The sequence below is a fragment of the Carya illinoinensis genome, chromosome 9 (genome assembly GCF_018687715.1).
Source record: "Carya illinoinensis cultivar Pawnee chromosome 9, C.illinoinensisPawnee_v1, whole genome shotgun sequence".
NCBI classification, from domain to species: domain Eukaryota; kingdom Viridiplantae; phylum Streptophyta; class Magnoliopsida; order Fagales; family Juglandaceae; genus Carya; species Carya illinoinensis.
This window is the reverse complement of record NC_056760.1, coordinates 43,734,123-43,806,211: the sequence shown is the minus strand read 5'-3', so window position 1 is coordinate 43,806,211 and position 72,089 is coordinate 43,734,123. Positions and strand designations below refer to the sequence as shown.

The 72,089-nt window shown below is 33.2% G+C and overlaps 4 protein-coding genes across 6 annotated transcripts; 1 reads left to right on the top strand and 3 right to left on the bottom strand.

The window, feature by feature from the left end:
* Window positions 1-29,889: 29,889 nt before the first annotated feature.
* LOC122275135 (non-specific lipid-transfer protein 1-like) lies at window positions 29,890-30,752 on the bottom strand. Its single transcript, XM_043084095.1, has 2 exons — window positions 30,304-30,752; window positions 29,890-30,118 (listed from the first exon to the last, which is right to left on the bottom strand). Exons 1-2 carry the CDS (start codon window positions 30,651-30,653, stop codon window positions 30,109-30,111), a joined length of 360 nt encoding a protein of 119 aa, XP_042940029.1. The 5' UTR covers window positions 30,654-30,752; the 3' UTR covers window positions 29,890-30,108.
* Window positions 30,753-45,195: 14,443 nt separating this feature from the next.
* Window positions 45,196-46,653, top strand: LOC122276317 (expansin-A8-like). The gene is made up of 3 exons (XM_043085938.1): window positions 45,196-45,621; window positions 45,713-46,025; window positions 46,130-46,653. The coding sequence occupies exons 1-3, from the start codon at window positions 45,477-45,479 to the stop codon at window positions 46,443-46,445; spliced, it is 774 nt and encodes a 257-aa protein (XP_042941872.1). The 5' UTR covers window positions 45,196-45,476; the 3' UTR covers window positions 46,446-46,653.
* Window positions 46,654-46,887: 234 nt separating this feature from the next.
* LOC122276316 (MACPF domain-containing protein CAD1-like) lies at window positions 46,888-53,064 on the bottom strand. Of its 2 annotated transcripts, XR_006228827.1 has the most exons (8): window positions 52,367-53,064; window positions 49,719-49,957; window positions 49,440-49,635; window positions 49,236-49,313; window positions 48,631-48,814; window positions 48,353-48,516; window positions 47,520-48,205; window positions 46,888-47,409 (listed from the first exon to the last, which is right to left on the bottom strand). XR_006228827.1 is itself a non-coding variant. In XM_043085937.1 (7 exons), the coding sequence occupies exons 1-7, from the start codon at window positions 52,622-52,624 to the stop codon at window positions 47,570-47,572; spliced, it is 1,755 nt and encodes a 584-aa protein (XP_042941871.1). In that variant the 5' UTR covers window positions 52,625-53,064; the 3' UTR covers window positions 47,474-47,569. The 2 variants fall into 2 exon arrangements, 1 of the variants encoding a protein (XP_042941871.1); XM_043085937.1 differs by lacking the exon at window positions 46,888-47,409 and having other exon boundaries at window positions 47,474-48,205.
* A 1,974-nt stretch (window positions 53,065-55,038) lies between these two features.
* LOC122276594 (serine/threonine-protein kinase STY13) lies at window positions 55,039-60,124 on the bottom strand. 2 transcript variants are annotated; one of them, XM_043086434.1, is made up of 7 exons: window positions 59,778-60,124; window positions 59,175-59,538; window positions 58,378-58,525; window positions 57,993-58,188; window positions 57,353-57,477; window positions 55,848-56,006; window positions 55,039-55,616 (listed from the first exon to the last, which is right to left on the bottom strand). In XM_043086434.1, the coding sequence occupies exons 2-7, from the start codon at window positions 59,357-59,359 to the stop codon at window positions 55,329-55,331; spliced, it is 1,101 nt and encodes a 366-aa protein (XP_042942368.1). In that variant the 5' UTR covers window positions 59,360-59,538; window positions 59,778-60,124; the 3' UTR covers window positions 55,039-55,328. The 2 variants fall into 2 exon arrangements, with proteins under 2 accessions (XP_042942368.1, XP_042942369.1); XM_043086435.1 differs by having other exon boundaries at window positions 58,378-58,510; window positions 59,175-60,118.
* Between the last annotated feature and the right edge of the window lie 11,965 nt (window positions 60,125-72,089).

Genomic DNA, 72,089 nt, shown 5'->3' with positions numbered 1-72,089 from the left:
ATTTAGTTTAAACTCGTCTTTCAAAAAATTATAAACAATTAATATAAATACAAAAATTATTTAAATTAACAAGTTATACAAAGTAGCTTATTATCAGGCAACGATTTTTTATGTGGTCTTTCACATTTTGGAGAATTTTAGCCCATGAGGACGTAGCCATCGGTGCATACATGCGAATAAGGGTACCAACGTAAGAGGCAAGCCAAGCTGCCGAATCCCCGGAGCCACTGGTGTGATCATCAGATATGTCAACTTTAATTTTACCCATTTTCTTTATTTTCTCTATGTAGACAGCCCTCGTAATGCCTCTAACTTGGTACTGGTTTACAACAACTATATATACAATAATTAAAGGATACATTTTAATTAAATTATTTTATTATAAAGATATACAATGATAAAATATATTGTTCTGGTTTTTGTGATGTTAGCCCACTATTATTAGCAGGTGAACCACACGGGAAGTTAGTAAGGGGTGGGAATGGCTCGCATGTTCTTTTGCATTTAGGAGGCATATCTGTTTGAAATTATAATAAATTATTATTTGAACAAGGTACATTATGGATTTTTATAAGAATTATACCTACACAAATATCTGTTTGAAAATCATTCAGTGTCCCTTTTGTTGAACCAGTCGACCTTAGTCTTAGTAGACACTTCAGTTGATTCATGTTCTTCCGACACTTCACCTTCAATTACTTCGAGTTGAAATCTTCTCTACGCAATAAGACCATGTCATATTAGCTTAGATCAATAAATAGATTTATGCCTGATTTATTTTCTTAATATGCTTCGTCTTGGTTTGGACTATCAACTTCTTCATATGATTCGTCTATCTCTGGAATGTAATCATATACATTTTTTGGTGCAAACTTCTCAACTACCCACCATGGATTTTCGTATTCCGAATCATCTAAATAAAAAATTTGATTTGTTGGCAAGCGAGAACGAAATAATCGTCCTCATAACATTTGTAAGATGTATTAACACTTACAAAACATTCATTGTTACACACTCTCAACCCAGGATTTGAGACATCCCAGCAATTACATTTAAATAACCAAACTATATATCCTCCCACATACTTTAACACTATGATATCTTTCACAGTTCCGTAAAAATCAATATTATCATCTACATGGATTCCTTCGACTATAACCCCACAATTTTGAGTTTTCCTATATCATTCTCCGTCTGCTGTGTGAAATTTATATCCATATACCAAACATCCTAAATATTGAATAGCCCGCTTAAATGGACCACATGCCAAAGCATGAGTACTCTTCATCAAATTTATTTCATTGTAAGAAATCTACAGGATGCGAGAGGAATTGATCATTTTAGACTCTTTCTGTGTAATGTCAGGTCATATCTCTCAAAGTCATCTGGGAAATAAACAATCTCTGAAGTCGAGGAATAAACGAAAAATGTCTTAGCACTTTATAAGGTACATTACGCTTATCTGATGTCCCTCATGACACATTGAACATGAATTAAATTCTGCATATTGCTTCCAGAAGAGAACACAATCCTTCTTACATGCGTGGATTATATTATAATCAAATCCTTACCCTCTCTTCAATTTCTTCGTTTCATAAAAATTACAAGGTACTACGTTATCCTGTGGGAGAGTCTCTTTAAATAATTATAGCAGTATATCGATAACTTTTGCAGAAATACGATAAATAAACTTGATATGGAGCAACTTGACAATGAATGACAACTTGCTGTAACAGGTGCACCCTTCGTACAGTTCTCCTTGTGCATCCTTCTACAGTCTTCCAAAGTTTTCATTTTCCTCAAACGATTGTGTAGATGTTCATTTTCCATCTCTGGAAACAAATATACCTGCACCAAGATCCCCTAACGTCTCAGTCATATCCTCTCCATTATCATAATTATCATCAGAAACATCAACATTTATGTCGTCCATGTCGATCTCGTTACATTCCTCCATCTGATTGAACTGATTGCCAAATCTGACTCCTTTAGGAAATAGTTCGCCATGTAAGACCCAATGTGAGTATTTAGGGTCGATTCCATTTACGAATAAATAATCCTCCACTATGATCATATTATACGAACTAAGGTTTTTGCACTTCTTACACGAGCATCTTATAAATCCTCGACTGTCAACACTCTCGCAAGCAAATACTAAGAAAGACTTCACCACTAGTGCATACTCTTTATAATCTCGACCAAATCTATCTCCCAACAATATCCAACTCTTATCCATCTATAAAAAAACTCAATTCATTGGATAAATATTATCAAGAAACTATTTTTAAGGTAGTTGGTCCTATCTCATTCGAGAGACTATCATCTGTATCGCATATATACTCAGTACAAAACCCATATGTTAGTAAACATTTTGGTGGCATTTCCCTACAATTCTTCAAGAATGCTAGTCACAATAAGTCGTCGACCATATTTATGGACCAAGAAACTTACAAACCATATCTAAAGACTGCAAGAAAATGCTAAACCAAAATTTTAATTGACTAACACATTAGTTTTAATTGAATATATATACCATATAGATGATAGAATCCTAAACTATCCACTTTGAACAATTCAAGAGTTGTACCTAAACTTTTTTTAAGAGAATATTTGGCCCACAACTCTCAAACGGGTCTAAAATTTAACTGCATATAAACATAATTCTAAAATCCAGCAGTTCAATAGTAAACATGATAATTGTTATAGTCACATTCCAAATCACAAATACATTGCAAAATTACATTGCAAATCACTTATAAGATTATTATTTTATAAGTATATTTTAAGTATTAATAACTTTAATTAGAGTGCACGAAGAGTTTTAATTATATATTATAGTTTTTAATTAAATATTTTATAAGTATATTTTAAGTACTAATAATTTTAATTAGAGTGCAAAAATATTTTTAATTATACATTTTAGTTTTTAATTAAATATTTTATAAGTATATTTTAAGCAATAATAATTGTTATGTTTATTATTATTTAAGTATTAATCATTTTAATTAGAGTGCACAAAGAGTTTTAATTATAGATTATATTTTTTTAATTAAATATTTTAAAAGTATATTAAAGTATTAATAATTTTAATTAGAGTGCAAAATATTTTTAATTTTACATTATATTTTTTTAATTAAATATTTTATAACTATATTTTAAGTATTAATAATTTTGATTAGAGTGCAAAAAGATTTTACTTATACATTTTAGTTTTTAATTAAATACTTTATAAGTATATTTTAAGCAATAATAATTTTTATATTTATTATTATTTAAGTATTAATAATTTTATTAGACTGCACAAAGAGTTTTAATTATATGTTATAGTTTTTTAATTAAATATTTTATAATTATATTTTAAGTATTAATAACTGTTATGTTTATCATTATTTAAGTATTAATAATTTTAATTAGAGTGCACAAAACATTTTAATTATACATTATAGTTTTTTAATTAAATATTTTATAAATATATTTTAAGTATTAATCATTTTAATTAGAGTGCAAAAAGCTTTTAGTTGTACATTATAGTTTTTTAATTAAATATTTTAGTAATATATTTTAAGCAATAATAATTGTTATGTTTACTATTATTTAAGTATTAATAATTTTAATTAGAGTACACAAAGTGTTTGATTCTGTTCGAACAAATTAGCTAAATTTTCAAACAGAATTCCGTTCGAGTAAGATTTTGTTCCAACTGGGTTGGTTTAGTTCGAACTAAATTTATATTGTTTGAACGAGACTAACCTTGAAACCATTCACGAAATAGAGTAAAAAACTGAACCACAAAATCTAATTTTCACATACATGATAGCATATTTCAATACAATATATTGCATATGAGATTACACAAACACACTTATACCTCAGTATGATTATTAAATAAAACTTAGAAACTATAAAAACTTACCTCAAATTTTTGCAATCTAATAAAAATAGGAATCCACAATACCTATATATGCTCTCTTTTCTCTTAAGAATAAATGCAATAAATATTAATAAATGTTTATTTGAAAATCGAAATGAAAAATAATAAATAAAAACATATTACTTCTTGGTGCACCTCTCTTCTCTGTCATGAATCTCTTCTCACTCACTTGCAATGTCGCTTTCTCTCTCTCTCCACGATACTAGCTCAAAGTCGTCTGGAACACTCTCTCTCTCTTAAATTTCAATTAGAGTGAAAATGAAATGAAATGATCGGCTTAATAATATGTGAAGTTCTGTTCAAACGGATTTTTTAATGGTTGAAATGCGAAAATAAAAAAATTGCGAAATTTTTTCACAAAATCTTCTCGTTTGAATGGATAATATTTCACGCTCGAATAAGAAAAATAGAATATTCCTCAGCATATACCGATTATTTGGAGCAAATTTTCCTTCAAAAAAAAAATCTATTCAAATAGACTTTATCTATATTCAAATGGATTTGAAGTTAGTTCGAGTAGATAAATTATAACAATATATAAGTATACATAATACTTAAAATATTATTATTAGTATATATTAAAACTATATACACTATATAATACTTAGTGTCACTAATAGTACAATACTAAGTTACTTATAAATCTATAATACTAAGTATCACTAATAGTATAATATTTTTTTAGTATCACTAATAGTGTTATACTTATAGTATCACTACAAGTATAATACTAAGTATCACTAATAATATAATACTAAGTACCATAATAGTACAAATAACATAAATATATGAAAACTAATAGTACTATAATACTTTATAATATATTCTAAGTACTTAGTATATTACTAATATACAATATAAGTATATAAAATATAAGTATACTAAGTATCACTATAGAATACACTCATAAGTATATTATATATATACTAGTTAAGTATATTTTACTATATACTATATATACTCATTAATATATATACTATATTATATATATATATACTAGTTACTTATAATATATATAGGATATATATAATACTCTATACTATATACTATATATAGTTATCTAATATATATTATATATACTAGTTAAGAAATTTTATGTTAATACTAATATTAGTATTATATACTAGTATTAGTAATACAAAACATATTTTTTTACATGTTATACTTATATATATATATATATATATATTTCATATTATTATATATTTTATTCAAACAAATACCTTTTCAGTTTGAACTAATACCCTCTTCGTTCGAATGAAATGACATTATATAAGTCATGATACAGTTTCTTCTCCGATCATTTCGTGCTCCTCATTCAAGCATATCGCGTCTCCTCCACCGTTCGCAGCCACCAACGCCACTGCCAACTCAGACCAAGTCCTCAAATCTCCAAGAACAAGAGGTATGGGTCATCATCTTGTCCGAATATATTGTTTTTTTTTTTAAATAAAGTTAGGTATAGAGGGGGTCAGATTTTAAATCAATCCAATCTCATTTTGTTGTTTTGGGGCCAAATGATGCAAAAGTAATCAGTAAAAATAAAGGGGCTTCACTCATAAATCATTTTTACCGATTAAAACCAAGGATTATCAAGAATCCTTGGTTTTTAAATTTGGAACTGAGTCGACTCAACCATAGCTGTTTGGCTCAATTTCGTTTGAACATTTTTGTATCCTATTCGAACAGAGTTTAAGGTCATTCGAACTAAAAATGCTGTCTGTCATCGCTTATTGAATGGATTGGAATCCATTCGAATAAACATTTGCCAAACAGTAGGGGTGACAATATGTTATACTACCCATTAACCCAACACGAACACGACACTAAAATAGCGGGTTAGGGTTTAGTCTTAACGGGTTATGATAAAAACGGGTTAATAACGGGTCAACCCGTTAGGACACGTTAAGAAAGTTAAAATTACAATTATATCTTTATACTTAAAATTCAAATTCTTTAATTTCAATATTTTTATTATTTGGATTGTAAATTTGGACTTATAGTTAGTTTTATAATTTTTATAAATATTGTGATTTCAACATTTAGATAAAATTATACTAAATTGAATCAGGTCAAACGGGTTAATTTCAAGCTTATTCAACCCATTTATATGAGTATTTTCAAACAAGTTATATTGTGTCGTATTAATCTATTTTGTAATATTCATTAATGGGTTCAAATTGGATTGACACGACAGGACCCGTTATATTAATGGGTCATGTTAATGTTTAAAATTTTGACACGATAACCTTAACGGGTCGGGGTAGGATTAACTTATATAATATAATATATATATATATTTTGACACGAAACAAACACGACCAGTTAACACAATTTGACGCCACTATCAAATAATATTATTTCCATTTGAACAGAATATATTTCCTTTGAATAAGTCTTCAAATGTGGCTTTTTCCTGTTCGAATGAACATGATAACTAGTTCAAATAGAATATATTCTGTTCGAATGAATTATTTCAATTCATTTCAATATTTTAAACTTCTTCAATAATATAATGAAATAATTATTTTGTGGATCAACAGTATATTAATGGCAAGCAGCAGTGAAAGAAAACATTCACAATCCCAGATAAGCCAAAGTAGTGGAGCTACTCCTTCTCAGCAGGTCGTGAGGCCTATACTAGTTGAGCGGGAGATCATTATGGATGATTTTTGCGATCGTACTTGGGAGGGAAGGTGCATACACATCATCATCATTGATCGTGTATGGACACCGATCTGTCGACAAAGGGGCACAGCATATCCTGAGATGGTATATGAGTTTTACCGTGCCATGGGAGAGCAATCTGATGAGGCTCTGTGATGCAACTTATAAGTTTAGATAGTGAGTATTATCTTCTCTCCCCGCATTATTGCTAAATTTCGTGATATGCAGCGGGAGCCCGGTGCATATCCTGCAGCGACAACGAATACACCGAGAGCAATGACTGCACCATCTGATGCAGACACATCTGTTGTATCCTTATTGTCAGCGCAAGGTGTTGAGAACGATGAGCTTGATGCTTGCTCAGATAATAGTGAGAGCAGGGATGAGGTACCTAATGATAATCTCATAGATGATCAGGTTTGTGAGCTAGTGCGAGACCCCCTTCAGCTTCTCCATATGATGGCAGTAAAGTGATCCGCAAGCCGATTGTATAATATTTTTCAGAATGCTTAATCTGATTGTCAGGTATAACATTGATTCGAAAAAATACAAGACTGATTTCAAGGTCAGGCAAGCCAAATTTTTGTTACGGATAGCACAGGGGGAGCCTGGCATTGTATTTCTTCCTCCGCATTCGAACAGAGTCACGTTATGCAGGTGGAGGTAGTCTATCATTTACACTGCTGATATCTAACATTTTATACTCCAATTGGGGGTTACAGTAACTTCAAATGAGAGGAGGTTGCCACAGATGGGACTCGTTAACAAGATCACATTCAGCAAGAGCAATGGTCACGTGCCAAAAACTCATGCAGTATAGGATTTGCTTCTGCCTATTGATCCAACTTTTACTGCTGCTGCCGATGTAGAGAGTCAGCCTGCTGGGGTTACTTTGAATGAGGTACGAGCACTATTAGCAAAACACTGCCAAATTATGAACCATGAGTTCATTGAGCCAATCATGGAGAAGCTTAAGGATCTGGATGAACGCTTATATATTTTACATGAGGATGTTGATTTACGTAACAAATAATATTGTTAGTTATTATTTTAATTTTTTTTATGTTGTATAGAACTAACTCCTTTTTGGATGAAATTAATGTATAGATTTATTTTTAGTATTTACTAGCCTCTTTATTGTTAATTATATTTTCGTTTCATTATATTTAACGTTCATGATAATAGAAAAAATGACACTATTTTTAAAGTAATATTTGTTTAACTAAAATATTTTTAAATTAATTACATAAAATTAATTTATGAATTTGTCAATATTTTAATTTATTGTAAATCATAATATATAATATATACACATTTTTATTTATTTTGAAAATGATAACAAATTAATAGAAAAAATATGTATTACTTTAATATTTTGGACCTATTTAATAATATATTATTACAATTAAATAATCTCGTTCAAACAAGATAATCACCGTTCAAACATTTATTTTACATCCGAACATATTATATTGCATTTAAACAAGATTAATGATCTGTTTGAACAAAATTTTATTAGTTTGAACGGTTTAAACTTTTGGAGATGATCTAATTCATCTCAGAATATCATATTGGAACGGATATGTATCCGTTCGAACGTATTTATAAAGTTTTCCATGTTTTGAGATGAAATTTCATCTCCAAATAGTACTTTTAGGGATGAAATTTATATCGTCCCTACAAGTAAAATTTGTTGTAGTGGGTGCTATCTCCATGATAATTTGCATATTTGCTGCTATTATGTAATCAATCTATTTTCAATGTCGATAGATTATTGTTGCAACATATTATAGGTGTTACAAATATGTTTATTACCAAAGAGATGGCATGCCTAGAGAATTGACTAAGGTAACTATAATCAAAACTATGACTATTTACAAGAAAAATGGATATTTGTTATTATTTTTTTAACGAATATGACTATTTATAATGAAAATAAACTAATGTTAACTGAAAATAGTCATTTCGCTAAAAATAACGGATCTTAAATAAACAGTTTTCTTAACTAATTATATACGTACGAATATATATAATTAAATATATAGTTGGTGAAGAATATTATATAGATGTCATTTCTTACTAGTTGATGATATTTTCGAAGATCATTATGTGCATGCTACATGTTTTGGATCAAATATTATATTAACATAAGGTTTTATTATCACAATTAAAAGTGAAATGAGTAAAAATTCAAGGGTGCATGTGATTTGTATTTTAACCAAAATTATTATTAATTACAGCTTTTAATTAAACTTACTATTTTTAAAGAGTACTTATGTAATGAAAGATGTAAAACAATGGTGGAAAATTGGAATGAAAGCTATAATGAGTCAAACTGGTATAAAAGCGAGAATGAGATAGAAGATTTGAAACACTCTGTCTTTTAGAGTTAAGTATAATGTCATTTTTAAAAATCTATAGTAACAACAGTAATACTAACCTTGCCCTTAAATGTTTTATTCTTGATTAATTAACAAGTGTAAAAGATTCTATATAATAAATAGAATCATGCTTTATTAAAATATTGTGAATATACACGCGAATATGCGGAAGCACATACCATAATTTCTCAAACTTTGTAATATAAAAATCTAACTTAAAAGCTTTGTATATGATTTAAGCCTATGTCTCGCCTTCCTAGGCCAAGTCCAGTCCTGCAACTCCATTCTCATAAAGATTCTCATATCGGGTGGTTAAAATATAAAAATATATAAAACAATGAGTTGAATTCTTAATAACTAGTACATCATTTAGTACACATAATCAACATAGAGATTTTTTGAAAGCGTGCATACTTAGTACTTATACTTAGATAGACCATGCTTAGATTTCTAACTTGCACATCCACCAAGAATTGTGTTGTTACCATGCATCTCATACAGCTAGTCTTAAAAATTCTTTCCAAATTTGTTTTTATCTATCTTACCATGATGCATGTAAAGCACTTAATGACAAAGTTTATCGTAATCATAGATGAAAACATGAATTAACTTGACATTGAAACTCACTTTCAACATATCATAAATTATTTGTATGTAAAAAAAGGCACCCCTTCCAATCAAAGGTATATATACCTAATATGTTTTAAAAAAGACATATCATTTATCGTATATATGTGGAAGATTGTTATCATGCTACTTATCCGGTAGCATTAATCTAATATTTTCAGGCCAAAGCTAATTACGTATAAAAATGGCATGTAACTTATGTCAATCCTAGCTTTATTAAACCCTAAAATAATGTCAACTCTATAATTTATGTCAATCCACAAAGATGTCCTATAACTCCGATTATACATGTAACTTGGATGACCCACACATGTCCAAACCCCTACTTGGTCCACTAAGCACTTCAACCCTAGTTGCATGACTCATGCATATGTACTTGTCTATCAGCTTATATATAACAATAGCAAACTACAAGCGTACTGACCTTGTGACCCTGAAAAATGTGACCACCCATGAGGGAGAGGTGCGTAAAGAGGAAGAGGTACATAGAGAGAGAGAGAGAGAGAGAGAGAGAGAGAGAGAGAGAGTATTACCGCACAGAGAGGAAGATAAAGAGCCTCATCAAGAGAGAGAGGGTGAGAGGCCTTTGGAGGAGAGCTTGGTGGCATAGCTACGATGTTGAAGGGTGGCTTGTGAGCTGTAGACAAAGAGAGCTACGGTGGGGTGAGGGTGGCGTAGTGGATGTACATGGCTAGGATGGCTTCAGTTCAACTGGCGATGCGCAATGTGTCAAGAGGCACATTGGCTTGGAAGGTTTGTTGCATAGGTTAAAGGAAGACAAGACGCAACAAAAGAAGACTTTAGGAGACATTACACCTCATGGGCATACATGGGAAGTAGAGGAGTAGCCAGTGCAATTGTGGAGTTCCTATAATGTCTTCTTTTGGTTTCCCAAAGCAAAGCATGTCGCCTCACTTAAATCTGCCATATACAAATGGATGGAGGTTTGGTCGGAGGTAGGAGGAGATTGAGGCTCACTTAGTGGCTAAGCGAATCTTCATGGTGATTGGGTACAATTGAAATCGCACATGACACTTGTGCACAACGGTTTGGCCTTTCTTTGCATGAGTCACATGATTGGAGACATGCTTGGTACGATGACCTCTAAGCTAGCTGGTAGGCCCAATTATATTCAATAGGTGAGAAATTAGTCGCAGGCAACTAAAGGTCATGCTCATACGAGGCTTATGTGATAGTAGGTGACTTAAAAATAGAATTATGTTGATATCGAGATATATGCACAAAGATATGGCCTAGAGAGGTGTCTTAAACATGAAGACTGAAAAAACCACATCACCGAGAGATATATATCTATGAAGATAAATTTAAGCTAGATGTCTACGTTGGATAGATGACATTAATGTAAAATCGTGCCAAGAAAGTTAACATACCAAAACTTAGCACTAATATCATACAATAAAAAGTAGTTCAACTATCATTAGTACAAAGACCGATGAGTCGAACTAGGGATCAAAGTCAAATACTCATTTCCCAGCCACCACTAGGCTAACGATCAAGTGGAGACGAGGAACAAGACATATTCAGCATAGTGAAAAAAGAGACTGGTAAACTAAAAAGGAGACTGAGTGGGCAGTAGTAAAAATTGGTGTGCCAAGTCACGAGGTCTAGCTTTACTACAAAGAAATAAGCAACAAATGTTAGAGTTCCTAACCTACTAGAAGAAAGGAGGGAAGAGGCAGAACTAAGGCCACATCCAAATGAAAAGAACCACACAATACTTCAACAACAATGTCAAGCCCTAGCCATTCAACATAAAGGACCTAGTGTAGGAACAATCCAAGACATAAGATGCCGGAAAGCTCTGACCCAAATGGTAAAGACCACACATGGTGGTAGCAAGCAACAAATCGAGCTTGTACCGTTTGGTGGATAAGAACAAGAAGAGACTGCACCACCCATTGAATGCAGAACATTTTGTTTAGAAGATTCCATGTAATACAAACATGCAATAAAGTAACGTCCCCTAAGAGTTTGCAATCTTTTGTGCAGATACTTACTATGTGCCACTTTCTAAGACAACTAGAATGTCCCTCGAACCATTAAGCTAAGTATTAGCAAGACACATGCGACCAAGACTAACGCACGCACTCGGAGATTAAAGGTTAACAACACGGATGTGATCGAGGTTAACCTTCACATAAGCAGCGGTCGAGCACATCTCCCACCACTCACCAAGCTGAGTGTTACAAGGTGCACGCGATTGGAACTAACACTCACACCTAGCAAGCAAAGCTAATAATGGCTGTAACAGCCCTCTAGAAATTCAATTGTGAAATTTCTATTGGATTTAGGAACCTCGTGAAAACCCATAAGTTTTCACGAATCCAGTAATTGTATAGGTTTTAGTCTAACTACATAGTTAGCGTTATTACTCACTATGGTATTAGAAGTATGTTTTTAATTATTGGAGATAGTTAGAAGTGTCAAAATGTATTATGGTTTGTGCCATTAGACTCAATGAGTTATTTAAGGTCTTATGACGCAATAACTCTTTTTCATATTTTTAGACAAAACGTTTGTTCGAAACTGTGGATATTATTGGATAAAAATATCTTAAACAGATTTTGTGGATATTATTGGATAAAAATATCTTGAGTTGATTTTTGTGGATATTATTAGAGAAAAATATTTTAAACTAATTTCATAGATATTATTAGGTAAAAATATCTTGAGCTGATTTTTATGGATATTATTGGATAAAAATATTTTAACCTGATTTTTGTGGATATTATTAGGTAAAAATATCTTGAGTTGATTTTTGTAGATATTATTGGGTAAGAGAGACCTACACTTAACTCTCACTCCGGGTAAGGGAGACCTACACTCAACTCTCACTCCGGGTAAAAGAGACCTACACTCAACTCTCACTCCAGCCTCATCTTCTTCCATATTTGGTTCATAAATACCTCCAGCCACTCCCCATGACAATTATCTTCCTTTACACCTTTCATTGAAAGAACACCAAACACTCCCTCATACAGCTTTTAAGTATTGTTTTGTACGTCCATTTCGAAGCTTTTGTAAGTGTTTTATCATAAAGTCTCTTTCATATAAGTTGTTCTTTTTTTAGTCTAGTTTACGTGGATATCTTATTTGTTCCATTTGAAAATTATTTGGTCAGTCAAATATAATTTAAACTCTAGAAAATTTATTCTGGGAGATAAACTAGAGAATATGTTATACTTTGAAATTTTTGACCAAGCTAATGGATAGATATTGGTCTGAAATTTTTATGGAGTATTGTTAACATGTGTATATAATTATTGGTTGATGATTGTTGCATGATTAAAGGTTTTGATGAAAGATTTTCTTAGATCTAGAAACTTAGAAACTAGAAGAGGAAAAACAATTTATGTTTTGAGAAAGTTTAAATTTTTGGTGGTTTAAACCTATTCCAATGGCTTTGATAATTTTATTGCAGGATCTTAAGTCTCTTATATACATATTAGAATATTATTTTGAAGATATTTGAAATTAGTTTCAAAGATATGAAATATTATGCAAAAAGATGTTCGGATAGGCCAAAGTGTGGATGTTCTTGGCTCAATTTATGTTTTGGTTAATGTTTAACCATGTGATCTTGAATTAGAAGCTTATATATATTTTATGACATCTTTTTAAATCATGTGATGATTTGGTTTGAAGATCACATCTTATAAGTCATAGATCAAAAGGTTAATCAAAATAAATTAGAAACAAAAATCAATAGAAATAGTATATGGAAATTTCGGCACTATGGAGTTTTAATAGTTGTAATTAGTTTTAAATTTTTATAAATTGATATTTGATTTTATGATAAAATTTACATGATGCATGTAAATTTTGGTGACTTTTGGAGTTAGCATACAAAATCCTTAAGGCAGGGGTAAAACGGTCATTTTCCAACATATAGAGAGTAAAATAGAAATTTTACTCTTTAAGTTCGTATTTTTCATATTTCAAATTATTAGTGATTTAGTTCTAACTTTTAGAATCACTAATTACAGTTCCTCGTGATCACGCTTGAAGTTTTATAAGAAACGCGGAGATCGAGGTAAGTTAACTTTTAACTTACTAGCAGTCTACTGTGTATGTGTGCTAAGTAAAGGAACTACAGTGTATGTATATGTGTTATCATATATGTTATGTCATGTTCACTATCGCAAGCATGTCATGTTAAGTATGTTTCCGTTACATGTGATATCATGTTATGAAATATTGTGTGTTACGTGTTTAAGTCATGTCAGGAAATAACTCTATCTCAAGTTGGTCATATCTTTCAAGTTATGTTCAAGTCACGTTATGTTACGTCAGGGCTTCTGTCCTTTCGTATTTCAGTCACGTTTCATCTTGAGTTACATTCAGTTTCGTAGGGTCTACAACAATTGTAGTACACGAAGTATGGGGTCACAAAAATTGTGACACGTAGAATACATTGGGCCACAACAACTGTGGAGTATGTATTTAACTGCATTGTGAGACGTAAAATACATAGAGCCACAACAACTGTGGAGTATGTATTTACATGTAGAATACATGGGGCCACAACAACTGTGGAGTATGTATTTAAACAGTTAAAGAATAAGTTGCAGATCATGTTTATGTTAAGTCATGTTTTAGAGCACGTTCATGTTAAGTCAAGTTTCAGATCAAGTGCATGTCAAGTCAAGTTCAGTTCATGTTTCAATTTAAGTTATGTCAGTTATGCTATGTTGTATATCAAGTTATACTTTAATTATTTATGAATTTGATTATACATTCATACTTTTACTATCATCCATGCATCATTAGCCTGTGTGGAAGTTTTTTGTTAACTTACTGAGATTTGTAATCAAATCTCACTGTGGTAGTCCCAACTACCATTCCCCCCGAATGGTAGATCTTGTTACAGGACCTGAAGGAGAATCAGGAGCTGAACAACTAGACATAATTGACTGAGCGACGGTGCGATGTCAATGTTAATATAGTAGTTAATGTAAATTATTACTTGTAAGATGAAGTTGCATCTCTAATACTTTTTGGATTATAACCATTTTGGAATAGTATTGTGATCTTAGTTGTTCAATGGATCTTTATGTATGAAGTATGTTTTAAGCATTTGGGATATTTTCAATTTGGTGTATAGTATTGCTAAAGAAAAAATTTATCCGCTGCGAATATTACATAATGTTATAGGCATATTAGGAACATTGCATCTTATATGTCATGAACGGGAGCAGGTAATCTTGTGTTACATGTCTCGACGCTTTAAATGTCTGTCCGATCCCAAACGGAATTTGGAGGCGTCACAATGGTCATGCAGTTAGGGTTAGCCTTTGCATAAGCAGTGGTCAAGCACATATCCTAACACTCACCAAGCCAAGCATTAGCAACGTGGATGCGATCGAAACTAATACTAAGACCCGGTGATCAAAGGCTAACAGTGCATATGCAATCGGGGTTAAACTTTGCCTAATTAGCAGTCACACACCTCTTACCACTCACCAAGCCGAGTGTTAGCAACGCATGCGATTGAGGCTAACACTTGCAACTGTGGTCAAAGGCCAACAACAACCTAAGTTAGGTTGGTTATGACCAATCCAGTGGGCCAAAAAGCTAAAGTTAATCTCGATGATGAATGAGCACAGATTTGATAAAGACATAAAGAAATAAATGGTACAAACCGCTCATGAGGTTACATACTGCAAAAAAAAAAAAAAAAAGCACTCAAATTCTTGAACAATTTGGCCAACCGAAGGATCTAAACAAATACCTATGAGTGAGTTAGAAGTAGAAGGTCAAACGCGGGAAGGACAGGTGATTATGGGCAAGGACTGGACTCCCTCGTGGTTGTGCCAAGTAAAGTACGGCTCGTCTATTCCACAAGATCTGTCGGAGAAGTAACTAGAGAAGACAACACAAGGAGGGTCCCTAAGATCGGCTTGGGAGCCATGAATTTATTCTCCCAATGTTCGTCATTAGCTTGCACTTCCATGTCAAGAGCAAGGTTGGGCAAGGAAACCCCCTTCGTAAAGGGAACCAATGGAAATTCCTAACCAAGAGGCATGTCGGGTGAGGAAACACGGATGGCTGAGGATGCTGCAAAAAATTCCACCCCATGGCAAACAACGAGAGGGAACCCACCTCCAGGAAATTTGGTACTCCCTTGGAAACTATAGACTGTGCATACTAGGGCAAATCAATAGCACCTCAACATCCTCAACCACAACATCGTTGACAAGTAGGGGATGCTCTTCCCCACCAAATTCCAATATTTCCATAGAGTCATTTGTCACCGAGGAATATGATGACAACTTAAACCTTTTGAACAATGCTTCGGGGGAAGAACCCCAGAAAGTGTATGGAATCGTGTCGAAAAATGAAGGGTCTAACACCAAATTTGTGTCTTCCACCCCCTCAATTAAGGATCTCAGTAAGGTAGTTAAAAAGTGCCTGCGCGGGAGGGAGGGGGGAGCTTTGAGTTTCTCTATGGGCACAGGACAAATGGACATTGGTTGATTAGGGACGTCCAATAACTAGGGGGATCATAGCAGGCTCTTGGGCCCTTCAAACCAAGGGCCTAACGGCCAATGGCTCGCAACCAATCCTATGACACCAAGAAATGGTCTATGTTCTCTCAAGTGATGGTTGCATCAGACCACAAGGCATTCAAGTTATCTTCAATCCACGAATAAACAACACTCAAATGTTCTATCTCCTTTCTAGAGAGAGTGACGTTGGAGTCAAAGCTGTCCGACATGCTGTGCCATGAGGCCCTAACTCGAAACTCATAGCGACTAGCCTAACTCATAGGGAACTCTCATCCAATGTTGGAGGCAAAGAAATATTTCTTATCCCAATGTTTAACATGCAAACAACAAGACTCCAAGCACAAAACCCTGTACCCCGTCTGGAAATGAAAGCTACATTGATTCCCATCATTCCATCTAACGTTGTGGACAAAAAAAGAATTCACGAGTGGTGAGGTTTGGGATTTCCTCTCTTGCGGCCTCTAAGGTGTGTTGTCAAATCACATAGCACAACAACATAATCCTCCAAGTGTTGGGGAGGCGAGGAGCTGGGATGGGGCCATGTCCAAGAAATGCAAGATGTCTTAGATTGGGCAACTGAAATGGAGCCTTAACCCCGGAAAAAACATTGCAATATCCAAACCAACATGCTCCACGATTCCCTCAAAGTTGACAATGGCATAGCGATCGAAAGCCAAGTAAGATTATGTCTTCTGGATTGGGGATCCCGTATGAATCTCTCGTCTAGTCCAACTCCACTTGAGTAGTAGTAGGGGTGGCAATGTGTGATATGATCCATCAACTCAATACAAACATGATACGAAATTAGTAGGTTTGGATTTGATGTTAAAGGGTTTTGTTCAAAACGGATTAACCCGTTAAGTCACGATTTATAAATGGGTCAATAACGAGTCAACGTGCTTAATACAAAATAACCTGTTTAGATCTATTTAGAATTTATTTAAAAATTAAAATTTTATTATTGTTAAGTTGTAATATTGGTATTTCTCACTATGCTTATATTTTTACTGTTGGAATGGTAAGTTTAGATATATATACTCATATTTGTTATTGTATGATTTGTAATATTAGTTTTATTGTATGTTAAAATTTGAAAAATGTTTATATAAATTTTTAAAGATATTGTGGTTATTAATAAATATTGATTTTAACTTTTATCTAAAATTATGTTAATCAAATCAAATAAACTACACGTTTTAATTTAACTCATTTATATAAAATAAATGGGTTTAAATGAATTGTATCATATTAATATATTTTTAATTAATTATTAAAATGATTAAAATGAATGACACAACACGACCTGTTATCTGAATAAATTAGACTTGAGTTTAGATGTTTGACATTTTTAACTTAATGAGTTAAGTTCAAATTAATTTATATAATTAAATATTTATGATTTGATACAACACGAACATGTATAAACCCAAATACATAACGTGCCACCCTGTAGTAGTGGCAGACCAACGGCTCCCCTCGAAAGTAGCCGGCTGTGAGGATTCATCATCACAAGGCCCGTGTGGAGAATTCAACGTTATATTTGATTAAACTGTTATAAAACTATCGAAATGAGAGAGAAAGAGATAGAACTCAGAGAGGTTATGAAACTTATGAATTTCTTAAAGGATTTAACGATATATATAGGAGTACAAAGGGGACTATACTTTTGACGACTAGCACTATGCATTCTTACTATGCACTATGCATTTGACGGCTAGCTCACTATGCTAGCACTATGCACTGTGCATTTGACGGCTAGCTCACTATGCTAGTACTATGCACTGTGCATTTGACGGCTAGCTCAAGGTGGTCATACAATTTATTTTACAACAATGTTATTTTACAACACTCCCCCTTTGGATGACCACATATAATGAATATGCCTCATTAAAACCTTACTAAGGAAAAACCCTGTGGGAAAAAAACCAATGGCGAAGGAAAAAGAGTACAATATTCATGTGTACCGTAAAATGTTTTAAGATTGCCTCATTAAAACATTGCAAAGGAAAACCCAGTGGGATAAAACCTTAGCGAAGGAAAAAGAGTACAATCAGCATAAGTCTTCAAGGCATTACTCCCCCTGAAAAGTGCATGATAAAAGGTTTTCAAGTTTCCGCATTCCAATATTCTGCACAATCTTCTTAAATGTTGCAGTTGGTAATGCTTTTGTGAATAAATCTGTCAGATTATCACTTGATCGTATCTGCTTGACTTTAATTTCACCTTTCTCCTAAAGTTCATGAGTATAAAAGAATTTAGGTGAAATATGTTTGGTTCTATCACCTTTGATATATCCTCCTCTAATTTGAGTAATACAAGCAGCATTATCTTCGTATAAAGTTGTTGGACTATCATTAATCACTGGAAGACCACACTTTTCTTGAATATGTTGGATCATTGATCTTAGCCAAATGCATTCTCGACTTGCTTCATGAATTGCAATGATCTCTGAATGATTTGAAGAGGTAGCAGATAGTGTTTGTTTGACAGATCTCCATGATATAGCAGAATTTCCATAAGTAAATACATATCCAGTTTGAGATCTACCTCTGTGTGTATCTGAAAGATAACCTGCATCTGCATATCCAACTAATTGTGGACTTGAACCATGTTGATAAAATAATCCCATATCAACCGTACCTCGAAGGTATCTAAGGATATGTTTAATGTCATTTCAATGTCTTCGAGTTGGTGCGGAACTATATCTTGCAAGTAAATTAACTGAAAATGCAATATCAGACCGAGTGCAATTTGCAAGATACATCAGGGCTCCAATTGCACTGAGATAAGGTATTTCAGGACCAAGAATTTCTTCATTGTCTTCACAAGGACGAAATGGATCCTTCTGCACATCAACTGATCGAACAACCATTGGAGTGCTCAGGGGATGAGTTTTGTCCATGTAAAAGTGTTTCAAGACTTTCTCTGTATAATTTGACTGATGAATGAGAATTCCATTTGGCAAACGCTCGAGCTGCAGGCCGAGACAAAATTTCGTTTTGCCAAGATCCTTCATTTCAAATTCATTCTTTAAATATGTAGCGGTTCTTCTGATCTCTTCAGGAGTTTTAACAAGATTTAGATCATCAACATAAACCGCAATTATAACAAATCCGGAGTCTGATTTCTTAATAAAAACACATGGGCATATTGGATTATTCTCAAATCCTTCTTTCAATAGATATTCGCTAAGGGGTTTATACCACATGCGTCCGGATTGCTTTAATCCATATAAAGATCTTTGAAGATTAATAGAATACATACTTCTGGATGTACTCAGATTAGAAGCTTCAGGCATTTTATATCCTTCAGGAATTTTCATATATATGTCATGATCTAATGATCCATATAAATATGCAGTGACCACATCCATCAACTGCATATCCAATCTTTTTATAACTGCCAAACTGATCAAATATCTGAATGTGATTGCATCCATAACAGGAGAGTATGTTTCCTCATAATCAATCCCCGGTTTCTGCAGGAAACCTTGTACAACAAGTCGTGCTTTATATCGCACAATTTCATTGCTTTCATTACGCTTACGTATAAATACCCATTTATATCCAACAGGTATTACACCCTTTGGTGTTTGTACAATTGGTCCAAAGACCTCTCGCTTTGCTAGCGAGTTTAATTCAGCTTCAATAGCTAATTTTCATTTTGGCCAGTCATTTCTACGTCGACATTCTTCTACAGTTCTTGGCTCAATTTCTTCATTACTTCTAATAATGCCAAGAGCCATTTTATATGAAAATATATTATCGACAACAGTTTTATTTCTATTCAAAATTTCTCCTGTACTCATGAAATGTATCGAGATCTCGTTATTTTCAGGTACCTGTCCCTCTTCAAGGGAAGACATTTCATGAAATACCTCTTCAGGAGGTTATTTCTCAGGAGATTTACTCTCTTCAGGAGCATCAATGACTATTATGGCCTGTGTTGGTATGGACTCTTCAGGAGTACCAAATTCATTTTATATTTTCCTCTTCTGAGGAATTTTTGTCCTTAGCACCAATAGGCCGTCCACGCTTCAGGCGTATCTTAGACTCGCTTATTGCTATTTTGGAAACTTGTCCTTCAGGGACTGCAATCATTGCTGGAACATTAACAGCAGGAATATATGATTTTACCACACCTTTAGTGTCAGTAAATACATCCGGTAATTGGTTTGCAACACTTTGCAAATGAATAATCTTTTGAACATCTAGATTACATTCTTTTGTACGAGGATCAAATTGGGAAAGAGCTTTATTTTCTCAAGTAATTTCCTGTCGTGCTTCAGGCACCGACTTCTCATTACCCAATGTTGGAAAAATGGATTCATCAAAATGACAATCCTCAAAACGTGCCTTAAACATATCCCCTGTAAGAGGCTCAAGGTATCTGATAATAAATGGAGAATCAAACCCAACATATATCCCAAGTCTACGTTGAGGGCCCATCTTTGTACGTTGTGGAGGTGCAATTGGAACATATACAGTACATCCAAAAATACGAAGATGAGAAATATTTGGTTGATGACCAAATGCAAGCTGTAATGGTGAATATTTGTGATATGCTGATGGCCTAACTCGAATTAATGATGCTGCATGAATTATAGCATGTCCCCAAGTAGAAATAGGAAGATTTGATTTCATGAGTAAAGGTCTAGCGATTAGCTGAAACCTTTTAATCAATGATTCAGCTAAACCATTTTGAGTGTGTGTGTGGGCAACTGGATGTTCAACATCTATTCCTATTGACATGCAATAATTATCAAAAGCTTGAGATGTAAATTCTCCTGCGTTATCCAATTGAATAGTTTTAATTGGATAGTCAGAGAATTGTGCTCGTAGCTTAATTATTTGTGCAAGAAGTTTAGTAAATGCAACATTTCTAATAGAAAGTAGACAAACATGTGACCATCGACTTGATGCATCAATTAAAACCATAAAATATCTTAACGGTCCACTTGATAGTTGAATAGGCCCACATATATCCCAATGAATCCTTTGTAAAAAAGATGGAGATTCAAAAACAACCTTTGAGATAGATGGTTTGATAATCAATTTACCTTGAGAACATGCAGAGCATGGATATTCATTGGGTAAGATAATTTTATGATTCTTTAGGGGATGCCCATACGAATTATCAATTATTCGTCTCATCATTATTGATCCCGGATGTCCAAGGCGATCATGCCAAGTCATAAATATTTTGGGGTCAATGCACTTCTGGTGCATTACAACATGTGATTCAATTGTTCTCATTTCTGTATAATACAATCCAGATGAGAGGGCAGTCAGTTTTTCTAATAGGAGCTTCTGGCTCGAAATTATTTTAGTAATGAGAAGATGCTCTTTCTTGTCTTCGTTAATGGTTTCAATATGACAACCATTATGACGTATATCTTTAAAACTTAATAAATTTCTTCTGGATTGTGAAGAAAATAGAGCATCATCAATACAAAATTTGGTGTCATTAGGCAACACAATATAAGCTCTTCCGGAGCCTTCAATTAGATTCGATAAACCAGAAATTGTATGAACATAGGCTTTACTCAATGTTAGATTTTGAAAATATTTTTTATCCTTAAGAATTGTGTGAGTTGTAACACTGTCATCCAGACATACATCTTTATTATTCATCTCGGAGATAGAAAGTTCATCAATAAGACTCATGATTCAATAAAATATATAAAACTTTCATTACTACGAAACATTGCAGAATATAAAAATATTTTATAATAATATAAAGGAAATACATTAATTAAAAAGGAACACTTCCATGATCAACTCTACCACTAGAATCCTCAAAAAAATCAGAAACATCAAGGCTTGTAATATCTTCTCCATCTATAGAATTTAAAGCATATGATGGTTCAGCAAAATTTGTTTCAAATTTCTTTGTTTTTTCTTTTATAGAAGATTGGTATAAGTCAACCAAGTGCTTAACTGTACGACAAATACGAACCCAATGTCCAGTCATACCGCATCTATGGCATCCATCTTCATCTTTCTTTAAAAATTTGTTTTGAGGACCTTTGGCCTTCTCTGAGTTGAACCACTTCTGGTGGTACGGTGTATATCTATTATTATCCCTTTTAATGTGGTCACTTTTAGGACCTCCACTTTTATAATTTTTCTTACCACGTCCACGCCCTCTTTTTTTTTGAAAAGATGCACCATTCGCTTCTGGGAATGATGTAAATCTAGTATCATTCATTTCAGGGAATGATATAGAACCAGTAGGACGTGACTGGTGATTTCGTAACAAAAGCTCATTATTTTGCTCAGCTAATAGAAGACAAGATATGAGTTCAGAATATTTTTTGAACTTTCGCTCTCGATACTGCTGTTGCAGGAGCACATTCGAGGCATGAAAAGTAGTATATGTCTTCTCTAATAAGTCATCATCAGTGACTTTTTCACCACATAATTTCAATAGCGAGCTAATTTTAAAGAGTGCAGAGTTATACTCACTGACACTCTTGAAGTCTTGCAACCTCAGGTGCATCCAATCATGACGAGCTTTTGGGAGGATTACAGTTTTCTGGTGTTCATATCTCTCCCTTAAATCATTCCACAAAATAAGTGGATCTTTCACCGTTATATACTCAGTTTTTAATTCTTCATGAAGATCGTGCCGAAGGAAAATCATTGCCTTAGCACGGTCCTGCAGGGACCCTTGATTTCCTTCTTTAATTGTATCTCCCAGGTTCATTGCATCCAGATGAATCTCAGCATCAAGGATCTAAAATAAATAATTTTTTCCAGAAATGTCAAGAGCAACGAATTCCAATTTTGTAAGATTTGACATTTTCTACATATATAAATCAGGAATATAAGTATATTTAACATTTCATGTTTATTTTGAAAATTATAAAAATATATTGAAAAACTTACTTGAAGTAGAGGACTACTAGCTTCAAAATCGTCAGAACTTTCGTGCTGATAACGTGCTATAAAACTATGGAAAGGAGAGAGATAGATAGAACTCAGAGAGGTTATGAAACTTATGAATTTCTTAAAGGATTTAACGATATATATAGGAGTACAAATGGGACTATACTTTTGACGACTAGCACTATGCATTCTCACTATGCTAGCACTATGCATTATGCATTTGACAGCTAGCTCACTATGCTAATACTATGCTAGCACTATGCACTATGTATTTGATGGCTAGCTCACTATGCTAATATTATATACTGTGCATTTGACAACTAGTTCAAGGTGGTCATACAATTTATTTTACAACAATATTATTTTATAACATAAACAAATTTTTCTAAATTTTTAAAGAATTTTTTTCGACTTGAATCTGTTCATCTTTCAATCTTAAAAGCGCTTTTCATTTCAACTTTTCTTATTCTCTCGCTTTTCTCACGTCTATCTTGTTTTTAATATATAAATCAAATAAAAACTTGGGATTCTTTTTATATGGAAAAGTTGGTATCAATATCCATGTCATGTCTGATTAATTTTATCTTTTTTTGACAGCCACAAATAGGAAAGCGGAAAGAAAATTTGTAAGAATAGCAATAGTTAGGGAAGTGATAGTCCGGCCACTCGTATGCACCTCAATTTCAACTTCTCAATATAATATTTTTTTATTTAAAATTTAATCATATAAAATTAAAGCAGAAGTTTTAAAAAATTATTATTTTTATTAAGTGATTGTAGAGAAATTGTAGACAAGTTGGTGTTTTATGTTTTTCTCATATTTGCAAGAAATTTGTAAGAATGCGAAATTTGTGGAGAAGTGTTGCCCCACGAAAAAATTCACAAAACATTTAATAAAATTAGAGATTAAAATATTTCTATTTTACAATATAAATATTTTTATAATCTATTATATTAAAATAATTTTATAATCTATCATATTAAATTAAATCATATATATTAATTTATAAATTTATTTTCATTCAATTGACTAAAATATTTCTCTTAATTATATATATAATTTTTTTATAATTATCATGTCTTCAATAGAAATAATAATTATGATAAAATGATGTTATTTTTATAATTAATTTTTTTAGTTATTTATTAAAATGTATTTCATAATTTAAAATATGATTTGTAAAATGAGTAAAGTCAAAAAAGTTTGTGGTTGCCATCTTTCAATTTTTAAAGGAAGAAGAAAACTGCCTCACTTTTCACCTTCTTTTGAGAAAAAGCAGCACCACTCAAACCGATAGTAGCTTTCGAAATTGATGGCAGACATTGATATTATTGCCATTTTCCGCCCTATAATTTCCATTTCTGAAAAAGACTCGGAAACGATATTAATGTTAGCTGAATAAAATAAAATAAAATAAAAATAAATTAATAATAAAAAAAGGAGAAATTAGAATTGAATATTAATAATACTACATCTATTTTTTTCGTATTGAATTTATTAATAATACATTGATAGTTCACCTATTATATTTCTAATAATGGTTGCAAATACTATATGACATTCATAGACAATTTCTCTCGATTCACTTGGATATACCCCTTGCACTTTAAAGCTGATACATTTGAATGCTTCATTAAATTCAAATGTATGGCTGAAAATCTGCAAGTCACCAAAAATTAAAATGTTCCAATCAGATGGAGGAGGTGAATTCACTTCAAATCAGTTCACTAAATTCCTTGAATCCAATGGCATCATGAGAAGGTTATCATATCCCTATACTCCTCAACAAAATGGCTTAGCAAAAAGAAAACATAGACATATAATGCAGATTGGGTTGGCTCTCCTAGTTCAAATCAAAACTCCCCTCAAAATATTGGGTTGATGCTTTTAACATTGTAACACGTAGAATACATGGGGCCACAACAACTGTGGAGTATGTATTTAACTGCATTGTGAGACGTAAAATACATGGAACCACAACAACTGTGGAGTATGTATTTAAACAGTTAAAGAATAAGTTGCATATCATGTTTATGTTAAGTCAAGTTTTAGAGCACGTTCATGTTAAGTCAAGTTTCAGATCAAGTGCATGTCAAGTCAAGTTCAGTTCATGTTTCAATTTAAGTTATGTCAGTTATGCTATGTTGTATATCAAGTTATGCTTTAATTACTTATGAATTTGATTATACATTCATACTTTTACTATCATCCATGCATCATTAGCCTGTGTGGAAGTTTTTTGTTAACTTACTGAGATTTGTAATCAAATCTCACTGTGGTAGTCCCAACTACCATTCCCCCCGAATGGTAGATCTTGTTACAGGACCTGAAGGAGAATCAGGAGCTGAACAACTAGACATAGTTGACTGAGCGACGGTGCGATGTCAATGTTAATATAGTAGTTAACGTAAATTACTACTTGTACGATAAAGTTGAATCTCTAATACTTTTTGGATCATAACCATTTTGGACTAGTATTGTGATTTTATTTGTTCAATGGATCTTTATGTATGAAGTATGTTTTAAGCATTTGGGATATTTTCAATTTTGTGCATAGTATTGCTAAAAAAAAATTTATCCGCTGCGAATATTACATAATGTTATATGTATATTAGGAACATTGCATCTTATATGTCCTAAACGGGGGCTAGTAATCTTGTATTACATGTCTCGACGCTTCAAATATCCGTCCGATCCCAAACGGAATTTGGGGGCGTCACAATGGCCATGCAGTTAGGGTTAGCCTTTGCATAAGCAGTGGTCAAGCACATATCCTAACACTCACCAAGCCAAGCATTAGAAACGCGGATGCGATCGAAACTAATACTAAGACCCGGTGATCAAAGGCTAACAGTGCATATGCAATTGGGGTTAAACTTTGCCTAATTAGCAGTCACACATCTCTTACCACTCACCAAGCCGAGTGTTAGCAACGCATGCGATTGAGGCTAACACTTGCAACTGTGGTCAAAGGCCAACAACAACCTAAGTTAGGTTGGTTATGAGCAATCCAGTGGGCCAAAAAGCTAAAGTTAATCTCGATGATGAATGAACACAGATTAGATAAAGACACAAAGAAATAAATGGTAGAAACCGCTCATGAGGTTACATACTGCAAAAAAAAAGCGCTCAAATTCTTGAACAATTTGGCCAACCGAAGGATCTAAACAAATACCTATGAGTGAGTTAGAAGTAGAAGGTCAAACGGGGGAAGGACAGGTGATTACGGGCAAGGACTGGACTCCCTCGTGGTTGTGCCAAGTAAAGTACGGCTCGTCTATTCCACAAGATCTGTCGGAGAAGTAACTAGAGAAGACAGCACAGGGAGGGTCCCTAAGATCAGCATGGGAGCCATGAATTTATTCTCCCAATGTTCGTCATTAGCTTGCACTTCCATGTCAAGAGCAAGTGTGGGCAAGGAAACCCCCTTCGTAAAGGGAACCAATGGAAATTCCTAACCAAGAGGCATGTCGGGTGAGGAAACACGGATGGCCAAGGATGCTGCAAAAAATTCCACCCCATGGCAAACAACGAGAGGGAACCCACCTCCAGGAAATTTGGTACTCCCTTGGAAACTATAGATTGTGCATACTAGGACAAATCAATAGCACCTCAACATCCTCAACCACAACATCGTTGACAAGTAGGGGATGCTCTTCCCCACCAAATTCCAATATTTCCACAGAGTCATTTGTCACCAAGGAATATGATGACAACTCAAACCTTTTGAACAATGCTTCGGGGGAAGAATCCCATAAAGTGTATGGAATCGTGTCGAAAAATGAAGGGTCTAACACCAAATTCGTGTCTTCCACCCCCTCAATTGAGGATCTCAGTAAGGTAGTTAAAAAGTGCCTGCGCGGGAGGGAGGGGGGAGCTTTGAGTTTCTCTATGGGCACAGGACAAATGGACATTGGTTGATTAGGGACATCCAAAAACTAGGGGGATCATAGCAGGCTCTTGGGCCCTTCGAACCAAGGGCCTAACGGCCAATGGCTCGCGACCAATCCTATGACACCAAGAAATGGTCTATGTTCTCTCAGGTGATGGTTGCATCAGACCACAAGGCATTCAAGTTATCTTCAATCCACGAATAAACAACATTCAAATGTTCTATCTCCTTTCTAGAGAGAGTGACGTTGGAGTCAAAGCTGTCCGACACGCTGTGCCATGAGGCCCTAACTCGAAGCTCATAGCGACTAGCCTAACTCATAGGGAACTCTCATCCAATGTTGGAGGCAAAGAAATATTTCTTATCCCAATTTTTAACATGCAAATAACAAGACTCCAAGCACAAAACCCTGTACCCCGTTTGGAAATGAAAGCTACATTGATTCCCATCGTTCCATCTAACGTTGTGGACAAAAAAAGAATTCACGAGTGGTGAGGTTTGGGATTTCCTCTCTTGCGGCCTCTAAGATGTGTTGTCAAATCACATAGCACAACAACATAATCCTCCAGGCGTTGGGGAGGCGAGGAGCTGGGATGGGGCCATGTCCAAGAAATGCAAGATGTCTTAAGATTGGGCAACTGAAATGGACCCTTAACCCCAGAAAAAACATTACAATATCCAAACAAACATGCTCCACGATTCCCTCAAAGTTGACAATGGCATAGCGATCGAAAGCCAAGTAAGATTATGTCTTCTGGATTGGGGATCCCGTATCAATCTCTCGTCTAGTCCAACTCCACTTGAGTAGTAGTAGGGGTGGCAATGTGTGATATGATCCATCAACTCAATACAAACATGATACGAAATTAGTAGGTTTGGATTTGATATTAAAGGGTTTTGTTCAAAACAGATTAACCCGTTAAGTCACGATTTATAAATGGGTCAATAACGAGTCAACGTGCTTAATACAAAATAACTTGTTTAGATCTGTTTAGAATTTATTTAAAAATTAAAATTTTATTATTGTTAAGTTGTAGTATTGGTATTTCTCAGTATGCTTATATTTTTACAGTTGGAATGGTAAGTTTAGATATATATGCTCATATTTGTTATTGTATGATTTGTAATATTAGTTTTATTGTATGTTAAAATTTGAAAAATGTTTATATAAATTTTTAAAGATATTGGAGTTATTAATAAATATTGATTTTAACTTTTATCTAAAATTATGTTAATCAAATCAAATAAATTACGCGTTTTAATTTAACTCATTTATATAAAATAAATGGGTTTAAATGAATTGTATCATATTAATATATTTTTAATTAATTATTAAAATGATCAAAATGAATGGCACAACACGACCTGTTATCTGAATAAATTAGACTTGAGTTTAGATGTTTGACATTTTTAACTTAATGAATTAAGTTCAAATTAATTTATATAATTAAATATTTATGATTTGATACACGAACATGTATAAACCCAAATACATAACGTGCCACCCTGTAGTAGTGGCAGACGAACGGCTCCCCTCGAAAGAAGCCGGCTGTGAGGATTCATCATCACAAGGCCCGTGTGGAGAATTCAACGTTATATTTGGTAAAACAAATTTTTCTAAATTTTTGAAGAATTTTTTTCGACTAGAATCTGTTCATCTTTCAATCTTAAAAGCCCTTCTCATTTCAACTTTTCTTATTCTCTCGCTTTTCTCACAAAACATTTAATAAAATTAGCGATTAAAATATTTCTATTTTACAATATAAATAATTTTATAATTTATTATATTAAAATAATTTTATAATCTATCATATTAAATTAAATCATATATATTAATTTATAAATTTATTTTCATTCAATTGACTAAAATATTTCTCTTAATTATATATATAATTTTTTTATAATTATCATGTCTTAAATAGAAATAATAATTATGATAAAATGATGTTATTTTTATAATTAATTTTTTTTAGTTATTTATTAAAATGTAATTTATAATTTAAAATATGATTTGTAAAATGAGTAAGTCAAAAAAGTTTGTGGTTGCCATCTTTTCAATTTTTAAAGGAAGAAGAAAACTGCCTCACTTTTCACCCCTTCTTTTGAGAAAAAGCAGCACCACTCAAACCGATAGTAGCTTTCGAAATTGATGGCAGACATTGATATTAATGCCATTTTCCGCCCTATAATTTCCATTTCTGAAAGACTCAGAAACGATATTAATGTTAGCTGAATAAAATAAAATAAACTAAAAATAAATTAATAATAAAAAAAGGAGAAATTAGAATTGAATATTAATAATACTACATCTAATTGTAAAATATGTAAATGTAATGTACTGATACCATATAATCATTTTTAAAAAATAAATAAAATATGTAAATGTAATGTACTGATACCATATAATCATTTTTAAAAAAAGAAAATTAATAATTAAAAATTTATTTTTTTATATAAATCTCGTATTGAAAAATTACATAATACTTGCACAATATTATAAATATTATTTCTCAGAAACTTACTAATTTTTGATACTTTTGAAGTGATGTTAAGATCCCCGAATATATAATTTATCTTTTCATCTTCAGGTCCTTGAAACAGTCTTAAATCCTTAACCTCAGTATTCATGATATTAATTGTATTAACTTGGGTAAGATGGAACACATGTATGTCATCACCGACAAAAAAGTCTAGCAACCTCAGTAATCACCACTCAGCACTCGCATACTGTTGGTACGAACAAAAATGCATGGTGCAGTATCGCATTGCATCTAGTTTCCTACTTGAGGTAGAGAAGAAGCCGGATTTAAGCCGATGGGTTGCTTCTTGCAAACGGAAAGGGGAACAAGAAAAGAACACTTCATTTTGAAGAAGAGATGACAAATAAAAATACAAGAAATAGAGAGAAGAAAGCAAGATGTAGACACGAGAGAGAGAGAGAGAGAGAGAGAGAGATGTCGACACAGGATCTTGTTTAATACTTAAATATATTTATTACAGAAAATGAAGCATCACCTAGCTTCCGTAATCGATACAACAGCAACAGGACTCTTACATATATATAACAAATACGAGCTATAGGCTCCATCACGAGGAGCCCCCGCATGGACTAAACACCCTTTTATTTATCTCAAGCTAGATAGCTACTGTAGTTATATCCTGTGGCTGAAAAATCTCTCTCCGTCGACTTCATTTCACACTGCAACACAAAGGACAAGAAAAAACAAAGAAACAAAACTAAACATCAGTAAACTGTACTACAGCATACGCTGTCATATATATGCATAGCGAAAAATTAAAAAGGCTCATTAATACGGATACTGATAGGATTAACAATTTACTTTAACAAAATGTAAGATTCACAACATTTGCCAGGGGGCTTACGTTTTGCAGTTAGTGGAGGTGCTGATCTTGTAAGGGACACTGACACCACATTTGCTAGGGAGGCCAGCAGTAAGACCAGGATTGAGTCCGGGGATGGAACTAGCGGTCTTTTTCAGGCACTCACAGGCGGCCTGGCGGTCAGCTGTGGTAGCGGCCGCTTTGTTGAGGCTCCTGACCCCATTGCAGCAGTTTGGAGGGACTTGAGCAACCGTACCCCGGATGTAGCCAAGGCAAGGACTCACGCTGCTAGCCACCTGCCCACAAGTTATGACCGACTCTGCAACAGGTGCAGCCACCACCAAGCACAGAAGCACCATGCCTGAGAGCTTAAGGACCAAGGAGCCAGCCATATCGCCTGTTAAGTCACTCGAAGGAGAGGAATTTAGAGAGAGATGATGCAAGCTTGTGGAGATTTTGAATGCTTGAGTGAGTGAGTGAGTGAGTTCTGGCTGCACAGGTGTGTTGTTTTTATAGAGGAGTAATGTACTGTGCAATTGTACGTAAAGGCCTTACCTAAGTGTTTTATTTTTATTTTTTAATGTTACAGTTTTAGAATGTCCGAATTATGTATACTTTTTTTAAAAAATAAAAAGATAAATATTGAATTCAAGTAAAAAAAATTATTTTTTAAATTTAAAAACCTTACTTTTTTCATAAATAAGTACACCGAATTCACATATCTTAAATTATTTTTTTAATGTAAAAAATGTGAGTTACATAATCATAATAATAAAATAAATAAAATAAAAAGTTTTTCACACACTTTCACTAATAACAATTTTTTAATTATTAAAAAAATAAAAATAAAATATACGAGCAATTATAATGAGAGACAAAACGAGGAGGCAACTAATTGACATTTTTCATTATAAAAAAAAATATGGTAGAATTTGGGATTGGTATATATGTACGCAGAATTGGTGGATCAGGTGAAGAGAAGCCAAGTGTATGTGTGTTGGAGGTAGTTGGGAGCATTCAATGCTTTATTTGACTCTTTGTGCGTTCCCCATAAGAACGCTTTAAATTCTTGTTGAGCTCCTTAAATGCACGATGAGATGTAACGATTCGAATTTTAAACCCAGCCCCACACGTTTTGACATTACGTGATTTTACTCTAAAAATTCTATGAATCGACTGTGCGATTGTTGTGTCTCATGTCTCTTCTTTATGTACTCGTTTAAGTTTTTCTTTTATTTTTGGTGTGATGACTGGCTTAAGCAATTCACATTAAAAAACTACATCATGGTTATTAATTATAAATTATACCGTACTGATTAAACATAAAATTAGATTTGCAAACCATATATACATCATGTTTAATAGCTGGGATCATGACTTTCACTTTACACGCATCACTGAACAGCATTAAATTTTTATATCCTCTACCAAAATTTGAGAACAAATTCCAATACCAAGGCTATCTTATTCAAAAGTGTTCTTCCCAAGCTACATGTCAGAAAAGTTTGATCTCCAAGGAAAATTTTTCAAAAAAAAAAATAAATAAATAAGACAAATCCCAATCTTAATTTCACAAAAAATTACAAAGATAATTTACTACATACATTATATAGAAATAAAACTCTAAACGCAGCTTAATATTTATTACAAATTTTTGACGATAATGTTTATTAAATAATATTTATCTATTATTATTTTAGTAATAAAATATTTAATACTTGTTTTTTTTTTATAGAAACTACCAACTGATCTTTTACAATACTATCTTTCATAACATCATAACATCATAATGTACCATGTGACATCATAACATAACATCAGAATATTTTCTTCGTAGAACTCCTATATTCTTGGTGGGCTCAATCCTGCATACACAACATTCATAACATCATTCAACTTTGCCACCCGAGAGTTCTCCATGTCATTTCAAGACTTTCAAGTAAAACTTCTCAACTTCGTGGATCAACTGGGAAATCAGCAACCTTCCAACACTACGTCAGGTAACTTTGCACTCTACTCTCATAAGCCAAAGTATTCTGGTTCTCTTTACAAAGGGAAGCCCTTAGGACAGAATAAAAATCACTTTAAACACAACCAAAAAAGGCTAGATCGACATCAACAACTCCTCCAAGAATCCCTTTCATGGTGATTCAACCAATCTGGCGACTGGCACCCTACCAAATTTGTGGAAAAACTGGTCATCAAGCCTTGGATTGCTATTAATGTATGAATTTGGCCTATCAAGGCAAACATCCACCAACTCAACATGCTGCCATGGCAGCTAGAACCAACTGTGCAACAAAAGAAACTCAAGAGCAGCCTTGGTATGCAAATAGGGGTGCCAAGAACCATGTAACAACTGCTTTGAAAAACTTATCCCTTCAAGAACCAGACAAAGGTGATGAAAAGGTAGCAGTCGGTAATGGTACATGTTTATTTATTGCCAATAGAGGTTCCAATGTGCTTCATAACTCTATTAAATTATTTAAATTGAATAGCATTCTTCAATGCCTTTCTACTGCTGCAAATTTATTATCCATCTATATATTTTGTACTCCCACTATTTTGTGAAGGACAGATGCACGGGCTAGATTCTTTTGCAAATGCAAAGTAAAGATAGACTCTATCCAATCTACCTATCTAAGTCAGCAAACAAAGTCAAGAAAATCACAGCTTTCATTGGAATCACAACAGATTTAGCCACTTGGCATAAAAGATTAGGACATCCCCCTTCCTATGTTTTTGATATGGTAAAAAGTCTTGCTTAGCTTCCCGTTACTCAATCTGGTTAACACAATCCTTTTGTGAGTCTTGTCAACTAGCCAAGGTTAAATCTCTTTCATTTTCTGAATTAGATAATGTAACATCTACACCCCTTGAAATAATACATTGATCTTTGGAGTTCACCTATTATATTTCTAATAATGGTTGCAAATACTATATGACATTCATAGACAATTTCTCTCGATTCACTTGGATATACCCCTTGCACTCGAAAGCTAATACATTTGAATGCTTCATTAAATTCAAATGTATGGCTGAAAATCGACAAGCCACCAAAAATTAAAATGTTCCAATCAGATGGAGGAGGTGAATTCACTTCAAATCAGTTCACTAAATTCCTTGAATCCAATGGCATCATGAGAAGGTTATCATATCCCTATACTCCTCAACAAAATGGCTTAGCAAAAAGAAAACATAGACATATAATGCAGATTGGGTTGGCTCTCCTAGTTCAAATCAAAACTCCCCTCAAAATATTGGGTTGATGCTTTTAACATTGTTGCCTACCTCATTAATAGGTTATACATAGTAGTACTGCAAAATCAATTACCCTATACCAAGTTACTTAAAAAAAAAAAAAAACTTGACTACACTCTTCGTAGAGTCTTTGGGTGTTCATGTTTTCCTCTCATTTGTCCCTACAATCAGCACAAGATGCTGTATAGATCCAAAAGGTTCATTTTGCTTGGCTATGCTTCAAATTACACAGGTTACAGATGTCTTGATCTTGTGTCTTGCAAAATAATCATGAGTGGGCATGTTGTTTTCGATGAATACTCATTTCCGGCTCAAGATTGGACCTTCTTTCAAGCATTGCCCTCTGCAAAAGACACTAGCCATCCAGCAACTTGCACTTCCCAGGTAATAAGTCCTTTACCACAACACTCACAAATACATATTCCTTCTAATGTTTCTTTGGTTGATTCAAATGTGGAAGCCTCACCTCCTCCCAATTTTCTTAATGATGAACCATTGGAGTCCAATGGTCAAGAAACCAACTCAAATTCACCTGTCGTTGCAATTGAAGATAATAAACCACACAACGCAATTCCTCAATCCAATTTAGTCTCTGCCCAGCCTTTACATTCAGTGGTTACTAGATCTCAAGATGGCCCTCAAAAAACCAAAAACTTTTCAAAATACCACAAAGTACTACTCTACCAAGCATCATCTACAAAGCTTTTCATTCCATTTCCTTACCTACTGCACCAACACATTTCTCACAGGCAACAAAATCTCCTTGATGGTGCCAAGCTATGAAAGAAAAGTTTGGAGCACTTCAAGCCAATCAAACATGGACCTTGTGTCCTAGACCAATCAACAAAAACATCATCACCAACAAGTGAATTTTTCAAGTAAAGCAAAAGGTTGATGGAAGTGTGGATAGATTCAACGCAAAATTAGTCGCCAAGGGTTTTAAGCAAAATGATGGTATTGACTTCATTGAAACACTCAGCGCAATAGTCAAAGCCTCAACCATTAGAACAATTTTTGGCTCTCGCAATCCACTTTAACTGGCCAATAAGACAATTGGATGTATCCAATGCCTTCCTCCATGGATCCCTTGAAGATGAAGTATACATTGAGCAACCTATTAGCTTTATCAACAAGAAGTTCCCACAACATGTTTGCAAGCTTAATAAGGCCTTATATGGCCTTAAAAAAGCACCTAGAGCTTGGTTTAACAAGCTGGCAAGCACATTCATGAGTCTTGGGTTCATTGGATCAAAGGTTGACTACTCCCTTTTTGTTTCTCAGAAATCCAACATTCATCTATTCTTTTTTATTTATGTGGATGATATTATTGTGACTGAAAATAGAATGCTAGCTATCACTTTCTTAATTTCTTCTTTGAAGCAAACATTTGCTATGAAGGATCTCGGGCCCTTAAGTTTCTTCTTGGGTATTCATGTGCATAGAAATGATGTTGGAGCCAAACCTGCCAAGAGTCCAATTCCTACAAGCACCAGGTTGTCTCAATCTAATGGTGACCATTTAGAGAATGCAATTGAATATCACCACTTAGTTGGAAAACTATAATATTGTACATGACAAGACCTGACATAGCCTTCACAATGAACCAATTGTACCAATTTATGAACAATCCTACCGCTACACATTGGACAACATTCAAGAGAGTCATTTGTTACCTCAAAAGTTCCATCACTCAAGGGTTATTTTTTTGGCAAAGGCTCCCTCGAATTAAATGCATATAGTGACTCGAATTGGGCAAGTTGTGATATTTTTCTTAAACCTTGTCTTATTAGCTGGAGTGCAAAGAAGTAACTAGTTGTCTCCAAGTCTAGTACTGAAGTTAAATACAGATCTCTTGCCATTGCCACAGTTGAGTTATTTTGGTTTCGCATACTACTTCATGATCTCAAAATTCCTCTTAACATCGTTCCTTCTATTTGGTGTGACAATCTTGGAGCTCTTTCCTTGACATCAAATCCTGTCTTCCGTGCTTGTACTAAGCATGACGAGGTGGATTACCACTTTATCTGTGACAAAGTAGAAGATATCTCAATTCAATATATTTCAATTGCTCAATAGATTGCAGACATCTTCACCAAAGGCCTAACTTCTGCTCGATTTCTGCTACACAGAGATAAGCTAAAGGTGTGTCTCCCACCTATTAGCTTGCTTGGGGATGTTAACATATATGTAGATCAATACTCCAGCTCTAGTTATAGCAACAAAATCACAGCATCCCTGAATCAAAGGACTTCAATGCAGATCAAGATTCACAAGGAAATATCGAACCATTGACTTGCTGCACTAATACTTGGATTTGTATATAGTTGTACATGATAAAAAAAAAATAGGAAAAATATAGTTGCAAGCATAATTATGCACTAATCTGTGCACCAATGTGATGTGATTGATCAAAAAGTAGATTTTCTTGAAAACGGTGTTAATTTAAATTTTAAGTATGAATAAATCAATATTGATACACAGATTAGTATGCGACCGTTCTTGTATATAGCAAAACTCAAAAAAATATTCGTAGTTATTCGCTTGACTGTTATTTCCTTATTCTTATACACTACACTTTGTATAAAATTAAAATCAATGCAATACTGGTTCTACTCATGTGCAAAAACCAAAATATTCATCTTGTGCTTTGTATTTTTCCACCACAATTTTGAAAATAGATAATATATAAAAGTTATACAAAGTTTTAGAATTACATAAATGCATTTTTATACAAATTAGAAATTTAGAAAATTTTGAAGATTATATAAACATTATAAATATTTTAAGGGACATTTTCTATATGCATTGAATTTTAAATAAATGTTGGAGCATGGCTCCATATATTAAGATTTAGTTTGGTAGTTAAAAATTTTTATTTTAAATTCAAAATTTTTATTTTATTATCATAATTTTTTCAAATTTTTATATAAAATATAATTAATAATTTAATTTTTTTAATTTTAAAATAATAATAATATTTTATCTTAAAATTTAAAATGTTTTACACTTTTACTACCAAACCGAGCTTAATGCAGTTCGCCACAGCCAAAAAAAACTCAATATGAAGCAAAACTTGCTTTAAAGGACACTTTGTCCCATTAGGCGTACTGGCTCCTGTCGGTGTGGGGGGGTCAAGGACGATGCTGGCCGCTTCTGTCAACTAGCAATTATAGAGAGAGAGAGAGAGAGGCAGACAGAGACAGAGGATGGGACGATTAAAGAAAAAGTAAAATTTTTTTATAAAGAAAATATTACTTTATTATATTAATAAGATAAAAACATAATATTTATAATTATAATTATATAAATATTGTGTAATTTTTTTAAAAAAGATAAATTAATATAGAATTTATATAAAAAATTAATATTTTTTATCGTAGACTTTATTTTCTATTAAAATAATTATATAATATTTATATACTTTATGATTATATATAATATTACTCACGAAGTAAAATCTTAAAATGAAACAAGAGGATAATCGTACTATTTGGGTATATAAAATTTTTATTTTAAATATAAAATTTTTATTTTATTATTATAATTTTTTTAAATTTTTATATAAAATATAATAAATAATTTAATTTTTTTTTTAATTTTTTAAATTTTAAAATAATAATAATATTAAAATTATAATATTTTAATATTTAATTTTAAAATTCAAAATTTTTAATTTTGAGTGGAGAAGCACAACCCGTTCTTGGGCAGGATATTTCGCGCAGATTTTGCAGGAATGAGTTTTCAGATCAACTACAACTAATGAAATAAAAAATAAAAGAAAATAAAAATAACTGTTTGACCCACATCAACTGAACTGGGATCGGCGGGAAGGCTGAAATGTAAACGAAAAATTTAGTTATAAGATATTAATATAATTAATTAAAAATTAAATTTTATTAAAAATAATATTAATTTAAATTTTAAAAATAAAAAAATTAATAATAATATTTAAATTAATATATAAATTTACTTATACCTAATAAAACTTAAATACAAAACAGGACGAAAGACGACTGCAACCCATTTCCTACCCGTAGAAGTGCAACTCATTTCCTTGATATTCACGTTCGTTTTCGGTATTCACGTTCGCCTCTTTAATAATTTCAAAAAGGATAATGATAAGGGGGTAGTGACTAGTGAGAGCTATTGCTGGTATTTTTATTTTATTATATTTTATTTTATTGTTTTGTAATTAAAAAAATATATTTTTAATGATATCGTAATTTTTTTAAAATATTTAAAAATATTAAAAAATATATGTAAAAAAATAAAAAAATAATTACTAACGATAAGAATTGGGACTGTAACAGCATTTTTCGAAAAATTATTAAAAATACTGAATTGTTTTTTGAAATAAGAAAAAGTTATGCATTCTGCAGAAAATGTTTCCCTCTAGGTAGGTATTGGCTAGATGAAGGTGGGAGGGCCCCCCAATAAATGATAAAAAGCAGCAACGTCGGCTCTTCTTTCTTGTAGATTGATCCGTAGTACCGTTCAGACCTAGCTGGGTACTGTTAGGCAATTAGTCGTCACAAAAGGTTAGGCCGCCTGTACTTATCTTAGGCCGGCAATGCATGTGAAATAAGAAAAAATTTAATTATAAGTCATTCTGCACATAATATATGTATTTATTTAATGTAATATGTTAAAAAAAAAATTTAATTAAAAATAATATTAATTTAAAATTTAAATATAAAACTATTAATATTAATATATAAATTAATATGTAAATTTACTTGTATATAATGAAATTTATAAAGTAATTACAAGTTTTTTAATTTTTAAAAAATAAGAGTTACCGTTGTGAAGAATGTGTAAATGTTATATAATTATTTTTTTAAAAAAAATAAATAAATACTAAATTCATATTAAAGAATAATTCTTTAATTATAAATTTATTTTTTTAAATAATTATATGATATTTACCCACTTTATAATAGTTCTTGGTTCAAATTTGAAACAGTAAAATTGAGATTTGACTTAAATTCTATTAAAAATTTATTAGATATATTTTGTTTGAAAAATAAATTAATAAGATTATTTTAAGTAAAAAATTTATAAGTTAATATTAATTTCTATCAATATTTCATTTTTGTGTATTCCTTTTTTTAAAAAGATGTATCTAATGAAACTTTAACCGGATATAAGACAGAAAAATAAAATATCCACCATCTTAGGGTTGGTAAGACTCCACACTCTACTGCAAGAACTGGACAACGGGAGCAGTAACAGACGAATTGTCCAGCCATGCATGGGCCATTACCCTGAACTGTAGCCAGCGGTATTTGCTGTAGGTTGAGTATCTAGCCTAAGTATGACCTCCTAATTGTCACCTGATGGGCACTTGACATGGTCCTAAAGTTCATAGGGCAGCTATTTTATATACATACATATATAGATATATATATATATGTATATATATACAGACATATGTCACGAGGTGGGGGGAGGGGGGGGGGGTCATTTTTTAACATTTTATTTAAAAAATTAAAGAACATTGGTTTGTATGGAACTCGATAATACTAATGTTCATAGTAATAGGACATCCTCGTTAGGCTCTTTAAATTAGCTTTTTAACTACATGTTAGCAAAACGTTACAAAATACATGCAATATTAATCTTAAAATTAACAACTGTTCCAAAAAGATCATAACTACATGTTCCAAAAATTAACAACTGTTGCACTCTATTAAGCAATTTTTTTTTTATGGATTATTTATTTCCTGAAGTGCCTAATTAATTGTATATGGCATTCTTTCAGTTTGTTTTTTGTATCGAAATTTTATTCCCAATGCTTTTTCTTTTTTTTTTTTCTTTTAACAAACATTTACTATTAACCCAACGTGCTAGAAATTAAAGCAGGTAAGGGCCTGAAATAATAGAAGATAGTGAGAGTTTTAACTAAAAAAGTTAGCCGGATTTCGAAAAGTTAAGGTGAATATTGGATTTTGCTAGCTAGTTGTATGCTTATTTTTGGGAAGCTTTTGGATTTCATTATTCTCAGTAATAATGATGACAACAGGTTGCAGACGCAGTGTTCCATGCCATTTCTAACCACAAGTGACAAAAGATGCGACAGATGCGTAGACCTCCTCCTGTTTTTTGTTCTATTTTTGGACCCAGAATTGACACATGCGACGTTTTCATACACCAATCTACAATTTTTATTTCATATCTTTTGCTTTTCGAATGAGCAAATCTCACAAAGATGCTTAACTTGTTCATGGAGCAGGTAGCTCCATATGATGCCGAATCCCTGCATGCATGTTACGTGCGTTTGGATCAACACGCCCATTAATTTAAAGGCGGCTACCATTTCTGGCAAATAACTCATTCAAATGCATGCATGCGGCCATCTCGATCAGGACCAATTGGACTAAGATTCATTGGATGCCGTTTATTTTACGGTGATAATCTTTTATACATTATATAGGTCTCGGCCTATTATGTCAACATCTGTTATCGTTGAACGTGTCGTTTAGACATTATTTTAAAAAAATTTATTCATGTATTTTTAATATATTTAAATATTTTAAAAAAAAAATTTTAAAATAGTAATATACTTAAAATTATTTCTTTAATTATTAAATATATATATATTTTATCGAACGATACATCTTAATCAGCATAGTAGCTTTTCCCATATCATATAATGTTTAGTTATTGTACAAAAGCATGCATTTTTGTATCATTTTGCTTGTGTATGTTGAAAAATTAGCATACAATGCAATTACCTAAAGGACATGTATAATGACTAATTTTTTATAAGTTTCAAGTTCGGATGTTAAAGAAAAATCAATTATACTATTGAGGAATACCATTCCCACATAAATTTTCTACCAAAAATTTCTACTTAATTGTATTTTTATTTTTATTTTATTTTTTATTTTTACTTAATAATTAAGAAAATATTTTATAATAATTTTATAAATTTTCTTATTTTTTAAAAAATATTTAAAATGATTAAAAAATGTGTAAATAAAAGATAACAAATAAAAAAATAATTTATACTGTTCGGTATCCATTTTCTACGTACGGATGCCATTAGTCTCAGATCATCACGTAGATTTTTTAAATCAGTAAAAGTTATATATATATGAACTACTGTCCACTTCATCAGTTTCACTTAAAATTCTGAAGTTGATATAAAAATCTTAAACAACGGATGATCGATGTTAGTATTTATTTGGAAATTTTAATTTATCTTCGGTCATGTTGATCATATGATAAACTTTAAATATAAAATAGTCAAAAGGATAATAAATTAATTAATATGTGACATATGATCATTATTTGTGCGATATTCGAAAATAATAAAAAGTACGGATGAATATATATATATATGTATATATATATATATGTATGTGTATATATATATATATTTCACGTTAAAAATGGATGATTAAGAGAGATTAAATGCTTATTGTATAGGTGTCACGGGGAGGATCAGAATAGCTAAGAGGCATTAATTGTTGAGGAGGCAATATTGGCGTAATTGGTGCATGCATTTAATGAAAGACGTTGGGTCGTCAGAGTTGCAAATTTCAACAGTATGGGTGTGCCATCTGCAGTCGCGTCAGATGAGAGATGGAGCCTCCTAATTTCAAAGATTGCCGTATTTTTCTGGAACCCCCCATTTATTAATTAGATTTCAGACAGGTAGATGCAACGCACCCTAGAGCATGAGGAGAGTAGGAGCGGTGCACGCATCATCAGAGACCTTTCATGATGTGTCAGTGTTATTACGAACACATTTTTAATTCACATTGGTTTTATCCGATGTACTGGACCTGGAAGATACATATAGGCTGAGCCCACTCCTTTCTGGGCAAGGGCCTAGTGGGTTTTCAATTTGGATTGAACTTCTGTACACACGGATATGATATCCACCCATCGGGTCACCATGATCCCATTTTTTAGCACTTCCTCCAGCCTTTCAGCGTTACTATTAAATTTTTTTAAAAATTTTATATACAGTTATTTTTATAAATATTTTTATATATTTTAATAAAATGATTGATTATATATTAAAAATAATAATTTAATTAATTATATTAATAAAATATAAAAAATACATAAAAATAATTGTATGTAACACTATTTTAGCGTAGGTTCATTCAATTGCTGCAAAAGTTGACAAAATGGATCGTGCGTGCATGCAATGGCATGCATTATCATGTTCCAATTGTAACGCCCAGTCTCGAAAGTTTAAAAAATGAACTCTTAATGTAAATTCTAATATCATAATTATAAAATTAAAAAATTTACATAAAATATTAATTTATTTATTCAACCCAAATGTGCATGTTCTTTCATAGGGACGACAAATTTTTTTTTAATAAAATAAATTAAAACTTCTTAAAGAATATTCTTAACTCAACATATTAAAATAACATAAAATAATCAATTTACTAACTATGACTCTCAAATAAATGTTTGTACCCTCGAGTACTTATTCCTCTACGATCATTAAACCCCTCTAACACTACCTACTCTTGCTCGCCATCTGAATCATATAAAATTATTTGAAAAATATTATGGAGATAAGGTGTGAGTTATTAACAACTCAGTAAGTAAAGAACATATACCAATGTGGAAACATGAAGATTTATAGAATTCAGAATACAGAACAAAATATTTTTACTTTTTGAATGCAGAATCAGAACATGTTATCAAATGGTATTAGAGTAAATCCCAACAAAAAATGTGGGACTTGAAATGTGCCACCTATGATAGACTGCCTCAACGAGAATGTCCGGAATTTAAGAGGAGTAGATTGTAATCCCTCATATGATAAGGATAAGAGTAGGTGATATATAAAATCCTACGTTACTTAGAAAGTAAAAGTTCTTACTCTTTATAAAGTTTTAATAAGAATCTAATTATATCATCGATTAATCTTTTTAAAATATATGCCATGTGTTTTAAATCTTCTACTGAAGCGTTACAAAAGAGAGATAACTATTCATATCATATTAAGGATTTTTTATTCATATACAAAACTGTTCAAGAGTACATTCACCCTTGTCATTTGTCGCATTCAAGTCTACCATATTTCTTACACGGCGACGAGCTGCCATCCTGAAAGATCCACACTTTATTAAATGTTTCACACGATTATTCTAAAAATAATAATAGTAGTAATAATTTAAACATAATTGTATCTATATACGAAAAGGAAAATAAAAGAAAATACATATATAGCAATTCAGCAAAATACTTTAACAGAATCTAAACCTCATAATCATTCACTTCATACTTTCGAGTTTACCAATTCTGAAGCCTAGTATTCAAGACAATGGACAGCTATAACATCAGAACCTTACACCCTTACCTATCACCTCAAATGCCATGGAAACAGTTCTCCAATATTCTACCAAAACTGAAGTCCTCAATTATCATATATTTAAATTCATAAAATCTGAAATTGTTAGAAAACTGTAAATAGTAATGAAATCATCTTCTCCAAATCTGAAAATCACTACCTAAGATCCGCTGTATCCTACACCTCATATAATATAGGCTACATAACTTTAAATCTGGCTTTCGATCAAACTTATATCAATTTCAAAATCTAAACCTAAAATCATATTTAAGTCATATCCTACCGTCGATAGAATAAACTAATCAAATCTCAAATCTCAAAATTTTAAAATATCAATCCATAATATCCGTAGAATCTTAAATTTAGTTGTGATATCAACTATAACGTTTCAATAAAAGATTTAAATTACATGATTTATATTTTAAAAAGACTGATTAATAATATAATTGAAACTTTATAAAAATTAAAAAATTATACTTTTCAAATAACGTAGACTCTCATGTAACATTTACTCTTATTCTCATTCTCATGGCATCAAGAAGCAGCATCGTGTGGATCAGAAACGTACAAAAATAAACCGATCCCTCCTCGACACCCGTCACGCCAATATTTATATGCCAAAGTTAGGAGTTATGATGGCTGAACATCTTCTTTATAATTTTCTGACTCGAATAGTACTTTTTACAACTCAGACAGAGATATGCAAAATATCTGTACCTAACTCCGACCAAACTCTCTGGTTTTTGGGAATTGATTAGGTTTTTGCCACAAGCTTAAGCAAAGGTGCACATGATAGGAGTAGATATGTGAACCATCAGTACGAAAGCCCAACTGAGTTGCCAGTAGAGCACCATAATATACATATATATTGGCTGCTGCAACTTCTGCGGTGTTTTACTTCAATCAAACCTCATTATATATAGATTGGTAGGAGAGTACATGGGGACGTATATGCATGGGGGGCCCAAAGTCAAACCACGTTTACTACGTTGCACGTACTTTATTGGCGGCAACTTGGAGTAACCGACAGAACCATGCGATCAATGGCTCTTTGAATAATATTATTGCTTCCTATATATGTAATTAATAAACCGAAACTTGTGCACATGAACAGTAAAAAATTAATCGGCGATAACCATAACAATAACAATTATATAAATATATGCAATTGCCGTTAATTTGTGACGCAGATCATCGAGCAGAGTATATATATGTATACATATATATATAAATATATATAATATATGTACATGAAATATTGATCATTGACTGAGTCTAAGACAAGAACAAGCTGGGAAGATCATTAACACGTACACATAAAATCCCGTGATGCACGTACGTACGTACATACGTAGCAGCTAGCGTCGTCGACACGTAGCCACCTTCCCAACTGGACATCCTTATTTGGCCGGCCAGCATGTCAACGGCCACCCAATCAATGACTCCTACATATATGACTAACTTTCCAACGAACAGTGGACACGTCAGTCAAATCTCGTGTCTATGTACTGGTGTAAGTACATGCATGATATATATCTTTGCCTTCCCTCTCGTGAGTACTCTAATTTCAAAGTCCTGATCGATTGATCTAGGTTTCATGACCACTCGATCGGTTGGATCGATATTTATCCAAATTTGAATAAGCATATATATAATATTAATCTATGCATGCATTAGTAGTAATTCATAATTTTTTTTCCAAATTAATGCAGCATATTAATATATGGATTAAAGAGTACTGATAATCTTGGTGGCTTATTAATTAATCATGATGATACAGTAGTACTTCGATCCCAATCTAGATGATCTTCTAATATATTTTATTTTTCTTCGAGAGTTGAAATAATATAAAGCTTTTCAACAGATGATCAGTGATCAATGGCGTCTGTACGTCTCGACATGAGTAATATCTTATTTTCACGTACGTTTGATACAAATTATAATTAACTAAGCCCGGTCGTGGGTTTGAACTCAATTGTATGTATATGTCATTCCTATTACGCACCCCCCCCAATGTACGTACGTAGTGCATAGCATTTCATAAACCAAGGCAAAATGCATGACGTTTGGCATTGTCTGCTTGTGTGACAAATTCAAATTGCAGGTCAAATTCACGGATAACTAACTTTTTTAGGTTTGGGGGAAGGGGGATATGCACGTGTTTGGTATTGGGATTATGGACTTCACCAATTAAGATGAGATAAAATGTCGAAAATCCGAGTATACTGACTGAATATATATTAATTCAAGACCTAATAATAGTACATGTTAGCCAGCTATCGAAGGAGAACCTGAATAATTAGATATTCATTAACTCACCTCATTGGCAGTTTGGTCGATCGGCTAGCTAGCTGCAGCTTAAAAGTGCATTAGCTCAAGATCAAGCTCCACCTTGCAATATTCATGGTGATCTATAAAACTAATTAATTAATTAATTGCTTTCAATCTTCTTCGATCCCTCTCATCAACACTCCCCAGGCCACTTTAACTCTTCACTTGTACTATAATATAGCTTCCTCTCTTCTTCTTTTTATCATGAGCGCTACTATAAGTAGCTCTCCCTTCACCGATCGAATTCGATCCCCACATACATACATAGACTCACCTACAGAAGCAAACACTTGCGATTATGGCCGCCATAGCAATGCAGTTTTTTCTCTTCCAACTCATGTTTCTATTCAACTTACGTCTTCATGGCGTTTATGGAGACTACGGTGGCTGGCACAGCGCCCACGCTACGTTTTACGGTGGCAGTGACGCTTCTGGCACAATGGGTACGTATGCCTAAAGCTTGTCATTTTATATATATCAATATACATGGCGTGGTACGAATATCTTATATATAAAGTAGTTGTGTTAATGCAGGGGGAGCATGCGGATATGGCAACTTGTACAGCCAGGGATATGGGATTAGCACTGCAGCTCTAAGCACTGTTCTATTCGACAATGGCTTCAGCTGCGGAGCTTGTTACCAATTGAGATGCAATGACGACCCCAAATGGTGCCTCCCCGGCACCATCACCGTGACCGCCACCAACTTTTGCCCTCCTAACTATGCTCTCTCTAACGACAATGGTGGCTGGTGCAACCCCCCTCTACAACACTTCGATTTGGCAGAGCCTGCTTTCTTGCGCATTGCTAAGTATCGAGCTGGAATCGTGCCCGTAGTCTTCAGAAGGTAAATCGATCATATTTTATATATTTATAGGTCTTGAAGTTTTTGTTTCAAATTGAACAACGACCTCAAATAAATATGGATGAATGTGTATGCTTTGTGATCAGGGTCCCGTGTGTGAAGAAAGGAGGCATAAGGTTCACCATCAATGGCCATTCTTACTTCAACTTGGTACTGATAACAAATGTTGGGGGTGCTGGCGATGTCCGGACGGTGTCAATCAAGGGGTCTAAGACAGGATGGAAAACCATGTCAAGAAACTGGGGACAGAATTGGCAGAGTAATTCATACCTCAATGGCCAGAGCCTCTCCTTCAAGGTGACCACCAGTGATGGCAGGACCGTCACTAGCTACGATGTTGCGCCGTCCGGTTGGGAATTCGGACAGACCTTCGAAGGAAACCAGGTACCCCTCCGAAACTGAATGTTCATGAAAACTTGTACGTTTAAGGAGTGAATTGGTAAGTTAATGCCGAGGAGACAAAAAGCCTGCTCCTGCTAGGCTTGTTTGTAACATAAAAATAAAAATCTATAACTTTGTTGAAAACCGAGTGTTGACTTAATTAAGTATCTTCATCCACCTGAACTTTGAATTATATTACAATTATTAGGATATTGTTATCTTCTTCTTCCTCTTCCTCTCCTCCTCCTCCTGCTCCTCTGTTTATGCTTTATGCTATATTTCAGTTTGAGAGGGATGGCCCAGTTTCCTGAAAGGACGATGCGCCCTAACAGGGAAATGAGGAGTTTGAATGAAAGCATTCCATAAATTGGAAACGTTACGATAACCCCATCCATAATTCCACAACATCCAAAGAGGGGGGAAAAAAGAAAGAAAGGAAAGCATCCTCAAAACAACCAACTCCGGACTTAAGTTATTGTCGAATTACTTTCCCGAAAATACTAACACATATTTATTACTAGAAAAGGGGCAGTTTACTCTTCAGCCCTTGAAAGGGAAGGATGCAAAAATCAAGAAAGAAAAAAGATATCCGATACATGCACGAACGGAATACATGGGACGTACACGGATGAAGGGAACAAAATTAGTGATCATGACGTCCGTGTACAAACCATTTCTATATAAATAAATTTAAAAAAGGACCCATAACTTAAAAAGATGGAAATGGTTTTATTTCAACTTGTCCTGTTTGAGTTTTGCAAAATTTCTGGAGCCGGGCAAGCCACCGCCGGTAACTCGGATAAAACGGAAACGTTATGAAGAAAGAAACTCCTGTAGAGGAGATGAAAAAAGGACTCCCCTCTTTAGGTTTGACTTATCAAACATCATTTAGGGAGGAACTACCAAAAATTTCTTGGTCCTTTGGGGAATAGACATTGAGGTGTTCTACAGATTCCAGCCACCAAAAGTGAATTTACAAAACCACCTAAAAAGTAAAAACACATCCTGTCAGATCCCCATTCGACTCGGTCTTGCACTGCAAAAGTAAATGCATGATGAACACAATTATATACGCATCAAAAATAGCATTTGTACCTAACAAAAGACAGCACTGCACATCATTCATACAAAACCATATAGATAACTCAGTAATTTAGCAAGGAGTATTTGACTCTCAAGACAATTTTCCCTTTCTCCACACCAAGCTTCCCACCAGTAACCAACCAATGACCTGGAGGATCTTCTGGCCCTTTGCTCATCTCAGATGTATCAACAAATTTAACCAACTTGTTTCCAGCCAAGTTTCCCCTTGAACCTGAACTTGAGTCATCCGTATTACCATTACCATCCGTGGACACAACTTTCTTTGACTTATCATTTGGAGCATGGTCCCACAAGGATCTTCGTACTGTACAGCCCGGCAACCTAGAATACAGAAGCTTCATGTACAAGACATTTCTCGACCCAAAATCCCACACACCAAGCTGAGCTCCAGTGACAATGTAGACACCAGCGAGGTCGCCTATGAAGGTTTCAGGGTTCTCAACCAGTGCAGTACTCACATGAGAGAACTTTTTCCATTTTACTGGCTCAAACCATCGACTATCTTGCTCCTCAGGTCCCTGCCACTTGGGAGCACCAATAGCCACATTGGTGTCCCAGTATGGCTGAAGGATCTTTGGAAGAGATGCAACATGTTGAAGATGGATACATAAGCGATTCTGCTTGTTTCCTTCTAGAAATAATCGCAAGCCTGTTACTGGCCTACGCCCAACTGATATCTGCATTTACATCAAGGCAAAAATTTCTTAAATCCATTGAATCAGGAGTTGGAGTTGGAATGCCTTTACAGACAGACAAAGTATTTTCCAAGCCTTCCAAAAAATGTGAGACTAATGTTTTGTGTCATAAATTGCCAAAGTTCATACCTGCTCTTGGCTAACATAAAGTTTTTGCCCCATTATGCTAAATTGCAAAGATGGGCAAACAGGTTCCTTTCTTTGGTGACCAGCAATCCTATCACGTACAGGGGCCCATATCCGAGGAATCTGAAACTCTAGAAAATATCTCAATTCTTCAACCTGAGGCTTATCTGTGCACAATTATCCAAAAGGAATTTAAAAAAATACACTTGTGGGGAATCTTTGTTGAGCAAATGAGAGTAAACAACTCCAACTCATCAATCATGAAGCTCAGGGTGCCTTACATTCAAGATAGAGACCAATAGCACGAGTTAGATGCTCCTTTCCTGCCACTCCATCAAGGAGAGCTGTTATAGGGGAAAAACTCATCCCAATGACATCTGGGGAAGACCGGACAGTTCTTGCCCATCGGGTATGGTTTTGTTCCAAATCATCTCCTCCCCTCCTCCGGAAGATGACTGTCACATCCTGAATCCGTTAAGGTTCCATAAAGTCATGAGTTCAAGTAGAGTTAGTGATTCAATGACTAATGAGAAACAGATTACATTTCCTGAAAGTGAACAAAAACTTGGGCTCTGCCACCCATGCAAATATCATTATCCAATCTCCAGCATCAAAACATCTCATAATTACAAAAATTAGGGCAATATTCATCAGCAGGGTATCTTTTTTTTGATGAATAAATCAGCAGAGTATCTTTTTTATCAAAAAAGGAAAACAAGAAGATATGAGTGCATTTCACGCAAATGTGTAAAGGAAAATGAAAGCTCCTATGAACAAGCTTATTGAAAAGAACACAAATACTTAACAACAAAAAAATAGGAAAAGGAAAAAGGTGTATCAAGAGCGCTGGTGAATCTATAAATAAATAATTGAAGTTTCAACATACCTCTTTCCCAGTAAGATATGGTGCAGCAGTGGGTTGAGGATATATTCCTTGGCTGTTGAACAAGCCAGGATCAACACCCTGCAAAGTAAAATATTGTAATGATAATTAAACAAAACAGTTACCAAAGAGGTCATCAGTTACTTAGAAGCCAATGCCAATGAAGGAAAAAAGAAGAAGAAGAAGAAGATATTCCGTGGAACTAACCTTATCCTTGACTTTCATTTGACCTGAACTTGTATAGCTTTCCATGTCAGAAAACCTCTGGTTTCCAATATCCTGAATATACTTTTTAATCTCCATGGTTGACAAAGGAGAAGATTTATGCTGCTTAACATAAATGACATCTTTACCGCCAATAGTTACAGATGTAATGACATGCGTCCCAAAATTTTCAATAAAGCTGTCAAAAACAGAAATACTAATTAGGGGCAATTGAGAGCTAGGAAATCATTATTTGCCATATAAAAATATCAACATTCATACCTCGCCAGGGACGGTGGGTCCCAAAAAGTCGGAACCGCCTGCTTGACATTTTCTTGCAACACCAATGGGGTTTTCATAAGCTGAACCTTGGCAAGTGGAATATAAAAGCCATCCATTGAAAGGGTCTTTGTGGCGACAACATCTATTTTCTTTGAACCAGTGAAACTAAATGCAGAATTAAAACTACCTAGAGGAAAACTTCCAGATAGATTAGCCTTTTGATTAAAATACTCCACCATCTGCAGTTATTCAAGATAAAAGTATGTTACAACAACTGCCATTCAAAGCATTAACAATCGGTACAAAATGCACTTTTAACTTTCAGAATATATTGACAATGTCTATTCTGCATTTCCTCCTTTCTTTCTCTATAAACAGCCCCAATCACCATTGGCAATGTGCTTATTAATGCCTTGCACATCATGACAAACACCTTAGTACCACTTAAACATCAGAGCTGATGTTCCGACTTTCGATCTAGAACTCTCAGAATCATTGGATTCAGTTCAAAGGCATACTAAAAAAGGCTCCCTTTTAGTATGCCTTTTACGCTCTCTGCTTCAAAGGCTCCCAAAACTCGCCTTTTTTTTTTTGATAAGTAAAAAAGGGGCCCCCCCAAAAAAAACTTGCCTTTTTTAACCATTCTCGTCCCTTGGCTCAAGTGGTCGGGCAGAAAAACCAAAGATCACAGGATACTAAAGATATGATGGAAATAATTACCATAAAAACTAACATGGGTGTCTAAAAGAACTAATAAAGTCAAATGATAACACTACAGGCATAAATGAAACAAGCCATGCTTTGGGATGTTGAAGTTCAAGTGACAACTCCTTCCAAGCCAAGAGGAAAGTATTGGTGCCATCGAGCTTAGCCTGGATGCAATCAATATCAAGTATGACCCAAGCTCAAATAATCCCTCGTTTCTTCCTTTTCACTTGAACTTGGACTTGGTTTAGCTTCCCCCCCCCCCCCACACAACAAAAAAACAAAAACTAAAAAATAAAAAATAAACAAAGAACCCAGACACACTAGAAAAGGGGAGACTGAGCCTAGGCTCACACACCATCACAAGCCCAGGCATGCTGTCCCTTAAAAAAAATTCAGAACTCTGCAGTTAAGCATGCTTGGGCGAGAGTAGTACTCCCTCGTTTTTCAGTTTCTTATAAAAAAAAAAATCCCTATCAACACTTACAATACAAGTAGACCTAAATAAGTCCATGTTATTCCGTTTTAAGTATGTCCTTTTAATAAATTCTCAAGGGTTAGCTTGACGTTCTGGCTGGTGAAAACACTAAAATGAGTGCACAGTGAGCCAAGGAGATTTTAAGGATTAAGAATCTATATGATGGGATAACAATGATACAGTCCATTAATTTTGATCTCTAGAGCAAAATTTTCTTCTTTTATCGTATTGAAAAAAAAAAAAAAAACTGCTAGGAAAAGTCTCTCATTTTTTATATCCATCAGAATATCATTTTGATAAGTAATATTCAATGGGTTTCAGCTATTTTACTTAGTGGAGGGACCGTTAATGAATTTTTGTTTTCATTTCCTAATCTTAGAATGTAATTAGGTATATCTTTTGTATACTTCTTGTGTACATTGGCTTCGCCTATTGCATTCGACGAATAAAATTTTATTACTTAAAAAAAAAAATCATTTTGATAAGTAATATCTACCAGAGTATCATGTCGCCAAATTAAGATGAATTCTAGTGAGATGGCAAGTGCTTTCTGGAATGACTTCTTCAAACAAGTCGGTTTGGCTTGGGTCATGCCCAGAAGAGTAGTTGACCTTTTTTACCCTTGAAGAGAATTAGGAAGCCCACAGATTAAAATAATGTGGAAGATGGTTCATGTGTGCGTAATATCGTATATTTGGACTGAACAAAACAATACAAACTTCGAGGGATCATAATCATATGCTGGAGGAGCTCAAAATTAATGTTTTAATACTCTTTTTTTTCCTCCGGGCAGCCTCTAATGACTGTAATGGGCTAACGCATACTGATTTTCTTGTATTCTTTTCTATTTCTAAATAGGTGACTCTCTTGTTTGGACCCTGTGAAATTAGATGAACATTTTGAAGATAAGTTTTATAAGTAATACTAAAAAAAATGTATTGTAAAATTGTCTGTTTCTTTTTAGAGGATTGTAAAATTCTCAATTAGACGCAAGTCTTTCTCCAGTTTCTTTGTGGTAAGCTAAAAAAAAAATTGAAAAATCTGCTGATAAAAGTCGGACGAGTATTTATCAGCGTATAAAAAATCATTTAACACAAGTATTGGGAAGAAATAAATAAAATTCCTTTGTTAGACGCAATTCCCCAGGATACTCAAATTGGGAAAGTTGGTGTTGAAAATTCCTACTTGCTTAATAGGTAACTATGAACGGATTTCTTGCACACCCTCGTCATAGGGTATTATGTACTGCAGCAACTTTTCCAATTCACGGTCGATCTACTATGCCTAAGACTGTACCTCAATCTTGATTTATCTTGCATGACGTTGTCAATAAATCCCCAAACAAGATACAATGCAAACGAACAATAAAAGACCAATATTGGCGAAAAGACTAAACATCCAAGATTTTGACGAAGGTATTAAATATATGAACTAAACAGAGAGTTAAGGATACCCAAATTCATACCTCATGGAAACTGCAAACCCCAGAAATCTGGCGACCATGGGATTGCTGAGAGTTCTTGATGTCCCTGGAAACATTGGGAACAACTATATCATCGTACAGCGGAAGATCCCAAGTGTTTTCTTCATCAACTTCAACCACCCTCGACCCAGCTGCTCCTTTACAGTAGAGCAACCTCGTATCATAGTTCACATCGAAGCCTCTCCCTAATGCCTGTACAGAGTTTACAGCAGTTTGCAAGGCTGCTGCATTGTCCTCCATTTTCTCATCAGAAAATTGACTTTTTCTTTGATCAGAAGCAGACCCAGTACGTGAAATACACCCAAATAAAAGACCCAGTTCCCTGATTGACTAATTGAACTTAATCATGAAAACCCAAAAGAAATTGAAGTGTTTTGGTTTTCATTCACGAATCCAAGTAAAACGAATGATCAAACGCTTCTCTTTCCCTCTCCTCTCTAGCTCTACCAATAAGTTGACCCTTCTATGAAGATTCGAAGCAATAATCGATGGTGATCTCCTCTAGATCTTGAATCCAGTAAAAGATCAAGCACTCGCCCCTCTCTCTACTGCGTGAGCAATCTCGCTCTGCAAAGTCTCCTACTTTCTCTCTCTACAAAGTGCCTCTCTCTCCCAGAGTGTTTCTTCGACCGAGGTTTCTTTAGATTAATACACGTAAATATCGTCCTTGTCTGGAAGTGAACATTAAAATTAAAATCTGACTAAATTCGAAAAAATCTCGCTCCGGTTATCCTCCCATTTCGTTCAGTATGACCTCTCTATATTAACTTCCATAAAAATCCAATTTTTATTCTCTTTTTGTGATTTGTTTCGTTATTCAATGATATATACAATCATATAGTATAAGTATTTGTAATAATTTTAAAAAAATATAAAATTTCTTATTAAAATTTTAACTTTTTATATAAATTTTATATTTAATTTTTTTTAAAAAAAATAAACGATACTTACATATTTTATTACTGTAAATATAATTTTTCTATTTTATAATTCATAGGTTTTTTTTTTTATCTTATTACGCCATGCTATAAATCAAAGAATTGAGGGGGCATTGACTTGGGTCTGTTTTTCCTCTTACGTAAGCCTTCTGCTCTTTGCGTGTACACTTGTCTTATATCCTGACCGTTGGGTCATAATTAATAAGGACAGTGATCTGTAAATTTAAATCCAGCGGTTCAGGGGTGCGAGAATGTTATTATTTTATGAAACCTTTAAATGGTCCTTTGAAATCGTCAAAGTCAGGCGTCAAAACAATAACAACAACAACAACAAGTTGTATTGGCTGAAAATTTCCACACCCGGGTTTCAAAATTTCTAATTCTTTTAATTAATATCCACGCGAGTTTTGTATAATTATGATTATAAATATTTTTTTTAAAAAAAATAATTAAATTCTTCTTATTTAATAAAAAGGGAGTAATTGTTAGTCGATCATCTTTGGCATGATTAGCCTACTAGAAGTATTAAGGACCTGTTTGGTTATTTAACATCTCTCAACTCGTCTTAATTAATCATTACAATTTTTTTAAATTTCAACACAAAATATAATAAATAATTTAACATTTTTAAAATTTAAAATAATAATAATATTATAATAATATTTTATTCAATTTTTAATTTCAATATCAACTCAACTCAACATAACATCTAAACTCAACCTAAGTCTACTACATACAAATATTACATAAAAAAAAATTCATATTGACATAACTTAATATAATACGTTTAAATTTATTTTACAAAAGAATAAATTTATAATCTGATAAATCCTATTAAGTCATGTAGACCAAATATTTCTAAACTCCCATAATTAATTACCAGTTATAAAAAAAAAAAAAAACCAATTAAGGAAAATGCTCTCTATTTTTAATTTTTCTTACATAATCATTTATACTAACGTGTCAACTATTGAAAATGATGAAAATTTTAAAATCTAAAATTTAAAATTCAAATTAGAAAACAAAATACTAATAAAATAAGATTGTCACGCATTACATATAAGCCCCGTTTAGTTACACAGTTCGGATGAAATGAAATATTTTGTTAAAAGTTCTATAAAATATTGTTATAGTATAATTTTTTAATATTAATTTTGTTTTAAAATTTTAAAAAGTTGAATTATTTACTATACTTTATATGAAAATTTGAAAAAAATTATAATAATTAGATGGGAAGATAATTTGATACTTAGTAACCAAACTAGGCCATAATATTGTGAGTAAAATTATGCTTTGCTAAAAAATTATATCATTTATGGGGCCCTACCATAGCCATCTCCACTGCTTGATTAGAGAATAGACTTTCTAATCAAAAATTAAAGGCGAATATGGGGAAAAGATGGGTGTTTAGTTTCTTCAATTGCCGTTACCACATATGGTGTTAGGAGACTTATGATTCTGGGGGTTAAACACTTAACCAAATATGGGACTCATCATCATGGTCTAGATTGAACTGATAACAGTTGCATGGTTGATCTGTCTTCACCAAAGTTAGAACAAGAAATAAGGGGGGGATTGGTTACATGAATACAAAGCACATTTGAGCACATTCTGGATTTGGGTATGCAAGAGATTGAGTCGATGCAGAAAAATCTGGCATAACTAAGATGTTTCATCACCTACCAAAATATGTAAAACCATAGGCTGCTTCGTTAATAAGCATCTTCAATGAGAGTAGCATCTATTAACAGAAATATGTCCTACACATTGGTCTCCTTTACATCAAGATCGGCATCAACTAGACATTGCCAAATCTTCCCGTCTCTTTTTTCTTTTATTATTCTACCAATGAGTTTCCTCATCGACATCAATCTGTTTCAATATCTTCATCGTTTAATAGTCATCACATCTAGTTAATTAACCACAATTCACTTGGGATGTATACGCACTGTCACATGCCAATTCTTGGGTTGGAACAAAAAGAAAATATTCAAAATTTTACCCGCTCATTGTGAGTTCTTGGTCCTCTTGGCAGAAAAGAGCTGGCGAAGAAAAGCAAACTTTCCTCTCGCACGTCCAGAAAATTCAGTCAGGGTACCATTGCTAGTCGCTGCTGCCTGGGTATCAGCCTCTGGTAAGGATGATGCAGGTGGTGAGAGTGTGAAGAGAAATGCATTAAGCATGCGGATGATCTGGCTAAAGCTTGGCCTCAGGTTAGGGTCCTCAACCCAACATGATTGTATGATGAAGGCAAGATCAGGAGAGAGATCCTCTGGAAGACTAGGCCTTTCTTGCTGCATTCTCAGATTCACAATAATCTAGTTACTAACTAAAGGATGTTGATTTTAGCATTCATTATAAACAAGCATGTTTCAAACGTAAACAGAGGCATGGTTTATTCTCAGCCTGCATTCGATAAAGTAGCATCGGCTCTGAAGCCAGTCATGCAATATCAACCGGACAGCAAATATAACATGATGACCAAAAGCAACATAAGCAAATCAAATAAATGACACTCTTTGCACCTTGAAAGCAGCAGCATAAGCAGCCTGCAAATTGGACATGCCTTCAAATGGCATGCGGTTGGTTAGTAACTCCCATAACACAATTCCAAAACTGTAGACATCAACTTTGTTGTTGTAATGTTTCTTCTCTCCCTGACGCAATGTCACAGTGCTGTACAACTGCAGAGACATAGATTGTATAAGAGTCCAATGATTGGTAGGAAGGGTTCTATGCAATGTAAGCAAATCTATAAAACTCCTGCAGTCTTGATGAAGAGCAGTACTAAAAATAAGGAAGTTCTGCCCAACCATTCAACAGAAAAATTCAATTGACATTTGTCAAATCCCAAGGGAAGATTGTCAGCAAGTTTGTGCTTGAATGCGATGTGTCAAACCAAAGCTTATATAGCTCATGGGGTCATGCAAATAACAAAACAAAAAAAATTAAAGGACAATGGAAAAAATATATAATAAAGGGTAACTCAAAGGTACATCAACTGTTGCAGCTAATACTCCCCAACCATTCAACAGAAAAACTCAATTGACACTTGTCAAATCCCAAGGGAAGATTGTCAGCAAGTTTGTGCTTGAATGCGATGTGTCAAACCAAAGCTTATAGCTCGTGGGGTCATGCAAATAACAAAACAAAAATTAAAGGACAATGGAAAAATATATTATAAAGGTTAACTCAAAGGTACATCAACTGTTGCAGCTAATACTGACATCTGCTAAGCCAAAGGAAAGATAAAATTGAGACAAAGGCAGATGATAATATCAATAAATGAAGAAAATGGACTAAACCATCAAACCACACTTCTTAGTCCCTTCACAAGTCAGCCATCACATAAAAAATAATGTCAACCAGTGTCATTGAGCTAAACAAGCAGCGAACAGAAATATGAAACTACAAAAACAAGAACTTATATAGGAATTTTGTATGTGCCCTTGATTGATGACAGCTTGTGATAATGGTCGACAAGTGACTTCATGGAGTTGACTTGCAGATGGATATGCATTTACATTTATCCATATGGATCTACATTCCTTCAGTACGTATACAAAAATTACCATAAGCTATCATCAGATACTAGGTTTAGAAAATAATACTCCAGAAGAAAGGGGAACCACATGGACCATGTATTGAGACTAACGGCCAAAAAATGACGTATTACTGAGGTATCATTAATCACAATTAAATCCAATTTACTAATTCATCACACCCCAAAATGACATCGGCCAAACTAATGCTGCAAATTCCCCAAGGTAATGATCAAAAACTACTCCAATTGAAAATATAAGTCCTAGCTGATTTGCCCCAGCTCTGCAATGCATGTGTGCTTGTTATTTGTTTAAATGCATACATGTTTCTGTTAACATGATTTAGCCTTGACAATCGTGAATATCTATCTCCATCTTAATGATCAATTGCCCACCTTCCAGCAAAGACTCCTTTATCCATTTACCTCGTACATAGTGTAATCAAGGACAATGAAACAAAAAAAAAATGTGTTTAAGCAGCGAGAAACCTCGGGAGCCATCCAGCGGTAGGTCCCAGTTTCTGCAGTCATCATCTCTGTCACAGATTCTTCTCTCGCAAGACCAAAATCTGCAAGCTTCAAAGACTTCTGACTTGCAGTAAGCAACAAATTATCTGCAATAATTAATTTTAAAACATATAGCTGTTAGTAGGTAAAAAGAATAAGGTTGGTTACATAGGGAACTATAAAGAATGACTAATCCATGAATTATAACTCAAACATAACTGGATTGAATTTGAATTTCAATAAGAATAATCGGGAACTCAACTTAAAAGCAACTAAATTTACATCTAGCAATACAAGCATGCTTTCCACATCAACGAATATAAATTTTTGAGATAACAAAGGTTGAATCAACGAAGTGTAACCACTGTAACAAATGAAGAGAACAATCCAATATAATTAAAAACCCAACTTAAATTAACTATGAGCCAAGTCCACGTATGAATTGCATAATGCACAGCACAGAGGATTGATAAAATAAAAGTCAAGGAAAACAGGAATAGCTTTGTACTCATCGGTATGAGTTTTATGGGGAAAAATAAAAAAGATATAGGAACAGGAAGAAAACATACATTAAGAAACAATACAATCCATTTGTGCATTACACCATATTATTGGGAAGTACCTGGTTTCAGGTCTCTATGTATTATCCCATTGGCATGAAGACATTCCATGGCTCGAGCAACATCAAGGGAGAAATTTATAGCCACATAGAGGTCTAATATGTTAGGACGAATACTATTTAAATACTTCCGGAGTGACATTCCAGGTAACAACTCTGTCACTATCACCATTAAAGGGTCCTGACAAGCTCCAATAAACTGCAAAAGCCAGAAATGAACTATGCAAAGTGAGAAGAATGTGCCAGATAGAAATACATGAAAAACAGTTAGTCACGTATGAATAAAAGAAAAATAATTACAAGAAATGAACTAGATATAAATATGCATATACCTACCAGTAAGAAGAATATCAGTAAATTGCAGACATGTTTTATTGGAAACACTTACCTTGACTAAATTCTCGTGTTTAACACGCGACATCATATTAACTTCCCGCGCAAAACGACTTTCGAGGGCAGCTCTCTCTTCAAAAGTGCTCCCACGATTGAGGACTTTAATGGCCACAATTTGATCACCATACCTGAAAGATATTATTCTAGACCACGGTAAGGAGGACAACAACTGCCAGACAAACTTTTCTTATGCAAATAACCAGTGCTAAAGAAAAATGTTCACAGCTCATTCAATGCCATTGGAACAAAAAGGTAATGTTTATATACACAAAAAGATTGACAGTTACATTCATACAAATACATGCGCACTTTAATGCTTTGGTTTTCAGCCATTGTACTTGATGGAAACAATGTTCATGACTTTCTTTCCTTAACCTAGAATGTGTTTAAGTGTTCTTATGTATACTTCCTGTGTAAACAGGCTATACCTATTTCATTCGTACGAATAAAACTTACTTATTACCTTAAAAAAAAATAATATATAGTAAACCTTATAATTCTTTTCAGAGGAATCGTAAGTCTGTAGATGATAAATATCAACCAAATGAGTAAAACTAAGAATGACCTGTGTGATTTTGTTCCTAAAAATCCATACCACACATGCGCAATACTAATCATCAACTTAAGCTAACTAAGCTTTTATCCTCAGATCCTGTTACATACGAACTACAGTGCCATAAAAACCTGTATTAAGAAGATCTCACATAAGCTTCCTGGCAGTGTTAAGAAAAAAGATTAATATAAAATTAATTAAGATAAACACATGACAATTTCGCGTAAGTTTGTACTGACCTTCCTTCATAAACTTTTCCATGAGCTCCCTCACCGATTTTCGTCCCGATAAAAAGTAATTTCGGGTCAACTAGCAGATTCTCATCGATGGTAAACTGTTCCGCCGTTACCGACCCATTCTGCGTGACCGATTTCGATTCATATTCCCCCTCTTCGCCTCCACTGTTCTTTATGCTGCAACTCATGGTTGCAACCTCAAACTATACCCGAATTTCTCATTTCAATCCCCTCAAAATACATGTATTTACACAGTTAACATCATCCGAGTTCGAAGTGGTCAGCTTTCATCCACTATTCCTTTTAATTTCCAAAGCATATTTAAACAAGCCGAACCAAACTCGATTCCTCCTAATCTTGTAACTTCCTGTTCCAAACGAACCATTCAGTGGTAATAGCACCACCACTAATACAACATCATGGCCATTTATATTTAAGAGCAAAAAAGAATAGTCTTTATAGACAGACTCTTAAGTTTCACACCGACTAATTCTCCTTAAAAAGTAGCCTCCGTTCAAACTCCCAAGAACTTTGCTTGAGTTATAAGCTTTGTTTAAGAAAAGAAACCCTGACAAAGAAAAGAGAGATAAGATAAAAGCAACTTACAGACAACGCTAAATTTTCCCGAGAAAATTTTTCCAAGAAACCATATGTAAAAGCATCAACGGCAACTCTCAGAGATACAAAAGTTTAACCAGGCTTCTAGTTTCAGAAACCCTAAAACTCTCTCTCTCTCTCTCTCTCTCTCTCTCTGACACACTCTTAGCTCTCAGCACAGAGAACAGAGGGGCTCCGATGAAAAGCGAAAATTTATTTTTCCGAGTATCTGTTCCGACGAGGGTTTAAAGGTAAGGGGCCAGTAGTGTTTGGAGAAAAGTGATTGGCGAATGGGAGTAGGCCACGTGGAGAGCAATTGGTCCTGGGGGTCGCAGTATCAGCGATTTGGACGTTGTTGGTCGAGGATGCTGAAATGGAGCACTCGTACTGAGTAGAGAGACAAAACTCAAAAAGGCCCGACCCCACTTCCTGTATCCTTCCTTTCTCGGCTCGGCTCGGCTCTCTTCTCTTCGGCTCCCTATCCATTCCCTCGCTCTCTCTCTCTCTCTCCACATTATTTTCCTCGTGCTGTATTTAATAACGCATTTTTATATCTTTATTTGTTTTGTGTTTTCTCTTCTTGATAAAAGATAATGATTGTTTGGAAAATAAGATAAAATAAAAAATTTATAATAAAATAGTTTGAATTATTTTATTTTATTAAATTTTGAGAAATAAAAAAATAAAAAATTAATATATTATTTAAAATTATATTTATTTTGAGATTTTAAAATTTTGAATAATTTTTTATATTTTATTTATAAATTTAGAAAAATTATAATAATTTAATAATGATTAAGTTAATTATTTTTTAAAGTGTATAAGAAATTATCTTTATATATAATATTTTTATAAAGAAAAAACGAAAAAATAAATTGTTGGACCGAGAGGAAGAAAAGGCTGTTTGTGCTTTATAAAAAAAAATAAAAAATAAAAAATGACAAAGAAGCATGGGTGTGCCACGTGACCATAAGGCATAGGTAGAAAAAGTTATAGAGTGGGCTACGTTGGGACCAATACTGTAGACTTTAATTGTCGTGTTCCAATTTTCTTCGATTTTTCCAATTTCACCCATCACCTTCTGATTGAGACTTTTGGTATGTGAACCTTTTGACATTCAGATGATCCGTGTGAGTGAGCTCCGTATATCATAAATGCAGCCGACGGCTGTCTTTTCGCTCCCTTTTTTTATTTTTTTGACAAAACCTTATAACCGGTCGGCTGCTCTTCACTTAATAACAGCCCTTCCCTTCAATTATGGTGCGGCACGTGTCCAATTCATTTTATTTGTGATGGATCCGTTTACACCAAATCATTTCTTCAGACCCTTTGAACCCAGACTTCTTCTTCCTCGGCCACACACCCCTCTCGCTGAACACCTTGCAAATCCCCGGTACGAATTTCTTCTTCCTCGGCCACACACCGGCCACTTTAGAACACTGGTCACCTGAAAAGTCGCGGGTCACCTCCTCCTCTCCATCGAAGTTGTTCACCATTGGAGATACAGGTCACCTCCTCTTCATCAAACTAACCTACTCAGAAAGAATTAAAAAACATATGCTTTTAGAGAGACACAGAGAGAGGTAGAGTTGCGGTAGCAATGGTGGCCGGGAAGGTGAGAGTGGCCATGGGGCTGCAGAAGTCGCCAGCGCGTTTGGAGCAAGAAATGCTACCGAAACCGCCATTGCCATCGCCGAGCTCGGGGAAGGTGCCTCAGAAGTCGTCAATCTCGCGCTCCTTTGGGGTGTACTTCCCACGCTCCTCGGCTCAGGTCCAGCCTCGACCACCTGACGTCACGGAATCTGAAATCCTCTCCGTGCTACCCCAAGCCGATCGATTGCGCTACCATCAGTCTGCGCCGATGAAGGTGCTGGTGCTTTTGAATGCCATGGCGAAGAGGAGTAACGTACTGATTCTCGAAGACCAAAACTGAAGACTGATTTTAGAAGACCAAAACTGAAGAAAACAGAGCACAGGAACGACGGCGCAAATCTCTGTAAAATCCGAGAAATCCTTAGGACTGGTCGGCGTCGGGCTGAGATACTTTCGTCGGCGATGGGCTGCGATTTTGGCCGTCCGTCAGCGTCGGGCTGAGACAAATGGCAGAAGGGAGAAAACCCGTGGCTCGCGATCGTGGGATGATGGTGCCGGAAGGGAGAAAACGCCGAGGAAGTGGATGATGGTGCCGGTCCGGAGGAAGTGGTCGGAGGAAGTGGACGATGGTGGCGGAAGGGAGAAAACGCCGAGGAAGTGGTCGGAGGAAGTGGATGATGGTGCCGGAAGGGAGAAAACGCCGAGCAAACGTTCTGATTCCCTGCTTCACGGTCTACTAACCTTTTAGTCCTTTTTCCTACGTGGCATAAGATGATTGGCGGGCTGTTTTTGTGTGATTAACAGCCCGATCGATCTGAGGCATTTCTGTATTTTTTTATATATCGTTCTGTTTGGCATATGAAAAGCTGAAAATTTTGAAATTTAATATTATTATTATTATTTTAAAATTTAAAAAAATTAAGAAAAATTTAAATTATTTATTATATCTTATATAAAGATTTTAAAAAATTATAATGATGAGATTAAAATTTTATTTTTAAAATAAAAAATTTTAATAACCAAACAATACTTTAAGATTATATAAAAGGAAAAAGAAAAAATTTCCAAACTCCTGATCTATATTTCACGTCAACCATCACTCTTTAAAACAATAAAGTATACAATTTAGATAAGGTAAAATAAAATATTTAGTTAAAAATTAAATAAAATGTTATTATAAAATAATTTTGTAATATTAATTTTATTTTAAAATTTACAAAAATTAAATTATTTATTATATTTAATATAAAAATTTGAAAAAAATTATAATTTGATATTTGAAAACCAAATCAGATATATTGTATATTTTTTTTAAAAATATAATATTCATATAAAAAAATATTTTTTTTTAATTATAGACTATATTCTTCTTTAAAATAAATGTTTAGTGTTTGCACAACTCATAAGTATATTTAATATTATTTTTAAAAATAATATATTTAATTAAGATATTTTATAAAAATAAATTTATAAATTTTTATGATTTTATATAATGTGTTAAATTTATTTTATAATAAAAATAATTTTATAATTTAAATAATTTGAAGAAATTATTTTATAATCAAAATAAAAATATAGTATCAAAACGGGATGAATTTAAAACTATTTTATAATCAGAATATTTCTCTAATTGATTTAAAAAAAAAAAAAAAGACGAGAATGAGAGAAAAGAGTATCCTTTATTCAAGAGCTAGGCTATAAACCCCCACAAATGATTGGAGTTTGTATGAATTGGAGGTTGGTATATTCATTTTCAATTTTCATTTTAATTCATTTTCCAAACGGTATCTAAACGTGTTCCATGCACAGAGTTTGGACGAGTGTGACGTACATGCTTAATTCATCGTTCCTCTTTAAATGGACAAAGGGTATGGAGCGCAAATAAAGATAGTAGTAAAGACCATCAAAGCGGGTAGTTGATAACAATGATTAGAGTGTATACATATATATATATATACACACTCTAGTCATTGTTACTCATATATATCATTACTCATATATATATATATATATATATATATATGAGTAATGGTATTTATAATCATAATTATATAAATATTATATAATCTGTTTGAAAAAAATAAATTAATATATGATTTGTATAAAAAAATTAATTTTTTAATTATAAATTTTATTCTTTTTTAAAATGATTATGTAACATTTACATATTTTATAATTATATATAACATTATTCATATAACATATGCTTCGAAGACAAATTGTATTAAAAGACAAATTGTTAAATTGTTTGTTTGTCCAAGCCGGTGACATCAATATATAGAACATATATATGTTTGGGGATGGTGGTATTTAAGTCACATAGGTGGTTTCCCATTTAATCCAATACAGTATAAGGAGAAGCTCAATTAATTTTTTTTTTTAAATAATCATTAATACGTTCAGTTTGAATTGATAAATTATTTCATTCCATATCATCTCATTTTATTATTTATAATTTTTTTAAATTTTCACATAAAATATAATAAACAATTTAATTTTTTTAAAATTTAAATTTAAATTTTTTAAATTATAAAATAATAATAATAATAATATCAATAAATAAAATTTTATTTAATTTTATTATTTTATTTAAAATTATTTTATCTCATCTTACCTCATTTTATTTTTAAATTAAACCACTCTCATTAGTAATTAGGGGTGAAAACCGATCACCACGGTTTCGATTTCGATTCCAAACCGAAACCTAACCGACACGATTTTCAGGGTAAAATCTTGATCGAAACCGATCGATAAAGGGTGAGAAAACCAGTCGGCATAGTTTCGGCCCATTGCCGTCGGTTCATCGACATTCCATCGGTTCGCAACATTCAACAAAAAAATTCAATCGGGAGATGAGAGGGAGTCTGTGTGTGGCGTTATGAAAGGTGGAGGAGATAGTGGCTGGTAGCGGCGAGTGACATCGAAGAGGAGGAGTTGAGGAGGACGTGAGTCTGTGACGATGGTGAGAGAGCACAGAGGTGAGAGTCGAGATAGAGCTCTGTGTGCACATGGCCGCCTGGGTAAGTGATGGCAGAGAGGAGACTAGAGTCGAAGAAGAAAGAAATGTAGGGTTGATTGAAATAACCCTAGCCAGAACAACGCCGTTTGATATCAACATACCAAACGGCGCCGTTTCCTTAGTGTTCGTTTAAAACTGCAGGATCTAAACGCACCGTTTCACTTATTTAAGTGAAACACTACGTCGTTTTGAGCCTATATATATGAAAAAAAAAAAAAAAAAAAAAAAAAAAAAAAAAAAGAAAAAAAAGACGTCGGTCGGTTTAACGGTTTTCCCAGGGAGCGAACCGGGACTGAACTGGCCGACGTCGGTTTGACTTAAATCCTACCGCCAGCCGACCGGTTTTCTGCCGATTTCGGCCGGTTCCCATCTCTGGCAGCCGGTCTGATCGGTTTCCGACCGGTTTCTTCGGTTCTTGTACAGCCCTATCAGTAATAGATCCGACTGGCAGTGGGCACCTGTCCTACTCTGCCAAGAAGGACGAAATATAGTCAACTTCATCTAGTGGGGGAAGTGGAGAACTCCTTCCGCGCTCAAATTCTAATTTATAGAAATAGATGTTGAAGATAATAAATTTGTAAATAATAGTAAAATAATTTAATAGTAATAATAAAATAATTTAAGTTAAAATATTTTATAAAATTTTAAAAAAATAAGAGAGAAAATATTAAAATATTATTATAGTATAATTTCTTAATATTATTTTTATTTTAAGATTTAAAAAAGTTTATTATTATTTTTTTTATGCTTTGTTTGGAAATTTTAAAAAATTGTATCATTAAATAAAAAGTTAAAATTTGAAATTTAAATGTATTCTATATTTGAGTGGTGTTTGGATGTTGAGATAGGATGAAACCTTCTTATCTTCCAAACGAGAGCTAAGTAAAGGACACTCATATCATATTATAATTTACAAATATAGAAATTAAAGCTACGTTTGGATATTGAGATGATTTTAAATAATTTGAATTAATATGTAAATAGTAATATTTTATTAATTCCATTGAGATGTATTTGAATGTAAATGTATTGAGATGTGTGTTCGAATTTATAAAATAAGTTAAGATGAGTTTAACTCTTTTATAAAAAATTAAAAAAATAATTAATTTGAGATGAATTGAATTGATTGCAACTAGGTGTGTACAAAAAATTGATGAACTAGTAAACTGAATTGGATCCGTAAGTTTGGTTTGGTCTGGTGCCGGTTTTATTTTTCTTAAAACTGGTCAAAATAAGTTCGATTTCGATTTTTCTTTTTCTAAAACTTGACTTGACCGGTTTATTTATATATATATTTTTAATTTTTTATGTCGTATATAATTTTTATGTATAATATATAATTATAGATAAAATAGTTTTTTATTATATGATAAATTATTAATTAATATAATATTATATTTTAAAATCTTATATCACTATAATTTATTATATTAATAATTATATTAATACTATATCATTAGACCGGTGGAGAATCGATTCTTAAAAATAGAAAATTGATTCATACCAGTTTGATCTTACACTTTATTCAAAATTAGACCCGTTATACCCTTAATTGCAATGACCAAAAATACTCTCAAAGGTTATCATAGATAGAAAATTGCAACCTTTGGGTATATATAGGGACTCTATTGGGTAGCCTGTCCATTTCCTGTTAGGTTATCAAGTGTATGCATCAAATGTATGCATTTGATGTCTTATTGCAAGAGTTCGACGTCACTCTATGTGAGTCATTCTGCATTAACCGTGCCCCACCATAACAATTGAGAGCCTTGTCACCCTCCGATCATTTCTTAGTTTTTTAAGGCTCCGCTGGGTTTGGATTAAACCAATATCTCATCGAATTATCTTATTCAATTATTATAATTTTTTTAAATTTTTGTATATAATATAATAAATAATTTAATTCGTTGTCCAATGCCTTGATGATCCTTGGCCAAGAAACTTATCCATTCCTCACCCCACTTTTCTCACCACTGGTGCTTGATGCCTAGACTGTCTAGGCCTACATCCATGGACCTACTACTACCTTGGGTCGGGTCTTATACATTGAAATTGCCCAAGGAGTAATCCTCTTATCATTTTTTTATCATCTTATAATATAGTATTCAATCATTAAATATATTAATATATTTTACTTATAAGTTTATTATTTAATGTTATATTAAATATATAAAAAATATTGATAAAAAAAGATGATAAATAGATAAATTTATCCTTACTCAATAACCTCTTATTCTTGAGGAACAATCCCTTGTACTATGAAATATTTTAAATAAAGCTCAATATTGGATTTTCTATCCAAGCTTACTTAGGCTGCATTTAAATGTTAAAATTAGCTGAGATAATTTGAGTTTATATGTGAATAATAGTGAGTTGAGAGGATTTTATGAGTCCCATTGAGATGTATTTGTATATATGAAATATGTTAAAATATGTTTAACTTTTTATAAAGAATTGAAAAAATTATGAATCCCACTAATGATTGGTTTGTTGTTGCAATGATTGAATAATTATTTTATTTATATTTTATAGTAATAAATAAAAAATATTATTTAGAAATTTCCTCAATGCATGTAAAAATTAGTTTCCCACAATTTATTTAATTCAAAATTTATAAATATTTTAAATATTATCATTTGTGAAGACAACATTATCATGCTCCTATTTTATTCTAAAATTTGTTTTCACAACAACATTTTACCAATAACAAAACAATATTTTATTATGATATCTATCTACCCAATTTATTGACGGAATAATATTTTTACATGTGTGTTTTACTAATAAATAAATTTTTTTTATGTTGTTACAATTCGAGACAGCACAACAGTACTAGAAGGGAGGGTTCACAGAGGTTTGAGGAAGAAGAAGGGGTTTCAATGGTAACAGGAGAGAGAGAGAGAGAGAGAGAGAGAGAGAGAGAGAGAGAGAGAGAGAGAGAGAGAGAGAGAGAGAGAGAGAGAGAGAGAATTCATTTTACTTGTGTCAGTTTAGTTATTCCATAATGGACCAGTATAGAGATTGATATGGATGATTTCTGGTCCTAAAATCTTCTTTTCACCTACTTCATTCCAAAATAACGGAGATCAGCATCTTTTGCCATACAATGCCTAGTAAGGTCCATTCCAATACTGGCTTGGAAGCTATTATTATAAGCAAACTCGACTAACGGTAAATGTCGTAGCCAATTTCCCTTGAAATCCATCACACATGCCCTCAACATTTCTTCTAAGATCTAAATAGTCCTTTTTTATTGTCCATCTGTCTCAGGATGAAAAGTAGTACTAACGTTCAACTTAATACCCATTACCTCTTGTAAGATTCACCAAAACTTGGAAGTGAAATGGGGGTATCATCCGATACAATGGATACTGGTACCCCATGCAACCTCACTATCTCTTTTACATACAACTCAGTTATGTTTAGTTGATTAACTATTACTTGTTTGGATCCTCAACTATATCTAAATTTGAACACAATTGTGATAATCTGAGTGCATTCAAACATCTAAATATAACCGTAAACTAAAACATACAACATTTATAACACTACCACGAGAGAAATAATATAATCCTTTTTTCAAGAAAATAGATCATACTAAACATAAGATTATAATAATTTAATTTTTAAAAATTAAGAAAAAGGGAAAACAGGACGTTTGGAAGGAAAGACCTACATATGCATTTTATAGATATGTATATAAAGAGTTATAGTATTAAAAGCTTGTAATGACATAACTCGCACTAGAAATGCGGTTCTTTATAATCCTTTTGAATATTTTGAATATTCTCATTATAAAGCTAAAAAGATACTAAAATAGAAAATATGATATCATATGAGTTTATATGAAGGGAAAAATTCACAACTTACTATGGCTATTAATGTGTAATTCTTGTGGTTTTACTCATATGCGTGCAAATGCTTTTTGAGGAGTGCTTTTGCCTCAAAGAAACATCAGGGATGAAGATGTAGGTCCATTTCTAAATCATGCTCAAGTTTCTGAATATGCTTTTGAATTTTCAGGTTAAGCATTGTGATGTCCATAGCTATTATTCTTGACATTCTGCAAGTTTAGTCATGTTTAGAAGAGGATAACATTGTTCTATATCTCTCTCTGCATATAGATAATGTGTGGGTGGGGTTCACATCCACAGGCTTTCAGATATCCCCCAAAGGCATGCACACAACTTTTTAGGCTATTTCTTTTGCTGCAATAGCAAACTTTTTTGTTACAAATTTGTGGGGTTCAAATCTGAGTAACTCAATAGTGGAGAACACAACATCTCTCTCGAAGACCTTGAGAGCTTTGACGATCTAATTATGGTTTAGGGGTGTGGGAGAAGAGGGAGGGAGACAGAGGGGTTTTAAAGGAGATTATTCTTCAAGGGAGGGAGAGAAAGCATATTTGAGAGAGAGAGAGAGAGAGAGAGAGAGAGAGAGAGAGAGAGAGAGAGAGAGAGAGAGAGAGAGAGAGAGAGAGAGAGAGAGAGACGAAGGGGAGAGGGGGGCGAGCCGACGGGGGAGGGGGGAGGAAAAGAGAGAGGGAGAGGAAAAGTGATTCTACATTTTTCATACAATCAGCTGCATTGAATGTATTCTTCATTTTACTACACTCTATACATGACACCTCCTTATTCGTTGGTGTAAAAGGGATAATTACACCCGATCGGCTGGTAGCATTTCCCTTATATGAATTAGCTCGTTTATAAATGAGATAAAATTTATGTGCAAGCTTTATTCTTGAATTAATCAAATCAAACTCGAGTTGAGTTTAAGCCATTTATGAACAACTTGATTTGTTTAATTACAATCTTTATTTAAAAAAAAATTAAAATATGTTCTAAGAAATCACTTTGAAGTTATGTATGAATGGATTTGAGGCCTTTTCTTCGAGTATCTCAAAAAATGTGTTAATGTGAAAATAATTGATTGGCATATTCGTTTATGGTGGAAGCTATGAGAGAATTTTAGAGTTATGGGATTATTATGGGGTTCAAACACGTATTTCGCACTCCATCGGCCTTCGCGTCCAATTTGTATCAAGGGAATGTGGTGGTTCAAAGTGTGAAAAAATACATCCAATGCTTAAGTTAGTTTTGCCTTGAAAGAGAGAGAGTTTGTGATAAAGATATGTCACTGCATTTAATGCGATAGCCCCTGTCAGGGATGAGGTCTTGACCCATATCGGGTCATGGAGGCATGCCCGTGTAAAGGTTAACCCATCTTTGTTGTGCTGGTTTGGATTTTCTTCTCGCCATTCGCTGGACCTTTAACATATGGACTTTTGGTCTTAGCGAAGTGGGCCGTGCCCAATCTAGTGAGGGACAAATTTGTCCTTCCAAGAACCTATTATTTAAATTTACAAATATTTTGTGAAAGCTTAAATTAATTATAATGTCTTTATCCTATGAAGGATTTAAATGTTGTTATTTAGCAAGTGAATTGATTTGCCTTCTTAAAGAGTTATCGAAAGTTTTTACTTGGTGTCTAAATTTTTATTAATTGTTTTTAGTGTTTTCTTATATTTTAGTTTTGAATAATTTTATTAGATGACTTTTACACTATGCACCATCCACATAGCATAATTTAATTTTTAAGATAAATTTTAAAATTTGAATCTACAAATTAAATTATGTTGTGTTGATAATGCGTGGCATAAAGGTCTTCAAATAACACTACTCTTTAGTTTTTATATCCATGATTATTAGGATAAATTGATAGATAAATGATATTTGTAATCTTAAGATGTATAAGTCCCGCGCACTCATTTAGAAAAAAAAATAGATAAATATAAAACTTACATAAAAAATAATTAATAATTATTTTTAAAAAATTACTTTTTTAAGAAAATAAGTGAGACTTGCATTTTCTAATTTTGTATTTAGTATTACTCTTCCTCTCATGTGAATATTTTCAAAAGGTATTGTTTTATTTGCTAAAATTTCCACATAGATAATAGGTGATTAATTGGATAAAAGTCCAGATGGGATTGAAAATGTTGTATAAGTTCACAAAAGGAGGGATGATTGAAAAAAATTTATTTAACATCTATTTTTTTAGTATTTTCTAATTATTTTATGATATAGTATTAAATGATATGAGTAAAATAAAAAAATTAATTTTTAATTATTTAATATTATATTATAAGATAATAAAAAGATAATAAAAAAAATTAAAATGTTAAATAACATTTCTCTAGATGCTTTAATAAGTAAAGCGACGTGTGCAGAAATAATGCATGAGAATTTTAAATATGTGGCTCTCCGACAGTGGTGGATATGCTTCGGGAACAACTATAAACAAAGCGACGAACTTTCGTGGGGGTTTGCTATCTTAGACTAGTGGAAGATATGTCGGCAAACGATGATAGACAGACCCAACATCTTTATTTTATATTTTTATTTTTATTTTTTTGATAACACAGACCCAACCTCTTTTGTGACCATCTCAACCTCCTCAACTGCCAAAAAAAACGTGACCCTTTCTTTATTACAAAGCTACCCAATTGAAATATCAATCTAACACTACGTGGGTCCCAAATTCAACGTAGCTCATTCGGAACCCTCTCTGGTGGGGTCTCAAAAGTACAATGGTAGCCAGAGAATATTATGAGTACAGGCTATTTAATTAATTTTATATGTTAAAATTAAAGTGCTGTCCCGAGGCATCAGCCTCCGATGTTTTCGCTCCCATTTGCATTTGTTTCTTCGTAAATGACTTGATGAAAATGTACGAGCCTTTTAAACAAGAATTTTACTACATATAAATATAGTCACGCACTAATCTGTATATCAATACTGATTTATTCATATTTAAAATTTAAATTAATATTATTTTTAATAAAATTTATTTTTTGACTAATCACATCACATTAGTACACAGATTAATATACAATTGTACTTATAACTATATTTTTCCTTTGAACAAATCTAATCTAAAGAAAATGTATCGAATGTTAGAAAAAAACTCACTTTTTATTATAAGTTTTATTTTATTTTATTTTATAAAACTTGCACATCTTGAACATATTTTTATTAAAAAATAGGTCAGTAATAAGTTTTTCCTTTGTCATTATCTAGAAATCAAAATTGTGACAACTAGTATTCAACACAATGTTAGGGTTATTAAAAAAAAAAAAAAAACTCAAAGTGGATTATGATATGACCAAACATATATATTACATAAATAATAATAATAATATTTTAAAAAAAATACTCCAGCCATAAAAAAAATAACACAAAAGTAAACTCATAAACTGATATTGGTTGATGTGGTATTTTAAATTGTAAAGTTACTTTTATTATAAAATAGATCTAATGAATTTAATGAAACTACATTAATTTACGAGTTTATTTTATATAATTTTTTTGTCTCTGTAATATTTTTTTTTTAAATGCATGTGATATATATCTTGATGAGGTTTCTTTGTTGTTGGAGTCAAATTTGTGGCTGATTTTTAGTCAAGCTTTCAACTTCTGAACATTGACAAATTCGAAGATTTTAAAAGATATTTTCAGGTTAATTTACCATTTTATCGTTGAAGATATTTCACATGATTGTATTATGGAATAAGCTTTAGTTGTTGTAAACCTAATTTGTGGAAAATGCATCGATCTTATTTTCTTGTCATTCCTTTCACACTGAAAGAATAAATATCTGACTTTTAATTCATAAACATTATTGCATTCCTGTTTTGATTATGTATATAT

Excerpts from the sequence above, each read along its gene's own strand:
- LOC122275135 (XM_043084095.1), bottom strand. The coding sequence starts at position 30,653 with ATGGCTGGCTCCTTGGTCCTTAAGCTCTCAGGCATGGTGCTTCTGTGC.
- LOC122276316 (XM_043085937.1), bottom strand. The coding sequence starts at position 52,624 with ATGGAGGACAATGCAGCAGCCTTGCAAACTGCTGTAAACTCTGTACAG. Across the intron at positions 48,517-48,630 it reads TATTGGTCTCTATCTTGAAT|ATAAGCCTCAGGTTGAAGAA; the intron begins GTAAGGCACCCT and ends AATTGTGCACAG. Across the intron at positions 48,206-48,352 it reads TTTATGTTAGCCAAGAGCAG|ATATCAGTTGGGCGTAGGCC; the intron begins GTATGAACTTTG and ends ATGTAAATGCAG.
- LOC122276317 (XM_043085938.1), top strand. The coding sequence starts at position 45,477 with ATGGCCGCCATAGCAATGCAGTTTTTTCTCTTCCAACTCATGTTTCTA. Across the intron at positions 45,622-45,712 it reads TGACGCTTCTGGCACAATGG|GGGGAGCATGCGGATATGGC; the intron begins GTACGTATGCCT and ends GTGTTAATGCAG. Across the intron at positions 46,026-46,129 it reads GTGCCCGTAGTCTTCAGAAG|GGTCCCGTGTGTGAAGAAAG; the intron begins GTAAATCGATCA and ends CTTTGTGATCAG.
- LOC122276594 (XM_043086434.1), bottom strand. The coding sequence starts at position 59,359 with ATGAGTTGCAGCATAAAGAACAGTGGAGGCGAAGAGGGGGAATATGAA. Across the intron at positions 58,189-58,377 it reads AACACGAGAATTTAGTCAAG|TTTATTGGAGCTTGTCAGGA; the intron begins GTAAGTGTTTCC and ends TGGCTTTTGCAG. Across the intron at positions 55,617-55,847 it reads CTTATGCTGCTGCTTTCAAG|CAAGAAAGGCCTAGTCTTCC; the intron begins GTGCAAAGAGTG and ends CTGAGAATGCAG.